Source organism: Malus domestica, chromosome 05, assembly GCF_042453785.1.
Source record: "Malus domestica chromosome 05, GDT2T_hap1".
NCBI classification, from domain to species: Eukaryota; Viridiplantae; Streptophyta; class Magnoliopsida; order Rosales; family Rosaceae; genus Malus; species Malus domestica.
The window spans coordinates 15445719-15517807 of NC_091665.1; the positions used below are offsets into that span (position 1 = coordinate 15445719).

The 72089-nt window shown below is 38.6% G+C and overlaps 1 protein-coding gene, 1 long non-coding RNA gene and 1 pseudogene across 9 annotated transcripts; all 3 read left to right on the forward strand.

Annotated features, from left to right (window-relative positions):
- Positions 1-5744: 5744 nt before the first annotated feature.
- LOC108172801 (uncharacterized) lies at positions 5745-45752 on the forward strand. 8 transcript variants are annotated; one of them, XR_011581278.1, is made up of 10 exons: positions 5745-6039; positions 6185-6298; positions 7055-7199; positions 10108-10195; positions 13444-13579; positions 44269-44328; positions 44392-44441; positions 44551-44634; positions 45140-45241; positions 45591-45752. It is a non-coding gene; the product is annotated as an uncharacterized lncRNA (long non-coding RNA). The 8 variants fall into 8 exon arrangements; XR_011581282.1 differs by having other exon boundaries at positions 45182-45241; XR_011581279.1 differs by having other exon boundaries at positions 44397-44441.
- Positions 45753-51034: 5282 nt separating this feature from the next.
- On the forward strand, positions 51035-52606 carry LOC103437336 (protein LATERAL BRANCHING OXIDOREDUCTASE 1-like). Its single transcript, XM_008375811.4, has 3 exons — positions 51035-51576; positions 51758-52085; positions 52178-52606. The coding sequence occupies exons 1-3, from the start codon at positions 51104-51106 to the stop codon at positions 52436-52438; spliced, it is 1062 nt and encodes a 353-aa protein (XP_008374033.1). The 5' UTR covers positions 51035-51103; the 3' UTR covers positions 52439-52606.
- Positions 52517-54289, forward strand: LOC103437358 (protein LATERAL BRANCHING OXIDOREDUCTASE 1-like; annotated as a pseudogene).
- The last annotated feature ends 17800 nt before the right edge of the window (positions 54290-72089 follow it).

Consider the following 72089-nt stretch of genomic DNA (forward strand, 5'->3'; position numbering starts at 1 on the left):
CCACGAGTGGCTACCGAAGTAGCCACCGCGGTGGTTCCCATGGTGGCCGTGGTGAAGGCACCATGGACCTCGCCGCGGGTAGCTACCGAAGTAGCCACCACGGTGGTTCCCATGGTTGAAGCTCGTGATGATGATGCCGCTCCCCTTATTGTCGCATTTAGCCTCACGGATCTCCGCAATCCCATTTCTTGAACATTAGAATTTTCACTTGTGGAATTTTCTAAATTTCTAGCCATTATTTTTTTGCTTATACGTTTTATCAAAGAACCTTTGCAAGTAAAAAATTCTAATAATAAGAACGTATGAAAAATATTCAAATGGACTAGAAAATAAAGAAAAAACCTTTTTTGTGCGAGAGTCTTCTACGAGTATGGATTTCAACTCTCAATGAAAGCACCAATTTGTGGATGCAAATTTTCTCCTCTTCGATCTTGGACGATTTTGCACCTACAAAACAACTAGCACCTTAGGTTAAGGCCAAAAGCCTCACGCGCCCACGATGAATGGGGGGGGCTTTGGCCGAAGAACCTCCGATGCCAAAGTTAGAAATTTAGAGAGAAATAGTGTTTAGAGTGTTTTGGAATTTTTGCAAGAGGTTTGGAAAAATCTTTTTGGTGAGAATGGGAGTATATTTATAGGGATAGGAGGTGGCTAGGGTTTTTAGGTTTAATTAGCCAATTTATTTGGCTATTAAACATAAAATGAATGTTTTGGTGGTTTTTTGTATAATTGGCTAATAAAAAGGAAGAAATGGTGGGAAAAGGTAGAAAAAAGGTAATGGATTAGGTTTTTCAATGGGATAGCCGTCCCTCTTGTGTTTTTAGGTTTGAGTGGATGTTTCAAATTGACAATTAAGGGATTGATTAGGTAATTAATCCCTTAATTAGTCAATTATTATGATTTTATGAAATATGAAAGGAATAAGTATATTATTTAGCTAATTGATTAGCTAAATAATGAAATGGGAAATATATGAATAAATTAGGTTTTAAGTTGATACCTATTTTGGGCACTTTTGACTTGGTTGAAAAAATGATTCTCTACTGCTCGCGTGTAGGAAACCCGGTATGCCTCGAGGGTATTTTTGTCCTCTTTTGTCCAAAAGTCCACGTGTCGCCTAGTGAATATTTTTGGCTCCACAAATATGTATCACATCCCAATCTGCTTTCTTTATTTGTATTTCACCTTTTTCATATGCCTTTATGAGCAAATAGTGAGGCATATAAGAACATTAACACTTCTGGATTTTTCTAAAAGTTTGTCTTGAGTTCTTGTAGTCTTACTACAAAAGCCATGAGATTCACTTTCATCTGAGCATAGTTTTCATCAGATGTCCAAAGCTTTTTAGTAAGAGTAGGATTTGGAGATGTTTTCTGTTTTGTTGCCTAATGTTTCTCTTTTGACGACATCTTCATAAAAATAAAACAATAATTAGTAATTTTTGAATTAATGAAGCTGAAATTCCATCAATGAACTAAAGAATTTAAACTGATTATTTGAACAAATAATATGAAACTTGTTGATGCACAAAATCAGTGAGGACTTTGGTACAACAGAAAATGTTAAGTTTTTGACCTTCGCTAGATTGCTCCGGTCACTAGTATGGATAAGTATGAAAATGGATAGAGACAGGGAAGCAAACACAAGATGTACGTGGTTCACCCAGATTGGCTACGTCCACGGAGTAGAGGAGTTCTCATTAATTTTGAAGGGTTTACACAAGTACATAGGTTCAAGCTCTCCTTTAGTGAGTACTAGTGAATGATTTAGTACAAATGACATTAGGAAATATTGTGGGAGAATGATCTCCTTTTATAGAAGAGAGTTTCTAGCTTTGTTCTGACATTGACGCGTGTCGTGTTGTGATTGACTTCTGATGTTGACCGTGTCGCGCTATGATTGGCTTCTGATGTCGACACTGTCACACTGTGATTGACCTCCTGGTTTGAGGGAAATTCTTCTGGGTCCTTGACGGTATAACGTTGACCGGTACTCAATAGTTTCGGGATTGATCAAGTATGGTACAAACAAAACTGATCATGTGTATCACAAACTGATTATCCAAAAGGTAGATATAGAATCAGTTTACACACAAAAGGTAGATGAAGAATCACTTTATGCACAAAAAGGTAGATGCATTATCAGTTTACACACAAAAGGTAGATGCATAATCACTTTACACACAAAAGGTAGATGCATGTAGTGGCGAAGCTAGGAATTGTCGAGAGTGGGGAGGGGCGAATTTAAAAGAGTGCAGGGTTCAAAAAATTGCAACAACAAAATCCTTTTATAATTAGGTGGATAATTAAGCATCTGACATCTAGATCCAAGTCTGCAGGATGATTAGCCAATATTTCATTCAACTCAGTGACTACACTTTGTTGGGAACTACTACTTGAAATACTTACATGGAATATTCAAGGGAGGACTACTCAGAATATTCGAAGGAGGACTATTTGGAATATTTGAAGGAGGATTTCAGCAGTATCGTTCCATTACGTAACTGTATAATGTGGGTAAAAAAAACAAAATACCGTAGGCTCTTAATTCTAGAGTAGAATATACTATGTGACTAATTTCATTCAATTCAATTATATCAATAAACAAAAATTCAATTCAATTAATCAATATCAATAATCAATTAATCAATAATCAAAAATTCAGTTTTTACCTAAATAATTTCATTCATTAATAATTGTAGGATTCATATCGGTAATCAATATTAAATAACCATATTAATTAATTACTCTATGATTCTATATCAATTAAACAAAATTTAATATTAAATAATCAATTAGGGTTGGCTAATATAAATTTGGAAATTAAAAGAGAAAAGAGACCAAGGATGATGGTTTTGAAGTCTGGAAGTAAGGGAAAGGAGAGAGTGGGCCCACATATTGTTGTTGCGTGCTGGTTGGTTATGAAAAAAGTGGGAAGGAAGGCACGAGATTCACCGGTTCAGAGTGAAGGCAACGAGGGACTAGCGGTTCTATTTAATTCTTTGAGTAAACTGTGAGTTTACGCCCTAAACTTTCACCTCACTTTCGATTTCCCCCCTGAACTTTTCTATTGGAAAATTAAGGACTCGAACTAATTTTTTTAGCCAATTTGCCCCCTACCGTTAGTTTTTCATATATTCCATCCATATTTCGGTTAAGTGAGACCATGTACACAACATGTGAGGGTAGTTAAATTATTTCACTCTTAAAAATGATTAAAAAACTGAAAAATAAAAAATAAAAACAAAACTTTCCCTCTATTTTTTCCCGCTAATTCCTATCCTCGATTTTATTTTTCCCTCTCATTCCTATGCATGAGAAATGACATATGGTGTTATTGTCTACCATTTTTATTTTCTCTAACAAATTAATAATTTGACAAATGCTAATGGTGCTATTGTCTCCAAAGCAGTGCATTAATATAAGAAACCCTAGTCTTTTTTATGGACATGTTTCTTATATTAATGAACTGCTTTGGAGACAATAGCACCATGAGCATTTGTCAAATTATTAATTTGTTAGAGAAAATAAAAATGGTAGTACATGCTTCAAGAAAAAGATTAACTTAGCTACTTATGAAGACAATAACACCATATGTTATTTCTCATGCATAGGAATGAGAGGGAAAAATAAAATTGAGGATAGGAATTAGCGGGAAAAAATAGAGGGAAAGTTTTTTTTTTTTTTATTTTCAGTTTTTTAATCATTTTTAAGAGTGAAATAATTTAACTACCCTCACATGTTGTGCACATGGTCTCACTTAACGGAAATATGGAAGAAATATATGAAAAACTAACGGTAGGGGGCAAATTGGCTAAAAAAATTAGTTTGAGTCCTTAATTTTCCAATAGAAAAGTTCATGGGGGAAATCGAAAGTGAGGTGAAAGTTCAGGGGGTAAACCGACAGTTTACCCTAATTCTTTTTTAATCCAATAACCAAACGACATCGTCCCACTAAGGGAATATTTTAATTTTTTTTTACCAGAACCAAACAATGTCATTTGGCCTAATTGGATAAATGGTTCCCGTGGTCATAAGGTATTCGGATGATAGCCCCTGTGGTAAAAAAATTCGGATTTAAACCCCTGTGGTCTAAGTCTGTTAGGATTTAAACCCCTGTGGTCTAAATCTGTTAGGATTTAAACATTTCTGTTAAATAATGCTGATGTGGCTGCCACGTGGCTGCCAAATGGCTGCCACGTGGCAAAATAATAATTTTTAATTTTTTTTAAAAAAAAACCTGAATTAAAAAAAAAAAAAAAAAAAAAAAAAAAAAACAAACAAACCGGATCTGCAAGAAGAAGAAGGAAGAGGGAGAGGGAGGAGGGCGCGAGGAGACGGCTCCGGCGAGGGGGGAGCTAGTCTCCGGCGGGAAGAAGAAGAAGAAGAAGAAGAAGAACAAGAAGAAGAAGAAGAAGAAGAAGAAGAAGAAGAAGAAGTCGCGCAGGGAGACCGGCGGGAAGAAGAAGAAGAAGGAAGAAGGAGAGGGAGGAGGGTCGCGCGGGGAGAGGGCTCCGTTGGGGGGGGGGAGCTGGTCTCCGGCGGGAAGAAGAAGAAGAAGAAGGAGAAGAAGTCCGGCGGGGTGGGGGAACGGGCGGAGGGCGGAGGGCGGAGGGCGGGGGGGATTTTCTGGGTTTCTGCGTTTTTTTTTTTTTTTTTTTTTTTTTTTTTTTAATTCAGGTATTTTAAAAATTATTATTTTTGCCACGTGGCATATATGTGGCAACCACGTCAGCATTATTTAACCGAAGGGCATAAATCCTAACAGACTTAGACCACAGGGGTTTAAATCCGAATTTTTTTACCACAGGGGCTATCATCCGAATACCTGTTGACCACGGGGACCATTTATCCGATTAGGCCATGTCATTTTAGCCTGGTTTAAAAAAAAAAAAAATAAAACTCTGTGCAACTCTGCCACCCAGCAGCAAACCTAGAAAAACACATACGGAATTAGGCCACTTCTGACGAGACTAGAAGGGTGTAACCACCGCTCCTGGCTTGATTTCTGGCATGGGGAGGGGCAACTACCCCTCCTCCTCCTTGCGCATATGTAGATTAGCCCATGGATGCATGATCAGTTTACACACTAATGTAGATGTAGAATCATTTTACACACAAAAGGTAGATGTATAATCACTTTACACACAAAATGTAGATGTAGAATCACTTTACACCAAAAGGTAGATGCATAATATGTTTACACACAAAAGGTAGATGCAAAATCAGTTTACGCATAAACTAAAAAAAGTGAAACTGATCATGCAAACCCTGAAAGATATATTCAGAATCACTTTACACATAAAAGGTAGATGCATAATCAATTTACACACAAAGGTCGTTGAAGAATTAATTGTCCACACAAAGGTAGATGCATAGTCAATTTATTCATAAACTAAAAAACGTGAAACTGAGCATGCCAAACACTAAAACTGATTTTTACGAAACTGATAATTCATGCGAAACCCTTTTTTTATCACAAAATCTGAACGTGGTCTTTGCAAAAAATAAACTAAAAATCTGAACAAGATCATGCAAAAACAAGTTTTTGAGTGGTAGTTACTGTGTTTTTGTAGAAATGTCACCTTTTGGGGTTTTTATGTAACTAAATTTGTGAAAATTTGCCTAATCTATGTCTATTACTTTAGTCTAAAGAAGGTGTTTCAATTGCATTGTACAAATGAATAGTATTTGGATCAAAATTTCACTTTATTTACAAGGCTGCCACTAACTTTCTCTGCCGCTGATGTTCATGCCACGTGTTGATGATCGTGGAAAGGCAGACAGAGCCACAAGGGGTGTACGATTCGAGGGAGAGGGAGAAGGAAACAGCGCGAAAGGAAGAGTGGGGGAGGGAGGAATAAGGATCGGCGAGACCCCAGAGCCACCAACGCCTCCATTTTCCGGCGAAACATCACCACAGAACCACCACCACTCACTCCATTCTACTCAGGACACACAGGCGAAGGCCTTTCACTGTGCAATGGCTCCTGCCACTGTTCATCAGCTTCTCTTACGAGACTCACCGCTCCTGACCTTGGTAAACCACCCTTACACTCTTCCTTTCTGTTTTCAATTTGGGACTTGAATTCAAGCTTGCACGTATTTTAGTTTTTCATACTTCTTTCGTCCAATCATCATCACCCTCTCTGTCTCTCTCTAAACAATTTCCAATTGGTTTTTAGAGAGAGAAGGTGGCAGCAGCAGCAGTGGGAAAGAAGAAGGTCTTTTACTGCCTCTGTGATTGTCCCTGCCCTTCGAATCACTAGGGTTTGGCTTTGGCTCCGTTAGCTGTTGAGGTAATTATTAATCCATACTTCGATTGTACTTTTTTTTTTCCGTATTCAGTAAGTTTGATCAAATGGGTTTCTTTGGACTTGCATAAGTTGTGTATAATATTACTTCAATCATTTATTGGGTTCCTTTTGTATTATTGAGTCTTGGGTTTTGCTGGAAATTGTATAAATTTTGGCCAAATTGCATAAATTATTGAGCTTTTTTCTGGTATTTTTATGGCTACTGTGCTAATTAGTTCATACCCAAAAAGGAGCAGATAATTAACTGTTCTAATCACTAATTCCCCACTCTGAGAACTTGATACCTTGGACTGATATGCATTTATGAGATTTGTTAAACTTTTAGTGTAATTATAAAGTATGGGTCTTTGATTCCATATAAATTGCTGTTTATATTTGTGAATTCAAGAGGGGAGCATTTACATGTGGAGGCAACAAGGAGGGGTGGCTTTGAGATGGTTGGGCTATCTATTTTATCTGTAGTTCTTCATTTCACTAAATTAAATATGAATTATTAATTTTTCAATTTTTAAAATGAAAGATAAAAGAAAATCATATGTACTTAATTATATATATATATATATATGTGTGTGTGTGTGTGCGCGCGCGCGTGCGTGCGCGTGCGTGCGTGTGTAGATAGTTGCAGAGAAGAGGAAACACTACTCAACCCTTCTTTGCCATTACGAGCAGGTTCCTTCTCTCTCTCTGTATTTCTTTGGTACTTACGTACATTAGTTCTAATGAATGTCTTTTCATTAGGCTGATGCTGATGGCAACGGAACCATAGACTATGATGAGTTCATCGCAGCAACAATGCACTTGAACTGGATGGATAGAGAACATCTCTACACTACCTTCCAACACTTCGATAAAGACAGCAGCGGGTATGCGGAGATCATGATAGGCATGTGCTTTTTTATTTTATTTTATTTATTTTTTATCTTTTACATAATGCTCTTAAATTCCAAGTACATAACACGCATTTTTGGTTGCTCTTGTACTGTTCTTTTCACTGTGGCTCTGTTTCAGGTATATAGTTTGGGGTTCTTCTTTTTTCCCCTTATTTTTTTTTCACATTTTCTGTTATTGGATGAACCTTTTTATTAAATTTGGTTTTTCTGTTTGTCGTCAACTGGCAGTGAAACCCCATCAGTGTAACTGGATAGAATAATTTATAACCCATAGTGGGTTAGAGCATTGCCGCACACCAAGCAAAGATGTCTCGATATGATTTGTTAGTTAGTTTTGATCACAAAATTTTGATTTCTTTGCTTTGTTTGGAAATTTGTGCGTTTATCTTTGGTCAACTGTAGGGGATGATGTGAAAATTGATGTTTTGAGACTTACCTTTTGATCAAGGCTTTGGTATGTCCTGAACTTCGATACGTTATTTCCCCATGCTTTCCGTTTCAGACAGTGCGATTTTAGAATATTTTAACATGTGAGATTAACCTTTGTTGCCTCTCGCTTCGTATGTTCGTTCGCGGTGCTATAATCTGCCTTCCCCCGCCCTTTCATTCGTGAAATGTTTGAATGTAGTCATCTTTTATTTAGCTTTAATTTCGTTTGATTAGATTGGATTTAGACTATGTCTATGCTTTGAAGCCCTGACATTTCCAGGCTATGATTTGGTTTAAGCTTTTCTGCTTGGCTTTGCTTCTGTGCATAAAGAAATTTAAGTGTTTTTCTCAATTTGTTTTGTTCTGTGCATTTCAATTTAATTGCTTTTCTCAATTTTTTTTGTAATTTGTTTTTCTCAGTTTCGGTTATTTGAATACCTAAATTATGTTCTGTTTTCTATCATGTAAATTCAAAGAATGGCTCTTTCTCCAGCAATCATTTGAACCTAAATGATTAAAAACAGTTCACATTTGGTTCCATTTCTAGGCTGTCATTTGGGTTAAGGTTTTCAAATTTGCTTTGCCTCTGTGCATTTCAATTTCAATGTTTTTGTCAATTTGCATTTTTATTTGCATATTCCATCAAAGATACATATTTTTTTGCCAGCCAAAAATATAAAATGTCAATTTATTGGAGGTGCTTTTCATTTTGTGATTTAGTTTAATGCCAAGATTTGTTAACCCAATTGCCATTTTACTTCATTTATGCTTCTGTTACTTTAAAGCTTCATGTTTCTTTAAACTTCATGTTTTACAACAATCTGGGGCACATATGAAACCGTGGCAAACTAGCCATTTGGTCATTGAAACAATTGAATGAAAGAAAAAAATTATGGCAAAAGTGGTTGTTTGGGAATGATTGGACATAATTTTGTTCTTTCATTTAATTGTTTGAATTACCAAATGCCAAGTTTAGCAAGGTTTCATCTGTGTCCTGGATTCTTATCAGCCAATTATCCATCTTAATGAATCTGGATTCTGGATTCATATGGCTGTTGATTTGAAATTGCTTTGCACTGTGAGCAGGCTGCAAGTGGTTAATTGGTTAATTGTTTTCACTGTTTTTACTCAACTTTTCCTGATTGTTCAAATGAGTTTTAATCACCTAAATCATGTTATGTTTTTAAATAGGGAAGTTAGTGGGATCTATTTTGATAAGTCCCTTTATCCCTCAATGTGAAGCCCACAAACCAATTTGTCTCTATGTGACTGATGAATGAAATCATTAGTTTTATGGTCATTACTCTTTTTTACACCTTCTCAATGCACTTATGTTTTTAATAATGGATATTTTTTGTTGGCAATGATCTGATTGTGTTAGGATTATATTTGTGAGCTTATATTTTAGTCTTTGCGATGATCTGGTTACATAGGATGTTGGTGTTGACCATTCTCTTAGTCTGGTCTTTAGAAAAAACAAAAACCACAACAAGACTATGCACTACTGAAGTTTAAAAGGTGGGTATTTTTTCTTTGGCATGCCATTGTCTTTATTTAATCATTCTTTCACTTAAGCTCTAATGGACAATTGAAATAAAATGAACACAAATTTGGACAAGTAGTTCTGATCCTTCTCCAAACTGTTAGTATAAGGATGGTTAGATTAGGAATTTTTATTAGCTTTTAGTGATTGGCATCTAAATACAGGTTTTGTGTGGCATATCTTGCTCTTTAGCTATAAATTACTTGGTTAACACATGGTGTTGGGTGATTTAACAATGCACACACTTATAAATCCCTTTTAATACCATGTTAGGATGCCAACATCCAACTCAAAAACAGTAACAATGCTAAGTTGAGAGTTGATCGTTTAAACTTATTTGCAAGCCTTTTTTCTTTACATATTTGTAGTTCATGCTTTTAGCAGTTACCAATGTATTTAGCAGTTTTTTAAAATGAAGTAAATCTCCATGTTTGAAATCTCACACTGGCCCTTTGACTTTTGAGGTATATTAATTAGCACTGGTTTCATGGCTATTCTTACATGTTTTTTTTTGCACATTGGGATTAAATCTAGCTATCTAATTATAACGTCCTTTTAATATATACGCCATAATAACACTAGAATGTGTGATTGTTACATCTTAAGTTGGTGTGCTTGAAAAAATCTTCATACCATCAAAACTACACTAAAACATAATTCTAAATAAAAGAAAGTTAAACAAGAATAGCGTAGATAAACATGGTGTGAGAGTACCGATTCCAAAACACATTTTAACAGCTTTATCCAGCTGATAATTCAGAACATTATCAAGCACTTAAGGTAAATGTAACTATTAACGATTTTTTGCGTTTTTTTGTTTTACCTGGATTCCCATTCTGTGAAAGGCATGTGTGTCTGTGTTTGTGCGCGGTTGTCTAACTAGATGATTTTGGTTTGCCTTCTCTGATCAGAGCTCTTAACCTTCTCAGGGGTTTCGCTACCAGAGGTTACACGGCTATGCAGAGGGTTACATGGTGGAACTTGGATGTTATAGCTCACAGCAAGCAGGGTTGTTAGGTATGTTTCATAGCATCTACCATTTTATAACTTAGCTTACCAATGGGTTATTTTGAATCATGTGGTTTCTTTTCTCATGTCAAATTACCGTAATTTTTTTTTCTCTCATTGTATCTAGAAGTTATTTCAATTGCAGTGGCACCCTTAAAAATTGTGCTCTACAGTTGTGTAACTGGTTTAAGTGTGTTTTTTTTTTAAGTTTGAAAGTTTTAGATGGGAACAGCCAAAGGCATCTAGACGTTTGATCTGCCTATTCTAAAATTTTGAACTCCTTCTTTAATTGGTCTTTGTTATTTTTGTTTTTGGGGGTATCTAATACGCTAAGGTTACCAATTTTTTTGGGAGTATCATTGTTATTTCAATTTAATTGTTTTTCTCAATTTTTTTTTCTAATTTTTTTCTTCTCAGTTTCAGTTTTTGGATCCCTAAATTATGTTCTGTTTTTTATCATGTAAATTCAAAGAATGGCCCTTTCTCCAGCCAATCATTTGAACCTAAATGATTAAAAACAGTTCCATTTCTAGGCTGTCATTTGGTTTAAGGTTTTCTAATTTGCTTTGCTTTTGTGCATTTCAATTTCAATGTTTTTGTCAAATTGCATTTTTATTTACATATTCCAGCAAAGATACAAATTTTTTTGCCAGCCAAAAATATAAAATGTCAATTTATTGGAGGTGCTTTTCATTTTGTGATTTAGTTTAATTTCAAGATTTGTTAACCCAATTGCCATTTTACGTTTAAGTTCAGTTTATTCCAAGGTTTTTCATTTATGCTTCTGTTACTTTAAAGCTTCATGTTTCTTTAAACTTCATGCTTTACAAGAATCTAGGGCACATATGAAACCTTGGCAGACTAGCCATTTGGTCATTCAACCAATTGAATGAAAGAAAAAAATTATGGCAAAAGTGGTTGTTTGGGAATGATTGGACATAATTTTGTTCTTTCGTTTAATTGTTTGAATTACCAAATGCCAAGTTTAGCAAGGTTTCATCTGTGCCCTGGATTCTTATCAGCCAATCATCCATCCTAATGAATCTGGATTCTGGATTCATATGGCTGTTAATTTGAATTTACTTTTCACTGTAAGCGGGGTGCAAGTGGTTAATTAGTTAATTGTTTTCACTCAAGTTTTGCTGATTGTCCAAATGAGTTTTAATCATCTAAATCATGTTATGTTTTTATATAGGGAGGTTAGTGGGATCTATTTTGATAAGTCCCTTTATCCCTCAATGTGAAGCCCACAAACCAATTTGTCTCTATGTGACTGATGAATGACATCATTAGTTTTATGGTCATTACTCTTTTTTACACCTTCTCAATGCACTTATGTTTTTAATAATGGATATTTTTTGTTGGCAATGATCTGATCGTGTTAGGATTATATTTGTGAGCTTATATTTTAGTCTTCGCGATTATCTGAACACATAGAACGTTGGTGTTGACCATTCTCTTAGTCTGGTTTTTAGAAAAAAAAACAAAAACCACAACAAGACTATGCATTACTGAAGTTTAAAAGGCGGGTATTTTTTCTTTGGCTTGCCATTGTCTTTATTTAATCATTCTTCTTAAGCTCTGATGGACAATTGAAATAAAATGAACACAAATTTGGACAAGAAGTTTTGATCCTTCTCCAAACTGTTAGTATAGGGATGGTTAGATTAGGAATTTTTATTAGCTTTTAGTGATTGGCATCTAAATACAGGTTTTGTGTGGCATATCTTGCTCTTTAGCTATAAATTACTTGGTTAACACATGGTGTTGGGTGATTTAACAATGCACACACTTATAAATCCCTTTTAATACCATGTCAGGAAGCCAACATCCAACTCAAAAACAGTAACAATGCTAACTTGAGAGTTGATAGTTTAAACTTATGTGGAAGCCTTTTTTCTTTACAGATTTGTAGTTCATGCTTTTAACAGTTCCCAATGTATTTAGCAGTTTTTTAAAATGAAGTAAATCTCCATGTTTGAAATCTCACACTGGCCCTTTGACTTTTGAGGTATATTAATTAACACTGGTTTCATGGCTGTTCTTTTATGTTTTTTTTTTTGCACATTGGGATTAAATCTAGCTATCTACTTATAACATCCTTTTAATATATACGACCACAATAACACTAGAATGTGTGATTGTTACGTCTTAAGTTGGTGTGCTGTCAGAAATCTTCATGCCATCAAAAGTACACTGAAACATAATTTTGAATAAAAGGAAGTTAAAAAAATAATAGCGTAGATAAACATGTTGTGAGAAGACTGATTCCAAAACACATTTTAACAGCTTTATCCAGCTGACAATTCAGAACATTATCAAGTATAAATGACTGGTCATCAGTTAAACCCTTTTGTTGCACTTTCACATATTTACTCCATTCCACCATCACAGTTTTTGTTACATTTACAGTTTCCCCATGCATTATGGAATACGTTTTCCATCTTAATAATATCTATTATTTGTGATGTAGATTCATGGTTTTCAGGTCTTTTACAATTTTAGTGGTTGTGCTTAAGGGTAGATGATGATGTAGGATGGAGATAGTTTTTAGAGAATGTTGGAGTTACATTTGTTGGAGTACATTCCAGTAGTTTTTTGTCCCTGTGAGGTATTTGGTATTCCTCATAGTTTCGTTCTTGACCATATTCCTTCTCGAATCTTCATCAATATAATGTTTCCTTGAGCATCTTCTTTAAACGTGTCTTTTATATTTGATCCAATTGTGACTTTCCCTACTTTTGTGTGCATGTATTGGTTTGAATTTATGTGCATTTTATTTGAAATGATTCGAATTGAATATTTGTAACAGGAAGAAGTGATTTTTCTAACTGTGATAATTGTGCCTCATGTTTTGTTTAAGACTTTGATATTCTAATTTCTTCTTGATAATACATCATTTTTGTCAGCGTATACAGGTACTTATAATTCATCATTGTTTAACGATCACATGCTTTACTAAATGTGAAAATAGTGACCATTGAAAGCTTTGACCCCTTAACAAGCCTATGAAATTAAAAGTATTTCATTGTGGTTAATTACTGATAAAAGTTTAAATTGGGAAAAGAATATGCAAGTGGATTACTGATTTATGATGAATATGATTTTCAATTTGTTGGTGCTACAACAAAAACATGTCCTTAACTTTGAGAGGAATCCTCCTTTGTGACTTTGGTTACCGATTTATGATGAATATGATTTTCTCACTTTATTATTAGGACAATGTTAATTTCACCTGATTACTTCACATTTTCCAGGTCAATCTTTGATTTTGTGTTTCTGGAAGCTGTTGTCATCTCCAAAATCCTTATTCTGGTATGTAGATAGCTGCTGAGTGCTGCAGCTCGCTTAGTTTGGCCATATGCCTTCATTGTAGCATGCTCTCTGTGACAAGTAAGCATTATAATTCCACTTAGTGGATTGATATTAAGTTGGCTCATGGAATAATATAAGGTCATGTCATGTTTGAACATTTCTACATTCTTTTTAGCTATGATTACTGTTTATACCATATTTAGGGCCTCGTATTTAGATATCGTACAAATACTCAGGGGACTTAAATGTAATTATGTGATAAAGGAAAGGACAAATATGTAATAAGTGAGGAGCCCTTATTCTATAAAAGGACTCATTACCCTCACAATTCGAGGAGGCCAATTTCTTAGGCCATGGAAGGGCTCTCTCACCCTCAGAAGCTCTCCCCATCTCTCTCCCTCACAAACAGAGAAATATATAATTAGTGTGGATGTAGCCTAAACCTTGGGGTGAATCACGATACATCTTGTGTTATTTACATTTCTTGCAAATTCAAAGTTTGATTTACGTTGTTCCAAGACCTCCGGTTTTGTGCATCAACATTTGACGCCGTTTGTGGGAATGACACTTATTCCCATTCTCTTCAGCTTTGCCAAGCTGGTTTCCACCATTCGTACACTCTCTTTTGACCAGGCATCCCTCTCCAACATGGGGAGCGAAGGAAGCCACAACACACATAATGACACCCCTCTTGCACCTAGTGGGAAGCAACGAAAGAAAGAAGGAAAAAGAGTTTCTCTTCAAGCTAAAGCGATGAGTTAGAAGCTCAGAACAACAAGATAGTAATGAAGAATAAGGTCCTTTAGGAGCATTATGAGAAGCTCTTTGAGACGCTCCATGAAACTATGCGTACTTAAACACGGGAGCTCGTTGCCCTTGTGGACATCAACCATCATCTGGGTGCCCCCCAACACGGAGGGTCACCTCCCTTCGACATGAGTATCCCTGATGAGGAACGTGCTAATCATCAAAACATTGATCAACATAAGACTTCTCTCAACCCAGATGATTCGACCCAAAGTAGAAGAAGTGGAGGAAGACACCTCCTTGCAGAAGGGTTGGAATGATCGAAAGCCGTTTATCGTGACTACCGAGACTTCCTAAAGCAACGTCGAGAGAATCCTCTCCACATATGCTCGAAGATTAATGACCCAAAGGTTTCTGAAAGACTCGGTCCCCTCCCACGACCCAGGGCAGCTGCTAATTTAGGGAAGGAACGACAGGTCCCAGAGGAACATGAAGGTACTGGGGACTCTGAGGTATTCCGACAGACTCACCCTAGAAGTTAGTACGGCGAGTCCAAGAAAAAACCACACGTCCTTGCTCAAACTTTCCTATTTCTAAGAGGCGATGGAGACTTACGAAAGAAAATTCCAGTGGTACATGACTCTACTCAGGACCCCCTTGTCCTACAGCTCATTGAGGAAGTAAACAAGTTGAAGGCCGAACGTCAGGCCGAGATACCTGACTGGAACCAACCCAGGCCTGGCCCTCTCACAAGAAGGATCATCGACACCCCCTTCAAGCGAAGACAAAACAAAAGCTTGGTTTACAACTTTATAATGGAAGGAAGGACCCAATTAAACACCTTAACCTCTTTGAGTCCACCATGGCATATCAGATGCACACTGACGAAGAGCGATGTCTTCTTTTCCCCTCCACCCTCTTTGGCAGAGCTCTAAACAGGTATTGCCGTCTTCCACCTGAGACAATAGACTCATTTGAGGAATTGAGGAAACCGTTTGTCTTTCAACACATCTTCTAGACCGATCACGTGCTTTTTGCAGATGACTTGTACACTATTCGCTAGAAGCCGGATGAGTCACTACGAGAGTATGCCGGTTGCTTTAGCCATAAGTATTCTCGCTGCACTGAGGCAGATGACAAGACCGCCCTCAAGGCTTTCACGGCAGGCCTACGTGATTGTTTCTTCAAGTACATGATCAATGCCAACACTTGGAAAACTTACTCTGAGGGGATTGCACAGACTTACAACCACGCTTCCGTCGAAGCAAGGACATACCAAGGGAACCCCCATATGGTTAACCCCTATTAACAAATGGGAAGTCGAAGTCAAGTTCTACTAAGTGAGGAGATATTGGCCATTCAGACACCCATTGCATCATCTCCTGCCTCATTTAGCTACTCGCTAAGTCACCAAACGTATTTGTCTCTTGGTAAGAGGAAGGATTTTTACTCTCAGCAAGCCCATTACAACAAGAGGGATAAAAGTTCGTATCAAGACAACCAGGGGTGAACGTACTGTCGATTATTATGACTATGGGGCCAAGCCTCACTCTTTCAAAGTGGAGGACTAGGTACTGAAGGAAATGCTATTATAAGAAGGTATACACATTACAAATGTTTTGACTCTTAACCGCTTGAGATCTTTTGTCACACAAGCCATTAGGCAAATATTTAAAGAAGAGGGAATTCAGACAACTTCTTATGAGTCTTTTGCGTTCCTAACACTGGAACACTTGGTCTACGCTGACCTACCTTTATACTCCAACTCAGAGCTTTAACATACGTACTTTGACACAAAGTATGTGATACTAAGTGTTACAACCAACATGGTTCACATATCAAAAACATGGATCCCTTCATGCATAGCAAAACATTCATAAGCATCACTCATATCAATCAACATAAACATTATACATTCCAACACATTCATACATAGATATCATACATTCCAACACATTCATACATAAACATCATACATTCCAACACATCCATACATAAGCCAACTGTGCTTCGAAAAGGTTCAACATACTTTGTGTCTTTGACACTTGGTACAATGTGCCTCGACACCTTGCCCTTATTCTCACCAACCAGATGATGAAAGGTGAAGGAGGAACTCATCTTCATGCCACCAACCAGGTGATGAAATGTACAACCCGTACTTTTCTTTATGCCACCAACTAGGTGATGAAATGTACAACCCGTACTCTAATATCATTTGGCAACTAGCCATTCATGCTACCAACCAGGTGATGAAATGTACAACCCGTACTCTCCTTCATGCCATCAACCAAATGATCAAAAGTACGCCCAGTATTCCAAATTATACATGAGCATTACTCATGTCATTCATACATAAACATTCATGAGCATCACTCATGACAATCATACATAAACATTCATGAGCATCACTCATGTCAATCAGCTTCAAAAGCTTCATTTACAGAGCTCTAGCTTCAAATACTCTCAGAGAAATACAATCAGTGTGGATGTAGCCCAAACCTTGGGGTGAACCACGATACATCTTGTGTTATTTACATTACTTGCAGATTCACGGTTCGGATTTACGTTGTTCCAAGACCTTCGGTTTTGTGCATCAACATTTGGTGCCGTCTGTGGGAACAGACACGAAAAGTTATGTCGGTTCTCTTTCATTTTTTCACCTCCACCGTAAATCTGCAAAATCCACACAAAAACCCAAAAACAGAAAAACTCCAAATCCTTTTCTCATACAATACTTTGTACAATACAATTCGACATCATATTCCATAGTTCCTTGCACAGATCTATAGAAACCGAGTGAATTAAAACATCTAGTCCAATCTAACCAAACCTTGGTCTACACTTTTCTTCACTCATCTTTTCCTCCGTCTTTTCGTGCTTTTTTCGGGTAAAAATGTCGGCAGCTGTGGGTGCTATTTCTGCAACCAAAGGTGCAACTTTCAATTCTCAAATGGCAGAAGAGGAGCTCGTTAACAGTGACAAGAAAAACATGGCTGCAAGTGTTGAAAAACTGAGCCAGCTGGTACCCAAAGGTGACGATGGTCATAGTGATGAGGTTGATCTAGATGAAGAGGACGATGAGGTCGCCGCATTGGAAGCGGAAAAGGATCAGCCATCGCTCTCATCCAGCCCTTCATTATTTAGGATATTCAATTTAAAGAAAACATCGAGAGGGAGTGAAAGTGAAAAAGACCAAAAGTTCGAGAGTAGCTCTATCTTCCCCAATTATTCTGATTTTCTTCGGTCTCTATTAATGGAGCAAAGCGAAACGGTCTCTGAAGTTGCGCCTAAGAAATTGGCGAGGCAATTGGATTTCACGACATTGTGTCGAGCGTCGGCGAGTGCGGCGGTGACGGACGTATAGCTACAGCTACAGACACCATCAATGGCGCAGCAGCAGCCACAAATCTCACCGGGAAAACCACAGTTGAATTTGCATTTACAGTCATTGCAGTCTGCGGTAGTCCATTCCTCGAAGCAATTAACGCTGCCTCCGGCGATTCCGCAGTTTCAGAGATCGTGCTTGTGATTCAAGCTTATAGAACCCTTCGAGATCGTGGTCCGTACCCGGCTGATCAAGTGGTCAAAGATCTTGAAGGAAGCTTTGCTTTTGTTGTCTATGACAGCAAGGGTGACAATGTCTTTGCTGCACTGGGTTCTAATGGTGGAGAACAACTGTATTGGGGCATTGTAGCCAATGGCTTTGTGGTTATTTCTGAGGAATTGGAGGTCATAAAAGAGGGTTATGCTAAATCATTTGCCCCTTTCCCAAAAGCTTGTTTCCGCAACAATCCAAAGTACTGGAGATCAAGAAAAGCAAAAGATACCTGCAAAGCAACGTGGGTGGACAGAGAAGGAGCGGGGAGATCAGGAAAAGAGAAAGCAAAAGAGATCAGGAAAAGAGAAAGCAAAAGAGAAAGAAAAGAGAAAGCAAAAGAAGAAAGCAAAAGAGAAAGCAAAAGAAGAAAGCAAAAGAGAAAGCAAAAGCAAGGAATAAACACCCCACCAGAATAATGTGATTTACTTTCCTTATTTTTGAATGATGTAATTTATTTTTCTTATCTTTCGGAGACATCTGTATAAACCCCATCAGAAGGTTAAAAAAAAAAACCGACAAACCCAAAATAATAGGTTGCAATGTTGTGTGGAGTGCAAATGCCCATATGCTCAAAAAAGCCAGGCCCTCTATTATCACCAACCAGGTGATCAAAAGAACGCCCAGTACTCCAAAATTATTTGGCAACCTGCTACTATTACCACCAACCAGGTGATCAAAAGTACGCTCAGTACTCCAAAATTATTCGGCAACCTACCGCTATTACCACCAACCAGGTGATCAAAAGTACGCCCAGTTTTCCACAATTATTTGGTAACCTGCCGCTATTGCCACCAACCAGGTGATGAAATGTACTGTAGACATTGAAATTTCGGTAAAATAAATGTTAATCGATAATTAAAATTTCAACGCTTACGTGTCATATAAATTTTACACGTAGCGTGTGACTAAACGAAAAATCAAAATAAATCGAAAAAGTCATCAAATAGGATATGTGTCAACACCTGACAGAAACAATTTATTTCATCTGAATATTATATTCAAAATTAGGCCTTGGAAAATTCTATAAATAGAAGCCATTTCATTCACAAAAGGGGGGGGGGAATTGAAGAAGGAACTCACATATACATTTCTATACTCCCAAATTGGAAGAGAATTCCCTAAATCCTTGAAGCTTTGAAGTTCTAAAGCTTTCAAGCATCAAACCTCCTAAATTCCCAAGAAATCCCGAAGGATCAAGAAAGCCCTCTTCGTTCTTCGTTAACTCAACCTTCAAGATCAAGCCCCAACGACCCTTGAAGAACTTCCACCAATTCAAGATCAAACCCCGACAGCCCTTGAAGAAAGTGTTCATCATTCATCATCCGTTCATCCTTAGATCAATCCCCAACGGCCCTTTGGATCAACAACATCAACAAATACACACATCCAACCGTTCTTCAAGATCAAGCCCAAAAAGCCCTTGAAGATCCATCCATCAACTGTTCATCAAGATCAAGCCCCAAAGGCCATTGAAGATCCTTTCATCAACAATTCTTCAAGATCAAGCCCAAAAGCCCTTGAAGATCCGTTCATCCATCAACCTTCAAGATCAGGCCCAAAAAGCCCCCTTGAAGAAACTTCCAACCATTCATCAGAGATCAAGCCTCGACGGCCCTTGCATCAGCATCACAATCCACAAATCAACACCTTATGGAGATCGAATCAGAAGATCAAATTTGAGAGAGATTGTAACCGCAAAATCATTAATACAAAATATTATTTTGTACACGTGTTCTTGTCTCATTCATCGCAGGAATTTCCGTGTTTACAAATTTGGCACGCCCGGTGGGATTATCTCTACCTCTCATCTCTTTCTCCGTTCAAGAAATCCAAATACACCTCAAAGTCAATGGCATCAAGCAAGGGACAACCCGTTCTCGCAACCACTGAGGGAAGGATCCTGAGCACTTTTGCCGCCAACGGACAATCCATTGGTCCCACAACCGCTCCTCAACATGCCGCTTCAAAGTTGGTGCCGCTAAAGGGGCAAGGGGAGCATCAAAGGCCTGAGTTCGTCATCAACCTGACCTAGTTGGGGGCACTGAAGCATGCTACTGAGGCACACAAGATGACATCCCAAAGCATCCAACGACGTTCTTCATCAGCATCCTGGATGTCTAAAGGAAAGTCACGTTTATTGGTTGCACAAGTCATGACCATCAGTGTTACCTCTATTGAAGAACAACTGGCTCAAATGAATGAAGCGATCGTAAGGCTAACACGGATTGTGGAAGAAAGAGACTTGCAAATCGCTCTACTCGTCAGCCGACTAGAGCCATATGACAACGAGAACCCCGACCTAGAGGATGATCCACTAAAGAGAGGAGTTGGCGAAGAAGATGAGCCTCCGATAGAGAAAATCGATGTGAAGCCGGAGCTAGACCAAGCAGCGGCACTCATGGGATCTCTTTCTATCCAGTAGCTGTAAGAGATAATCACCAACACCATCAAGGCGCAGTACGAAGGGAGCTCACATACCTCCTTGTTCTACTCGAAGCCCTACTCCAAGAAGATTGATGCCCTGAAGATGCCAAAGGGTTATCAACCACCAAAGTTCATGCAGTTTGATGGAAAAGGAAACCTAAAACAGCATATTGCACATTTCGTCGAAACTTGAAACAACGCGGGGACGGAGGGAGACTACCTCGCTAAGCAGTTTGTGCGCTCGCTGAAAGGAAACGCCTTTGAGTGGTACACAGACCTAGAGCCTGAGTCCATTAACAACTGGGAGCAATTGGAAAGAGAATTCCTTAACCGCTTCTACAGCACCCGCCGCACTGTAAATATGCTGAAGCTGACAAGTACGAAGCAATGGAAAGATGAGCCAGTCGTGGATTACCTCAACCAATGGCACACTCTAAGTCTCAACTGCAAAGACAGACTTTCGGAGACCTCTTCGATTGAGATGTGTGTTCAAGGCATGCAGTGGTGATTACACTACATCTTTCAAGGCATCAAACCACGGAGCTTTGAGGAGTTAGCCACCCGTGCCCATGACATGGAGTTGAGCATTGCCCATCATAGGAAGAAAGAACCGATCGTCGACTACAAGAACAACAAAGTTCTTGGGACAAAGGTGGAGAAGGTTACGTGGAAATCCACCAAGGAAGCAATGACGGTCAATACAGCTCCCGTCAAAATCCCTACATGAGGCAAGGCGATTCAAGCCGAAGCTTTTCGTGATCAAGAGATGTGTAGACACACTTTGAAGGAGCTTGAGGAGAAGACTTATCCATTCCCCGACTCTGATGTGGTTACCATGTTAGAAGACTTGCTGGAAAAGAAGGTGATCGGTTTGCCTGAGTGCAGACGACCAGAAGAGATGAATCGCATCGATAGTCCAAGATACTATAAATTCCACCGCTTCATCAGTCATCTGACAAAAAAGTGCTTCGTGCTGAAAGATCTCATCATGAAGCTGGCTCAGAAAGGAATTATCGAGCTAGATCTTGATGATATAGTGACGTCAAACTATACCACTATCACTTCTAGCTCTTCCGACTCAAAGTTTTCACCTCAACCGCTGGGGCCATACTCCGAGTCAAGCGAAGTTGAAGGATGGATTCATGTCACGCCGAAGAAATTACACATGAAGCCTACATCTCCTCTACAAGTTCGCCACTCGAAAAGTGGGCAAATGAGCTTTTGTCAACCTCAAAAGCAACGGGAAATTGTTAAAAATGATGAAATTTCAACACAAAGATCGTCCGTCCCCATCACGATGTGCGATTTCTTCCCCGAAGACTTTTTCAAACACTTAATCAAGACACCTTGCTATGAAGATTGCAAGAAATGCCTCTCCAAGATCGTTTGACAAATTCATAATGCTCCTTGTTCGCACGAGCCTAAACTGCACGAACCAAAGCTCCATGTCCGCACGAGCCTAAACTGTAGGACACGAGGCTCCTCGCCTACACGAGCCTAAACTGCATGGCACTAAGCTCCTGGTCTGCACGAGCATAAAAGGCAACACCAACGCTCCTGGTCTGCACGAGCATAAAAGGCAATATCAACGCTCCTTGCCTGCACGAGCTGAAACTGCAACACGACACCAACGCTCCTTGCCTGCACGAGCTAAAACTGTAAACGGCACCAAAAGAAAATACAAAAAAATATATATATGTATTTGAACTACGTTACGACTTGATCTCTTCTTTGGAGGGGTACGTAATCAGCTCGAATGTTAAATTTTTCGAGTTCAGTCACATCAAAATAAAAGAATAAATGTTTTATTAAAGAAGGTCAATTTTATTACAAATTTATTTTGTTAAGAAAATTGCAATTTTCTTTGTACAAAATTCAATCACAGTTTCTTCGAGAAAAAAAACAAAGATAAAATTTCTTCAAAAGAAAAAAAAGGAAATATATATATATATATATATATATATATATATGAGCACATATTTTCCTTCTTGGCCCAAACAACTAGGATGCCCTCTTAGACCCTTTAGACCTCAAGGCCCGTGACAAAATATCCACCAAATCAAATGGAATGCAACACAGCTCAAGGCCTCAAGAATTCAGAGAGAAGGCCCATCTTTACCTTCTTCTTGATCAAGCTTCCTCCACATTGGGGCAGTCAAGCTCTTCCACGGCTGACTCATCGTCTTCTTCCTCCATAACAGCAGCGATTATTGTAGACTCCATGAGCCCGTGCCTCCTGGCGCATCATCTCCTCCATCGAGGAGAAGAAGGAAAGTCGCGGCAACGACGACCACGCCTCCTTAATCTGCAACTACCGATCCAAGATCAAGACCGAGCTTTCCAACATCTGTGATGGCATTCTCAAGCTCCTCGACTCCAACACCCCCAACTCAAATGGACCCAGGTCAGGCTGAAACATTTTGGTCACCAGAGACTCCCCGCGAGCCTATGGAGTTCCTCTCCCGCTCTTGGACCGTCTCAGCCTTCGAAGTCGTTCCAGCGAAAGTGCCATTCGAGAGTCCAACAACCTCTTCCGTCCTCTCTGCCATCTCAGCCGACTGCAGTAAGTAAAGGGGGAGTTGGGTGTCTTGAGAAATTCTCCTCGATTTCATCCTTGCCGTCTCTACCGCAACGGATGCGCTTGAAAGGTGGGAGTTGGAATGCTCTTATACAATCTGCAGTAGCATTGACGGTGGCATCTGTTTCTCCGTGCCTGGTCGACCCCAACGACCGAGCCAGCGACGGTGAGTTCATCTTGCTTCACCCCTGGAACACCTCTAATTGCTTCATCTTCTACTTCGAAAGTGGAAGCTTCGAGCTGCTCCGTTCCTGGAACGTCTTTGATTTGTTCATCTTCGGCTTCGAAGGCGGTGCGTTCTCGTTTATCCCCCACCCAGTTGTCACCGACTTCCTCGCCTGCTCTCTGCAAGCCTCATTTTCCCTCGTCCTCATCACCACAGGTAGACACCTGAGCTCTGCTGCTCTCTTGGCCTAACACAAAATGCCAAGCCCTGTTGAATCAATGGTTAGCAGCAAGAAACACGGCGAGCCCATCATCCTCTGCGGCTAGCGACACTTCCCTCACCGGCGCCTGATCCCTTGCTCATCCTCCGACCTTGCACCGACAACGTGCTCCATCTCTTGCCTCCAAGCTGCTCATCTCATTCTGCCCATCTGTTAAGCATCGGCATCAGCAACTTTTTCCAGCACCAGGACCTCCATCGCTGTCCTTGACCTTAATGGAAGCTCTTGCAGTCCCTCACTCCGCTTCACCTCCTGGAACATTATTCCAGCGAAACCTCAAGCAAACAAACTTCCACAAAGCTCTGCCATCATGCATCTCTGCCCATCCTCCATCGCAGCGCCTGGCCTTCCTTGAGCTAGTCACTATGACCACCATGATAGCAAAGAACTTCAATGACCGCCGTCAAACTACTAGCCGGTCGTGAAGCTCGAAACACCATCTTCTCGGCCGCCTTGCTTTGCTTCCTGCAAATTCCTCTAGCCATCACCCAAATTTATACAGAAAAAATATATAATAAAAAAAAGAATGGTAGAGCAAAGCGGTGCTAGCACCATGTGAAAAAAAAGAAAAGATAATGATGGAAGCTTGCTGGATGCACGACACATGAGGAAGAAAGAAAAAAGAAGTGGGGGGTGCATCACCGAAAGATAAAGAAAATAATATATATGTTTTGGGTGGTGCATCCAACACCAAAAGATATGTGCATCCAACACCAAAAAAAGGGAAGTGGTGGTGCATCTGGCACCATAAAAAAAAATGATAAAAAATGGTGGAGCATCTGGCACCATGAGAAACATATGAATATATATATAATGCATTTAGTGAAATAAAGTCCATCTTTTATTTATTTCTTTAAAAAAATTACATAAATTCGCATTCCACATGCCAAAAAAAAAAGTCAAATCAAATTTACAGAAGGGGATCTTTAAGGTTGATCAGATGGCGCCTCAGTACTCAGCGGAGCTCCAGAAGGGGGAGGCACCATAAGTTGATTATTTGCAGCCTCAACACTTGGTAGAGCTCTGGAGGACAAAGGCAGTAGATGCCTTTGGAGTAAAGCCACAAACGTCTGATCACTCTGAATCCGACCTTCAGATTCCTGCAGCTAGTCGAGCTTTCTTTTCATGTTCGTTGAGTAACTATTGGTAAGCATGTGCAACTCTCTGTTTTCATGCTTAAGCCCTCTAATCTCTTGCTTAAGACTCACCATCTCAGCCATCAGTGACTCGACTTGACGAGTTCGAGCAAGAAGGCGTTGGCCCATATTTGATACCGAGCTTGCACACTGAACACTGAAAGCCAGAGAGTCCTGACAGCCAGCTCATCAGATCGCTTGGAAAGGATCCTGTTGTCCTTAGGGGTGAGAAGATTTCTAGCTACTACCGTAGCGGTTATGTCATTCTTCATCACAGAGTCCTCAACCGTAAGAGGACCAGTATGGGATAAGAATAATGGGCGCCATATGTTGTCTGGAGAAGACATATCAACATCTTCCCCAACATACAAATCAAGACGATGATCAGATGGGCAAGCTATTTGCAAAAAAATGATGAAAGAATAAGAGGTCGTGTAAGTTGAATTCTTAGAAATACAAAATGAGGGAAATTCCTAACAGGTAGCAACTCTATAAGTGTGTTTTTTAACACGATTAATGCCTCTAAAAAAAAGAAGAGGCAACAAGGCATGTTTAGAAATCGAAAAGGCAACAGGGTCTGTTCAGAAATCAAAGAGGCAACGTGGCCATTTGGAAACTAAAGAGGAACCTTTCCCCGAATATCAAAAGCTGGGCCGTTTATTCAGAGATTGAAGAGGCAACAAGGCCACCGGTTCAAAGATCGAAGAGGCACCACTCTCCGAATTTCAAAAAGACCAGCTTTTCAGGATTTGTCGCCATCCTTCACACGCAACCTCAACTTTGCGGAAATCACACACAACTTTGTCAAAGATTTCTGACAAAGTTGAAAATGCGTGAATCTTATTGTTTCAATTACCCAACGGTTGCCAACAAGAGTAAAGGAATAGTGCCACTACTCGCTGTTGGGAAATTCCTATATATGACAACCTTCATCCTCCATAGCAAGGCAGACCTGCAAAAAAATGCCCAACCCTTCCTCACTTCCGAGAGTACTCCCAGCAGAGCCTCTTGAAATACTTAAGTTTCTTCCTCTCCGGGAATAGCCTTGCAAACAAATGACACCAAAGCAAAAGTATCTCATATCATTAGGGTAGAAAGCAAGAGTATTTCATATCATATTTTTTCCCTGTCTTTTCCTTTGTCATTGTCTTTACCTGCAAAGACAAGGATAAAGAAATCAATATGTCGGAACCTCCACTCAAACTCCTGGTAAGGAACCGACTGCCTGTAACCTTTGCCAGGTTGCTTACCTGGCATTGCTTTCGAGTGCTCATCGCCGCTGAGAAGTAGTGCTTTGAAAGACCATCCAAATGCAAGGGTTGCATTCCACTCCTGCATGAGGGGCAAATACTGCAAGAGATCAAAGCAGAAGGATCAATGATGAGCATGATGCCCTTCCCTGCAGAACCGCATGACCTAGATGGAGAAGTCTAAATCAAAGCCAAGCTCAGCCTCATTGCCCTAATCAAAGAGCCCGAGAAGCTTTAATAGCTTTTCGCTGGCACCATCGCCGAAGAACAAATCCTCGTTGTGTAACGTTGTCAAATCGCCACCACTTCTTCGAAAGCAGAGTATTTCATATCATGCTTTCTCCCTGTCATTTTCTTTGTCCTTGTTCTTACCTGCAAGACAAGAAGAATGAAAGCCATCAGTCAGAATTTGAAGTCAAACTCCCAGTCAGGAACCGACTGCATAGAACCCTTCTCTGATTGCTTACCTAACATTGCTCTCGAAGTACCCATTGTCTCAACATCTTGTGCTTCCAGAGAAGATACCACATCTGCCCGAAGAACAGATAAGGCAAGGGAAAATAATACATTGAAGCATGTTGAGACAAGCACGACAAAGCACATGCCGATCCATCCGCTACTTTTTCAAAATCAAAAGTATCTCATATCATCATGGTTGCAATCACTCTGGGTGGTGGACTTGTTTTGACCCTGGGTCGACTCGCTAGGTGTTGTGAGCTACACGTGCCGATTCACCACCCTTGAATCAAATCCTTAAAAATCAAGTCACCAACTGGAAGAAGCGCTCATCACTCTTGAAAATCATACCGTTGACCAAACTGCGCAGGTGTGAATTAGAAAGATTGAACAAAGAAACAGGCCATCACCTTCTCCTTGTGCCTGCTTGCCATGAGTTCGAGTCAACCTTCAAAATCAAGCCTCAACGGCCCTTGAAGAAGCTTACAGCCCAATTTAAGATCAAGCTTTGACAGCCCTTAAAGAAATCATAAGTACGATTCGAGATCAAGTGTCCATCACCCTTGAATCAAATCTAACTCTGCATAAAAAAAAAAGTAAGTTCAAACAATCGGAGGAAGCCAAAAAGTCCTCCAACCCAATTCAAGAATAAGTTGTGGAAAGTCAACAATTGGAGGAAACCAGAAAATCCTCTAACCCAGTTCAAGAATAAGCTTGTGGAAAGTCAACAATTGGAGGAATCTAGAAAATCCTCCAACCTAGTTCAAGATCAAAGCTATGGAAAGTCAACAAGCGCAACAAAATACGTGCCGATTCATCCACTACCAAAGCCAAGGATCATCTACCACGTGAAACTCCTTGTTGTCCAATTTCAACCTTCAAGATCAAGCCTCGATGGCATTTGAAGAAATTTCAAACAAAGTTCAAGAACAAGCCTCAACGGCCCTTGAAGAAATCTCCAGCCCAATTCAAGATCAAGCCTCAACGACCCTTGAAGAAATCTCCAGCCCAATTCAAGATCAAGCCTCGACGCGCCTTGAAATGGGGGCATTTGTAGGCAGTGGCGGATCCAGGAATCTTACCCCAAGGGGTCGCAGTGTAAAAGTTCAAATAAAAATTTAGGATGGAAAAACATATTGAAAATGAAATCATAGTACTTTCATTCATAATTCATAATGGAAACAATATTACAAACTATAATTGTCCACGATGAGGTTTCATATTTTGAAAACGAAGCATTATAGCTTCATTTTCAATACAAGAAAAATATCTCTCTCAATATAAACAAGCAAGCTATTACTCAACCATTGATCTCCCATTTTGTTCCTAAGTGGACCCTTAACAATATTCATGACAGAAAATGCTCTCTCCACTGAAGCAGTTGCAACTGGTAAAACTAAAGACAATGTAATGAGCAAATATACATAATTGAATACTTGATGCATCCTTGTCTCCACCATTTTTTTGCAAGATCACCAATCCCTTCCAATTGAGAGAAATCACTACTGGAACACACATAATGAATATAAATCTCAAGTTGATCTTCAAGTGCCAAACGATCTTCATCCGAAAAGTCTTGAGGATAAAATTGAGCAAGACGAAGTAACTTTGGTTTATCAAAAGCTACAAATGAATCTTTCGGACTCAAACATGCCATACAAATAAGCAACTCGGTATTTACCTCATTAAAGCGATCCTCTAACTTCGTAATTTGCTCATCAATGACATAAATAAAGAGCTCCACACGATAGTGATGACGATTTGTCTTTATTGGAGCATAACGCCTTGACCTCCCTGGAAGTATAAATGCCTCTTCCATGTTAGGAACATCAATATGATGTTTTTCACAAAAAGAAGATACTTCATCAACCAATGCATCGAACCCATTATTCCTCATCCAATATAGCTTTTCCTTGCATGATTTCACTAAAGCCATTGCATTCACAATTTCTTGATCTTTCCTTTGCAATGCTTGTGACAAATCATTCGTGAGTCCCAATATGACTTTCATCAAGAAAAGGTGAAACACAAACTTAAAAGTAAGTATCTCTCTCATTAACTTATTTGCTTCACCCGCACTTTCATTGGGATTATCATCAATAACCATTTGAAGCACATGAACCACGGATGAAAACATAGAAATGATGCTAATCAAGGTACCATAGTGTGAGTTCCATCGTGTGTCACCAGCACGTTTGAGACTTGTTTCTTGATTTAAGCCTCGCCCCGTTATAAGACAATCATTTTCAAAAGCTATCACAAGCTCTTCTTGAAGTTGCCCTCTAAGTGAATCACGCCGCTTACAAGATGCTCCAACATGATTAACCACACTATTAGCCGTTGCAAAAAAAGAGGCAATGTCTATATTCTTCTTTGCTACGGCAACAAGAGCTAGTTGAAGTTGATGAGCAAAGCAATGAACATAATATGCACAAGGTTGTTCTCTCAATATCTTTGTTTTAAGGCCATTCAACTCACCTCTCATATTGCTAGCACCATCATAACCTTGTCCTCGTAGATTGGAAATGCTCAAACCGTTGCTAGAAAACAATGTGTCAATAGCATCCTTTAGTGAACTTGAAGTAGTGTCGGTAACATGTTGGATACCTACAAATCTTTCAATTACATGCCCATTGTCATCCACATAACGCAACACCATAGCCATTTGCTCTTTCACAGACACATCACGTGCTTCATCCACCAATATTGAAAAAAATCTATCTTTTAGACCATCCATGATAGCATCAAGTGTTTCAAGGGCACATAAATTCACAATTTCTTTTTGAATGGAAGGAGCTAGTAATTTGAGATTCCCCGGAGCATTTTCCATCACAACTTCTCTAACTTTATCATTATTATCTGCAAGGAATTGCAATAACTCCAAGTAATTTCCCCTATTGCTTGAAGTGGCACTTTCATCATGGCGACGAAAAGGAAGACCTTGTCGCAATAAAAACTTAGTGCACTTGATTGAAGCAATCAAGCATGTGCGATAAGCCTTACGAGCTTGGTTAGAGTGTTTGCTCACTGCCGTTTCAATATGTGTAGCTTGATTCATCAAATTTGTAGCAGCTTCTCTAGCCTTATTATGAACACTCCCAACCGGTCCAACATGCATCTTAAATCTTTCTCTCCCTTTCTTCCAATTCTTAAATCCATCTCCAGTGAAAGCTTCACTACCCACTTGTTCAAAATTGGTTTTAAAGAGATAGCAATAGAGACAAAATGCCGCATCTTTAGATACACTATACTCCAACCAATCAAACTCATCAAACCATTGGGGAATGAAACGTCGATTAATTCCCGACATATTAGTTATTGGGAAATTATGACCTCTAGGTTGACAAGGTCCTTTTTGTAGATATAATCTTCGGACCTCATCTCTTATATTAGCGTCATAATCTATTATTCGAGTTCTTAATCCAGGATCCGCTTGAAGATTACCCAAAACATCATCTAACTGACTTTGTCTTGAACTTGGAGTTCTTGAACTACCAACAGTATTTGAACTATCAACATTATTCGAACTATCCGAACCCGATGATGACTTTCTCTTAAAAAACCGTTCCATAATAATGCTACATATACAAAATATTCAAAATAAATACTCACAATATAAACAAACCATAAACATAATCAAAATAAATATGAATTGGATTTCAATTAAATTAAATATCTCATCTTGCATTCTACATATACAAAATAATGAAAATAAAAACTCACAATATAAACAAACCATCAATATAATCAAAATAAATATGAATTGAATTTCAATTAAATTAAATATATTCTACATATACAAAATATTCAAAATAAATACTCACAACATAAACAAACCATAAACATAATCAAAATAAATATGAATTGGATTTCAATTAAATTAAATATCTCATCTTGCATTCTACATATACAAAATAATGAAAATAAAAAATCACAATATAAACAAACCATCAATAAAAACAAACCAATAAAAACTCACAATATAAACAAACCATCAATAAAAACTCACAATAAAAACTCACAAAATAAATATGAATTGAATTTCAATTAATTAAATATATTCTACATATACAAAATATTCAAAATAAATACTCACAATATAAACAAAGGGAGGAGATGGAGTTGGAGCCGCCAGCAGGGGAGCAGCAAGGGAGGAGATGGAGTTGAGGGTTTGGGGGCGGCAGCAGCAAGGGAGGAGAGGAGTTGAGGGTTTGGGGGGATTGAGTTAGGGTTGGAGGATGAGAAAACAAAAGAAATTGGGGCTTTTGATTGTATAGGAGTCGGGTAGGAAGGCTGGGACTGGGGGGGGGACACGGTGGGAATTTCTTTTTTCTTTTTTTTGTTCGGCTTGGCCCAAAACGACGCCGTTTTGGCCAGGTCATTTAAAAAAATTTCCTGGGCCAAAACGACGCCATTTTGCCCGTCTATTTTGAAAAAAAAGAAGCACGCGCGAGCGCTGCTTCTTCTTCCTCTTCCTGCCGAGTCTTCGTTCAGGCTTTTTGTCGAACAGTTGGCGTGCGAGTCTGACCCCGACGACCCCGACGACCCCAGCTCTAAGAGGTCGCATATGGGAGCTTCAAGGTTGTTTCCATGGTTTCCAAGGGGTCGTGCGACCCCGACGACCCCACTGTGGATCCGCCACTGTTTGTAGGCATCGAAATTTTGGTAAAATAAATGCTGACCGATAATTAAAATTTCAACGCTTACGTGTCACATAAATTTTACACGTAGCGTGTGACTAAACGAAAAATCAAAATAAATCAGAAAGTCATCAAACAGGACACATGTTAACACCTGGCATAAACAATTTATTTCATCTGAATATTATATTCAAAATTAGGCCTTGGAAAATTCTATAAATAGAAGCCATTTCATTCACAAAAGGGGGGGAATTGAAGAAGAAATTCACATATACATTTCTATACTCCCAAATTGGAAGAGAATTCCCTAAATCCTTGAAGCTTTGAAGTTCTAAAGCTTTCAAGCATCAAACCTCCTAAATTCCCAAGAAATCCTGAAGGATCAAGAAAGCCCTATTCGTTCTTCGTCAACCCAACCTTCAAGATCAAGCCCCAACGGCCCTTGAAGAACTTCCACCAATTCAAGATCAAGCCCCGACAGCCCTTGAAGAAAGTGTTCATCATTCATCATCCGTTCATCCCTAGATCAAGCCCCAACGACCCTTTGGATCAACAACATCAACAAATCCACACATCCAACCGTTCTTCAAGATCAAGCCCAAAAAGCCCTTGAAGATCCATCCATCAACTGTTCATCAATATCAAGCCCCAAAGGCCCTTTGAAGATTCGTTCATCAACAATTCTTGAAGATCAAGCCCAAAAGACCCCCTTGAAGAAACTTCCAACCATTCATCCGAGATCAAGCCTCAACGGCCCTTGGATTAGCATCACAATCCACAAATCAACACCTTACGGAGATCGAATCAGAGGATCAAATTTGAGAGAGATTGTAACCCTAAAGTCATTAATACAAAATATTATTTTGTACACGTGTTCTTGTCTCGTTCATCGCAGGAATTTCCGTGTTTATATGTACAACCCGTACTCTAATATCATTTGGCAACTAGCCATTCGTGCCACCAACCAGGTGATGAAATGTACAACCCTTACTCTCTTTCATTCCACCAACCAGGTGATCAAAAGTACGCCTAGTACTACAAATTATACATGAGCATTACTCATGTCATTCATACAAAAACATTCATGAGCATCACTCATGACAATCATACATAAACATTCATGATCATCATTCATGTCAACATTCATGAGCATCACTCATGTTAACATTCATGAGCATCACTCCTGACAACATCCATGAGCATCACTCATGTCAATCAACATAAACATTCACGAGCATCACTCATGTCAATCAGCTTCAAAAGCTTCATTTACATAGCTCTAGCTTCAAAAGCTTCATTTACAAAAGCTCCAGCTTCGAAAGCTTAATTTACAGAGCTCTAGCTTCAAAGCTTCACTTTCAAAGCTTCACCTACAAAGCTTTAGTGCAGAGTATACAAATACTGCCTCCGAACAACCACCACTTCGGCCCATACATGAATTCAATTTGAAGTATCCAGCCAATAGACTCTATTGACCGAAGACTTGGGGGACTTCATTATGTACCATATATTGAGCCTCAACTGGGCCTCATGAAAAATACTTAGGGGACTAATTCATGGTACCCAACAAAAGCTTCAACTCCAAAGCTTCACCTACAAAGCTTCAACTCCAAAGCTTCACCTACAAAAGCTTCACCCACAATAGCTTCACCTACAAAAGCGTCACCCATAAAAACTTCACCAACAAAAGCTTCACCTACAAAAGCTTCACACTATCTTGATCAAGATAGTGTGAAGCAAAATCAATTCATGGTGCCCAACAAAGCTTCATCAACAAAAGCTGCACCCATAAAAGCTTCACCCACCACAAAAGCTTCACCTACAAAGTTTCAACATAAAAGCTTCACCTACAAAAGCTTCACACTATCTTGATCAAGATAGTATGAAGCAAAATCAATTAATGGTACCCAAGAAAGCTTCAACATCAAAACTTTACCTACAAAGCTTCACCTATAAAGCTTAATATATATATATATATATATATATATATATATATATATTTTTTTTTTTTTCAGAAATTCGAAAATTCAAAAATTCAAAAAAAAAAAAATAAAATAAAAAAAAAAAATTGCCTAGGCCTTATCTTCTTTAGGCCTAACAACTTTCATAACAAATATATATGAATGAAGAGTTTTGGGCTATCGCTTAGAAAGGAAAATGGTGAAGTTTTGTTACTTTGGAAACTTGGCTACTAGCAAGACACCTCATTCGTCCACTCCCTCGACCAGAGACTTGGGGGACTTCTACCATATGCTACTGCACCTTGATACTCGGAAGTCTCACGACCACTCAGTGAATTGGATTTTTTCAAGTCTCCAACCGAGAAGTTTTCCTCACTCAGGAAATTTAGGGAGCACTACCTCAACATACAAGCTTCAACAAAAGGAAAAATTCAAAGAACTTAGTGAAGAAGGTCTTGGTGTATTTAACACAATACGTTGAAATGAAGCAAAGCTTGTTTATTGATATCTCTGATAAGTTACAAATATGTACATATACATGAATCAAAATAAACAAACAAGAGGAGTCTTCACAAAGGTTGCTCAGGAAAAGTCTCAGCAGTTAGCAGAGCCCCAGAAAGAGGAGGCATCAGAGGGTGATTATTCGAAGCTTCAGTACGAAGCAGAACCCCGGAAGGAGGAGGCACCGAAGGTTGATCATTTGGTGCATTATTACACGGTATAGCCCCAGAAGACGAAGACAATAAATGCCTTTGGAACAAACCCACAAACCTCTGGTGATTAAGAAAAATCTGACCATCAGATTCCTGCAGCTGGTCGAGCTTCCTCTTCATGTTTGTAGCATAGTCATGTGCGAGCCTGTGCAACTATTTATTCTCATGCTTGAGCCATCTGATCTCTTGTTTGAGACTTATCACTTCAGCCGCCAATGATTCAACTTGGCGGGTTCGAGCAAATAGGCGTTAGGCCATATTAGACACAGAACCTGCACACTGAACACTAAGAGCCAAAGAATCCTTAACAGCCAACTCATCAGACCGTTTGGAAAGTAGTCTGTTATTTTTGGGAGTGAAAAGGTTCCTGGCCACCACTGCAGCGGTCATATCGTTCTTCATCACAAAGTCCCCAACGGTAAGAGGACCAATAGGGGATAAGAAGGATGGGCGCTATATGTTGTCTTGAGAAGGCACGACTGCCTCTTCACCAAAGTTCAAGTCAAAATGACGGTCGAATGGGCCATACATTTTCAGAAATGATGAAGGAGAAATGAGGTGCAATAAATCTTTGAAGTAAGGGGAAAATTCCTACAAGCAATAACTCTCTGAATGTACTTCTTGCACACAATTGGTGCCCTTATAAAAGAAAGGGCAACAGGGCCGTTGGTTCAAAAATCGAAGAGGCATCATTCTTCGGATTCCGAAGAGGCACCACTTTTTACACGCAACAGCAGCTCATCGGGTACCACAGATAACTTTGCCAAAGATCTCTGACAAAGTTTAAACACATAAATTTTGAAGGTTCAGCTACCCTACCATTACCCACAAGGGTAAAGGAATAGAACCACTGCTTCTGGAAAGTCCCTGTGTGTGTCAACCTCCGTGCTCCGTGGCAAGGCAGACTGGTAAAAATGCCCAACCTTTACTCACATCGAGAAAACACTCCCAACAGGATTACTTGCTCAAAAATCGAAGAGGCACTGCTCCTCGAATCTCGAGAGCCAAACTCCCACCAGGATTGCTTTCTCAAAAATCGAAGAGGCACCGCTATCCGAATCTCGAGAGCCAGACTCCCAACAGGATTACTTGCTCAAAAATCGAAAAGGCACCGCCCTCCGAATCTTGAAAGCCATACTCCCAACAAGATTACTTGCTCAAAAATTGAAGAGGCACCGCTCTCTGAATCTCAAGAGTCAGACTCCCAACATGATTGCTTTCTCAAAAATCGAAGAGGCATCGTTCTCTGAATCTCGAGAGCCAGATCCCCGACAGGATTGCTTGTTTGAAAACAGAAGAGGCATTGCTCTCCGAACTTCGAGAGCCAGATTTCCTCAAATAAAGCTTGTCTGCAATCTTCACACGCAACATCAGCTTTCCAGACACCACATACCACTTTTTCAAAGTGCTCTGACAAAGTTAAAACACGTGAAGCTTGCAGCTCCCACTACCTTGCTATGACCAAGAAGGGTAAAGGAATAGCACTACTACTTGTTGTTAAGGAGACTCCTATATATGTCGACCTCCATCCTCCACAGCTAGGTAGGTCTGCAAATAAAAAAATGCCCAACTTTTCTTCACATCCGAGAGGGCACTCTCAGCAGAGTCTCTCGAAATACTCAACTTTTTTTCCCCCCGATAATAACTCTGTAAACAAGCCACACCAGAGCAAGAGCATCTCATATCATCAGGATTAAAAGCAAGAGTATCCCATATCATGTTTTTTCCCTGCCTTTTTCTTTGGCCTTGTTCTTACCTGCAAGACAAGGAGAAAGAGAGCAATCAGTCAGCACTTGAAATCAAGCTTCCAGTTAAGAACTGACTACCTGGAACCGCTTGCCTAATTACTTACCTGACATTGCTCTCAAGTGCTCATTTTCAACATCTTATGCTTCCAGAGAAGATACCACATCTGCCTGAGGAATAGATAGGGCAAGTGAGAAAGATACAAGGAAGCATGTGGAGACAAGCGCAACAGAACACGTGTTGATTCATCTATTACTTCGTCAACAGCAAAAGTATCCCATATCATCAAGGTCGAACGCACTCTTGATTTGATGGACTTGTTTTGACCCTCAAATTCTTAAGTCGGCCTTATACTCTGGAGGAAACCAGAAAACCCTCCAGCCCAGTTCAAGAATAAGCTTGTGGAAATTTACTTATTCAAAAGCAAAAGTATCTCATATCATCTCTTCTCCATTTGCTTATCCTTATCCTTGTTGCTGTTCACGACACAAGGAGAAGGAGAATAATCAACCGGAAGCCGAAGTTGAACCTCTGATCCAGGTTGCTTTCTTGGAAGTCTGATTGCTTACCTTGTCTGTTACCTTTTTTGGCAAATCTCCTAGCTCGGCGACTTGGGGGACTCCTACTATAGGGTTTTGTATCGCACTTAACCAAGCCCAAAACTACAAGTAAGCTTCAAGTGAAATTGATACATTACCTTGTGCATCTTCATCGGTTAAAGATACATTACCTTGTGCATCTTCATCGGTTACAGATACCATCCCTGGATGGAGGAAAAGTACTTCAAGAGAAGATGCCACATCTATATATGAGACAGATAAGGCAAGTGAAAATGATACCACACATCGGTACTCAGAAGTTTCGTGATTACTCAATGGCTTGGATCTTGCAAGTCCCCAATCGAGGAGCTTCCCTCACTTGGGAACTTAGGGGAACACTGTTTGTACCATACTTGACCAATCCTGAAACTACTGAGCACCGGTCAACGTTATACCGTCAAGGACCCAGAAGAGTTTCCCTCCAACCAGGAGGCCAATCACAGTGTGACACATGTCGACATCAGAAGCCAATCATAGCGTGACATGTGTCAATATCAGAAGCCAATGACAACACAACACGTGTCAATGTCAGAATGAAACTAGAAACTCTCTTCTATAAATAGAGATCATTCTCTCAAAGAGATCTCATAGCCAATCATAGCGTGACACGTGTCAATATCAGTACCGCTAAGGTTTGGCCCTCTCAAAGAGATCTCAGAGCTAGCTGGCAAAGGTGTTGGACGCATGACGGGTTCTTGCATACCTTCACCTACACATGGCAAACTCGGAAGTTCGGCAGATTTGGAACAACCTCTGCACCAGGCGGATCCTCGATCTCCCTGTCTGTAGGTAGGTCACCTCTAAATAGCATCTCCATATAGGAATAAACATCTGCCGTTGCCAAATCACAAGGATAAGAAGGCCCAACCTAAAGAAGACACAGAAAGATGTTAGAAACGAAAGCCAAAATGGTGAAAGCAGAAGAAATCACGAGAGAAAAGGAAATACATACACCTCTCTCAAATGGCACACGGTCATCGAATTGAAAAGGCTTAAACACTTCTTTCTTCTTATGACAAAAATTGACATCGCTGCCAACCTGAGCACCCTCAAGTGGTGGCTTGTTTAAAACTTGTTGACGCTGCTGCAAAATAAATCCATCTTTGTGCGAATCAACTTCATCTCCCGCCTTTACAAAAGCATCCGGATATCGAGGAGACAAGCATGGGTGTTGAGGAGCTAAAGCTACAGGTCTATCTTGCAAGGGAGCCGCACTAGCGCAATCAAGAGGTGCCAGTTGCATAGGAACCACAGGACAACCCTCTTTCAACATATCATTGTCTGAATGAGAAGGATTGGTACCACTTGCCATCCCCAAGTTCTTATAATGTACCTTTGACCACCAACGTACGTAAACATGGGTCACTGGATTACTCTTGAACTCGTCCTTGGCTGGCAGGGTGATAACAACTTTTGTACATGCACGGGTACAAGACTCCCAATGCATATACACGGCTTGCAAGGATGCCGATTGATTCTTTTCCTTCAGCTTGCTTGGCACGTTTTGGACAAAACCAAATTGCCTGCTGAAACGGTGGGGACTATATGGCTGAACAATGCATTGGTCTTCTTGTCGCAAAGAAACAAACCCCGAGCGAAGACTTATAAGATAAGACAAGTCTAAGAAGTGGAGATGCGATTCGTCTACCATGCCTCGCCGCACCAAGCCAACTCTCGCTAAGGGGTCCATCCTCAAATCTTCACAACTTTTAAATAGCGCTCGCGCCTGCAAATCATCAAGGATCTTCGCGGAGAGCATGCCAGAATACTTCGTCATCAAAGGCCCCAACTTGGCTGCAGTCGACGAAGAAGGCATTAACTTGTCTAGAGTCAATAAAGAAAAATGAGTGCCAAAGTATTCACCCAACCAACCATACACATAGTGGTAAGGGAGCACAGCAACACGATCTTCAGTGCTTGCCGAGTTCGAAACAATGCTCAAGCCATTATAAATGTTGGCTAAGACCGGAATAGCAAGGCTAAAAGACTCCCCTGCAGCCATCTTGCTAGCAACTTTGAAAACTCCAGAACGAACTAAGTTGACGTCGCCTGTTGGGAAAACAAACTTACAAAGCTACCAAGCTAAGAAAGCAGCTAGGTAAGACTCATCCACATGCTCTGATGCTATGCCAAGATCCTCAAACGCTCTCAACTCGTCAGAAGAACGGCGCTTGGTTAAGCCAATAACACCGGACGGGTCTGAGTCTCCATTTGGCCTAGTGGTCTTATTACTACCATTTTTCTTCAAAGGCTTCTTATACCTCATGGCCTCCCAGTACCAAAATCGAATCCATGAGGAAATCCTCACGCCTGATTTACCTTGAGCATCCTAGAAAAGCTTGTGATACGCCAAAAACAAACAGCGGCAACTCGCAGGCAATCATTGGCTATTGCAAAGAGAAAGTTCCTCAGAGCTGGGAACGACCTCGTCGTAAAACTTACCTTGGATGGGCAAGCCTCCTATCCTGTGAAGATCCCAAAGTGAAATTGACATCTCCCCTTGCGCCGTGTGAAGTGTATTGGTCGTCGAACACCAATGCTCAAAGAACGCACGAAGGACAGAAGAATGGCGATCATAACTAAACAAAGATGCTTACACAGCGTGGTAAAGGCCCACGTTAGTAAGCAGATCTTTAGATCAGCTTAAGACATCTTTAAGCCACTCCCAACAAAACTCATCAAAGACGGCCTCTCCAGTAGTCGACAGGGTAGCATTCCAAGCCATAGCTCCGCTGCGGATGTGATCACTAAGAAGATTAAACGAGGCCGAATGATTGTCATGAGCATGGTGCGAAGGATTCAAGATAAAAACCCTCAATATGCACGCGTTCTTCTTCGTATTTGGTCGAACAAAGTCTACCACCTCCCAAGATACTTCGGAAGACCACGACTTAATATGCATGGAGTTGTCTTTCGCGAGAAGAGCAAGCGCCTTAGGACCAGTCAGTGGTGTGTAAAGCTTCAATGTTGTCCCCTCATCTTGCAAATCGCCATCCTTCACAAGAATGGTGATGGTGTTGCTCTTAAAACACTTGAAAAATACCATGACTGCAAAAAAAAAAAAAAAATCAGCCACAAAACTTGAGCAGAACGGCAAATAGGGCAGCTACAGAGTGGTCCTTTAAAAGCATGCTACACTGGCAAAGAAAACCAAAATGCTATGCAATTGCACTACGCAACCCCGCTACAGGCTCTTGCACAGCACCACACGGCAGCGTACCACCGAGGAAAAACTGTGATCAAAAGGCACTACACAGCAAAACCCCGTTGCAGTCTCTGGAGTAAGCATTAGGCAACCTGCTCACTCCGCCACCAACAACCACGTCTCTGAAAGCTTCGTGAGAGTCACGGCATCATGCTCTGCCTTCTTAAAATTAAAGATTCCTGGCATTACTGCAAAGAAATCCATCAGTGGGGGCACATACATTGTGCATAAAAAATAGACATATCATATTTTATATATATAAGACATGCACACCCACGGCAAGTGGCAAGGTCAATGTGCATGGCAACGTCACCACCAAGGAAAGTTGTGACCAAAAGGCACCACACAACAAAATCCAGCTACAGTCTTTTGCACAACACCACGTGGTCTGTGACAAGCTCCAAGCTCCAAGCTCCAAAGTTCACCAGTCCGACAAGTAGCAAAGCAGAGAAGAACGTTTACAACAGAAGGAGGTTATGTCTATGGTTATTTTATAGGCTCAACTCGTCCATCCAAGTGAAGAAAAGAAAAGAAAATATATATATATATATATATATATATATATATATATATATATAATATAATAAAAAAAATTTGGGTGCTTCATGCACCATGTCAAAGAAAATATAAAATATATGTATATATTATTACAAAATTTAGGTGCTTCCAACACCATGCAAAGAAAATAATAAAAAAATACAAAAAAATGGAAAAGCAAAAGAAGGTGGCCGACCATCATTTATAAAAAAATTGTAAGGGATTTGGGTGCTTCACGCACCAAGTTTTGGAATTCTGGTGGTGCATGTGCACCATGCAAAAAAATAAAATATAATAAAATAATAAAATAATAAAATAATAAAAAAAAAAGAAAAAAAAAAGGAGAATGATAGCCATCATTTGTTAAGGGATGGTGGTGTCCAGAAAGCAAAAGGGACAGACATGCAAATTGGGAAAAAGAAGGAAAATATTGATGGTGCCAGTCTCATCGACAGCGAAAAATTCATACACACACACACACAAAATGAAATAAGGCTCATTTATTGATTTCTCTGAAAATTTACATAAATGTACATTTTACATATGAAAAAAAAAATACAGGAGGGAGCCTTTACGAAGGTTGCTCGTGTGAAGCCTCATCACTCGGCGGAACTCCAGGAAGAATAGCTGCCGGAGGTTGACTGTTTGGAGCCTCAACACTCGATAAAACTCTAGAAGACGAAGGCAATAGGTGCCTTTGGAGTAAAGCCACAAACATCTGATGGTCACTCTGAATCCGACCTTCGGATTCCTGCAGCTGGTCGAGCTTTCTTTTCATGCTCGTTGAATAACTATTTACGAGCATGTGCAACTCTCTGTTTTCGTGCTTAAGCCCTCTAATCTCTTGCTTAAGGCTCGCCACCTCAGCCATCAAGGATTTGACCTGGCGAGTACGAGCAAGAAGGTGTTGGCCCATATTTGATACAAAGCCTGCACACTGAACATTAAAGGCCAGAAAGTCATGAACAGCCAGCTCATTAGACCACTTGGAAAGGATCCTACTATCCTTGGGGGTGAGAAGATTTCTAGCAACCACCATAGCAGTGATATCGTTCTTCATCACAAAGTCCCCAACCGTAAGAGGACCAGTAGGGGATACGAAGGATGGGTGCCATATGTTCTCTTGAGAATGCATGTCAGCATCTTCCCCAATAATCAAGTCAAGACGACGGTCAGATGGGCAAGCCATTTTTAGAAATGTTGAAAGAAAAGAAGAGGTCGGATAGATCAAGATCTTAGAAGTGTAAGAGGGGAACTTCTACAAGCAGCAACTCTCAAGTGTGCTTTTGGAACACAATTGTTGCCTCTATAAAAATCAGAAATCGAAGAGGCTCATGCTTAAAAATCGAAGAGGCGTCATCTCAGAAATCGAAGAGGCGCATGCTTTCTCAAAAGTTGGGCCTGCTCAGAAACCACGGGCCGACCTTCAAATTTCAAAAGATCGACTTTTTTAGACTTGTCAGCACCTTTCACATGCAACCTCAGCTTTGCGGAAATTACGGGCGATTTTGTCAAAGATTTCTGACAAAGTCGAAAACGTGTGAATCTTACAGTTTCAATTACCCAACGGTTGCTGACAAGAGTAAAGGAATAGTGCCACTGCTGGCTGTTGGAAAATTCCTTTATATGTCGACCTTCGTCCTCCATAGTAGGGCAGACTTGTAAAAAAATGCCCAACCCTTCCTCACTTCCGAGAGTGCACTTCCAGTAGAGCCTCTCGAAATACTCAAGTTTCTTTCTCTCCGGAAATACCTTTGCAAACAAATGACACCAAAGCAAAAGTATCTCATATCACCAGGGTAGAAAGCAAGAGTATCTCATATCATGCTTTCTCTCTGTCCTTTCCTTTGTCCTTGTTCTTACCTGCAAAGACAAAGATAAAGAAAGCAATATGTCAGAACCTCTACTCAAACTCCGGGTAAGGAACCGACTACCTGGAACCTTTTCCTAGTTGCTTACCTGACATTGCTTTCGAGTACTCGTCTTCAGCTGCTGATGTACTTCCGAAGAAGATGCCACCTTTGCTTGGAGAACAGATAAGGCAAGTGAAAATGATACCTTGAAGCATGTGGAGACAACGTGCTGATTTCCTTCAAAATCAAGTTTCCCCTTCCCTGCACAATCAACCAACCCAACAGAAGGAGTCTGAGTTGAATCCAAAAGCTCGAGAAGCTTCAACAACATATTGACGGCACCATCACCGAATAACAAAGCCTCGCTGTGCAACGCTGTCCAATCGCCACCACTTCTTCGAAAGCAAGAGTATTTCATATCATACTTTCTCCCTGTCATTTTCTTTGTGCTTGTTCTTACCTGCAGGACAAGGAGAAAGAAAGCAATCAACCAGCACTTGGTATCAATCTTCCGATCTGGAACCAACTGCCTGAAACCCTTCCCTGATTGCTTACCTAGCACTGCTCTCGAAGTACCCATTGTCTCAACATCTTATGCTTCCAAAGAAGATACCACATCTTCTAGAAGAACAGATAAGGCAAGGGAAAATGATACATTGAAGCATGTGTAGACAAGCACAACAAAGCACGTGCTGATTCATCCGCTACTTCTTCAAAATCAAAAGTATCTCATATCATCAGGGTTGCAATCACTCTGGGTAGTGGACTCGTTTTGACCCTTAAATTCTTGGGTCGACTCGCTAGGCGTTGTGGGCTGCACATGCCGATTCACCACCCTTGAATCAAATCCTTAAAGATCAAGTCACCAACTGGAAGAATAGCCTATCAATCTTGAAGATCATACCGTTAACCAAACTGCTCAGGTGTGAATTAGAAAGATTGAACAAAGCAACAAGTCGTCACCTTCACCTCGTGCCTGCTTGCCATATATTCGAGTCAACCTTCAAGAATCAAGCCTCAACGGCCTTTGAAGAAGCTTCCAGCCAAATTCAAGATCAAGCCTCGACGGTCCTTGAGGAAATCACAAGTCCGATTCAAGATCAAGCGTCCACCACCCTTGAATCAAATCCAGTTCAAGAATAAGCTATGGAAAGTCAACAATTGGAGGAATCCAGAAAATCCTCCAACCCAGTTCAAGATCAAAGATGTGGAAAGTCAACAAGCGCAAAAACAAATACGTGCCAATTCATCCACTACCAAAGCCAAAGATCATCTACCACATGAAGCTCCTTGTGGTCCAATTTCAACCTTCAAGATCAAGCCTCGACGGCCCTTGAAGAAATTTCAAACAAAGTTCAAGAACAAGCCTTAACGGCCCTTGAAGAAACTTCCAGCCCAATTCAAGATCAAGCATCGACGGCCCTTGGATTGACATCTACATTAAGGAACTTCAAAATGCATCTCCTACACGTGACAAGCACATGTATACGACGCGCCTTGAAGTGGGGGCATTTGTAGACATTGAAATTTCGGTGAAATAAATGTTGACCAATAGTTACAATTTCAATGCTCATGTGTCACATAAATTTTAGACGTACGTGTGACTAAACGAAAAATCAAAATAAATCAGAAAAGTCATCAAACAGGACACGTGTCAACACCTGGTAGAAATGATTTATTTCATCTAATTATTTAAATAAAAAAAATCAAGTTTTGGAATTCTATAAATAGAAGCCAATTTCATTCATTTCAATTCACCAATTCACATTACACCAAAACCTTGAAGCTTTGAAACTCTAAAGCTCCCAAGCGAATCCTGAAGGATCAAGAAAGCTCTATTCGTTCTTCATCAAACCCTCCTTCAAGATCAAGCCCCGACGGCCCTTGAAGCACTTCCACTAATTCAAGATCTAGCCCCGACAGCCCTTGAAGAAAGTGTTCATCGTTCATCATCCATTCATCCTAAAGATCAAGCCCCAACGGCCCTTTGGATCAACAACATCAACAAATCCACACATACAACTGTTCTTCAAGATCAAGCCCAAAAGCCCTTGAAGATCCATCCATCAACTGTTCATCAAGATCAAGCCCCGAGTGCTCTTGAAGAAACTTCCAACAGTTCATCCAAGATCAAGCTTCGACGGCCCTTGGATCAACGAAGCATCCACAAATCAACACCTTACGGAGATCGAATCAGAGGATCAAATTTAAGAGAGATTGTAACCCCTAAATCATTACTACAAATATTATTTTGTACACGGGTTCTTGTCTCGTTTGTTTCAGGAATTTTCGTGTTTACAATTTCCTAATGTCATTTGTACTAAATCATTCACGTGTACTCACTAAAGGAGAGCTTGAACCTATGTACTTATGTAAACCCTTCACAATTAATGAGAACTCCTCTACTCCGTGGACGTAGCCAATCTGGGTGAACCACGTACATCTTGTGTTTGCTTTCCTGTCTCTATCCATTTACATACTTATCCACACTTGTGACCAGAGTAATCTAGCGAAGGTTACAAACCTAACACTTTCTATTGTACTAAAGTCCTCACTGATTTTGTGCATCAACAATTATTTTTCATTTCTTTGTGATTTTTGACCTCTTGCTTTTCAGTTCAGTTTGATTAACCTATTTTCTAGGAAAATGGCCTTTATGAAATGTGGTTAGACATAGTAATTTGTTTTTTCTGTTGAAAATTACAGGGCACAGTTAATAATTTCTCTATCATTATTCTATTTGATAAATTAGCTTCTCCATCAAATTTGAAGTCTGAATATGCCAATAGAATCATATAATTATAATAGTTGGGACAATTTCTACAAATCTTTTTGTGACGTTTTTTAATGGGTATATTGTTCCATTGCTTTCTTGCAGGTATATATTGCCTATTTGAGAATGTGAATGAAGACGCAAGGTCTTGATGATACCATATAGGTACAATATATACCACATCATTTAAATGCTAATCGATTACTAACATAATGCGGTCTTTACAAGAAAAGCAGTTGATTCTGAAGAGGGGCTTCAATGTACAGAAGAATTACAAGGTCTTATTAGCTATTCATAATTTTATATAATAATTTAGATAAAATATCGATGAGAAATAATATATATACCAAATAAAAATCTCTAAAATCTCTTTGTGTTTCGTCTCAGTGTAGCAGACGTCATCAACATGGAAGATGGCTAGCCAGGATTGGAAAGGTTGCTAGAAATAAGGATCTCTATCTTGGGCATTCAGTAAGTGATTTTTCAAACTTTATTTGTGTTTTTTCGTATCTAAAAAGTTTCTTAATATTTTTAATATAATCAGTGAAACCACGATTTCATGTACTAGCTAGCTACTAGGATGCTTGGTTTTTGTATGATTCCAATTATTTGAGGTATCTGGGTAAAGTTTTGTTCAAAGTAGGAAAATGAATTTAAACTCAAGCTTCTTTACAAGCTTGAGGAGAGATTTTAGTCTTATAATGATTAATAATTAAGATACAATTAGGGTAATACATGTACTACACATATTGCTAACTATGCTAGACCAAAAGTATCATCATCACTGCTTAAACATACCAATCAGTTTACATTTTGTGAACGCATATGACGATTGAGGGGTTTAACCTTCAATTGCAATCTTATTTGTAAAGGTTTTGCTATCCCAACTGATACACGTGTAATTTTGTGTTTACACCATACTAAACCATTTTTTTTATATGTTTAATCAAACTCTTATCTAATGTACATTTCACAGAGAAATGCACAAAAAATTGATGACATCCTATAAAATTGCCAGAAAAAAGGTCATTTCCAACTAATGCAAAACCAGACTTCTTTCCCAGCAGAAAAACACTAGGTAAACACATTCTATCCTTATTTTGTTCATGATATAATTCTATTGTGATACAATTTTATTTCATGTATGCATGTAGTTTCTTTTCCCCATAATTTTCATATAATTTATGAAGAATGTATAGGAACGACAATGATTGAGTGGATTATGCAAGTCTCACCATATAAACTGTAAATTACACATGATTGTTCCTTCCCCCCTTTCAAAGCCAAGCTGCTAATTGTGCAATGTTTAGTTGAATGCATGTAAAAGCCAAGCTGCTTATCTTATCGACCTCATTCACTCATGTGTCTCTCTATTCATTGATGATTGTGTTGAATTTATTCAGATTAAATGTGTCTTATTTATGCAGTTATGCTTGAAACAGTGGTTCCCGCCGCAACGCGTGGGCTTATTTTCTAGTTACTTTCTAAAAGTGTGAAATATTGAAATCTATGAAGTGTATTTAGGGTTTTGTGATATGATTTTTGCATCAGAGAGTTTCGCAATGAATTTTGGGGAAGATAAGAATCAACACATCAGTTATGTGTTTTGAGTAGGGCCAATAATTTGTTGGGGTGTGTGGGGGTGTGATATCCACACACCCTATTTTACTTCTCACACACCCTTTTAATTTTCGGCAGTCGGATTTGATGAATTGAAGAAGATCAACGGATAGAAATTAACAAGTGTGTGTGAGAAGTAATTTAAGGTGTGTGGATAGCACATCCCAATTTGTTACAGTAATTTTGTCGTATAGTGGTTAACTTTGGCCATTTCTTAATCGTTATCCTTGAGAGCATGGGCTCTAATTTTCTCAAGTCTGTTTCCTTTTCTCTAGGCAAGGTTTTGTGTTGTTTGGGGTTTTTTTTGTCTCTCCTTCAAATGTTTTAAAAGTTGTGGAGTTGTGTGAAATATGACATATGTTCGTGTCTCTATGTGTAAGGCTCCCTAATAATTAATTAGTATATAAAATAATTGAAAAACAATAAGAACATAAAAATAATTTATTTAGAATAAGAGCATTTTTGTAATCATATTAGTTTTCATTTAGATTTACCTAAATTACTAAACAACTTATATGGAATGGTATCATTCCTAGTCCGATTTTAAAAGTTCAATTATGACTCCTTCACATTCCAACTCCTCCTCAATTCAATTCCTCTCATTCTGATTACAAATTAGTAAACGAACCATTGTGTGTGAGTGTGACTAAACTATATTTGGTGTATATTTATTTTGATGTATAAGTAATTGGCTAAAATTATTGTTGGTCTTAATATATTTAAGAATATTAAATATTATGGATACAATAAAGCGAACTCGTTTTGTATTGTGAAGTGATTAAAAACACTTGGGGAATTGCTAATATTCGACTCCGTGATAGTAAGAGTAGTTACATCCCATAAAACTATCGTTTTTAGGCTCACTTCTCCGGTGAACTGGTTCATTCATACGTTTATCCTATTAAGAGCAAAAATGTAAGGAACTCAGAGAAGAGAAGACTAAATTGTGAACTCAACCATCATGAGTTCCTCTTCAGGTACAAATTGGTATCAATTAGGGTTTAATTAGTTTCGATAATGTTTCATTATGACTATATATATTATGTTTTCATGTGGTATCAGAGCCGGTCAATCAAAGCCTTAAATTTGCTTCAAATATCAAAATTGTGTTGTTTATTTCCGCTGCGTTTTTGTTTATCTTATAATTGTACATACTTCAATTATATCGTCTGTTGTGATGTTCATATCAACTCTCAATCCTTTTCGTCTTGTTAATATGGATGACATTGGAGACCATGCTTTTTGTTTGTCCGGTGGATTTAATAGAGGAGTTATTTGACTATAACTTAGGTGATGATTTTGATTCCTCTCTTGATTCTTTAAATGAATTACCAAAGTAGTTTATTTATCTTCTTTTTTTTCTTCAAAGGATTCACTTATGAAAATAAGAATGTAGTTCATATACATAAACAAATAAACTTGTTTCCAAAGAAATTGTGTGCTGGGTTCGTTATAACTTAGTGTAAGGTGAGTATGATTGACGTGAAGTTTTGTGAAAACTTCTTGCCCAAAGGTGGTGTTTTTTGCTTAAATTCTTGGATTTTATATTTAGCTATTTAAGACTTGTAAATTCATTCATATATATATATATATATATATATATATATATATATATTGACATTTATCTTGCCCAAATGTCTGACTGGTTCTATAGCTTTAGAGTGACAATGCAGCTATTTTTCTCTTAACTATCACAAATTTATGGATTTGCAAAGGATGTTGTTATGCTCAATCTCGTTAATATTGAAGTTGAAAGGAAACATTTTCAAGACTTGGAAGTAGCAAATCGAAATGCATTTAAGCATGTTGAGTTTCTTATTGTTTTAAACAGCTCCAATCTCCAACCCTAACTAGTGAGAGCACTAGTCAACAACGAGAGGAATTTTCTAAGTGGGAAAAGGTGAATCAAATGTTTCTTTTCATCATGCAAAATGCTATGAAGGATCATATAAGCGGTGGCATTCCAAGCTGCGACTTGTCCAATGAGTCTTAAACAACAGAATTGCATCAAACGGATACCAAAATAGATTCAGGGCATTGCAATTATGCTAAAAGGACAAATTCGGGTCCTTGGCCATGTCATGCACAACAGTTTCTGCCGAACGGAAACTTAATTTTTCAACTATCTTCAAATCACACCAAATTTTACAAGCATGTAGAACTCAACACAATGATCAACTTTCATAACTATCCCAATGATCAATGCTAGCTGGAAACGGGCCAAAACCATTGGGAAAATTGGAATTGGATTTATAGGTTATTAGAACCAAATTTGCGCACCTCCGTGATCAATGGTTGAGCACAAATTCGAGTAAACTTGTGCATGCAAAATAGTAAATCAACCGTAAGAAAACCTTAGGCCGAGGGTGTGCCGGCCAAAGGCTCTCTGACGGTTAAGTTAGTGAATGATTTTTAGACTCAAGCAGTGGGCAAGAGAATTCAAGTGTATAGATTGCGTTACCGTAGATGGATCTTATATGGGTGTATTCATACTGTGGGAGAGAGACCTTTTTAGGATAAAATCTTCATTCTAAGTCGAGAGAATCCTAGAGGATATCTAGTAAGTAGATATTGTATCCTCTTAGGAGTTGTGATTACTTGTGGCGCACGCCTATCCCTAGATTGTAAGGACTCCAAGACTTATAGGATCCGATTGTGTCTAAATTCGAATCAAATCACGTGTCTTATGAAACAAGTATGGTCATCCAACAGAGTCGCCAAGACTCTTCCTATTGCCTCGGAGTAGAGTGATGGTGGCACCCTGCTTCGTTTGATACAGCTTCGCCCGAAGCTGGCAATTACATGACTGGACTTATGAGATAACAGTATTCGTATCAACCTTACTCTAGCCTTGAAAAATCAAGGTCCCACATAGGTTTCTAAAGACCCCACTCTAAAACAGATATCAACATAGGAACAAAGCATACCAACTTAAACATTGTGTAGAATGGATGAAGTTTCATACCTCACTCAATGAAAATGGTTGCTGGATTCTCAGAAAAAGGGAAAACCGCGGTAAAAACCTTAGACTTTGCTACTTCGACTAGGAAAAGTGGGTAAAAATTTGAAAAATCCAACCCCATCAGGACGTTCGAATCGTCAAAAGCCTTCTATAGACACCAAGATCACCTAAATAGAGGTCGAATTAAGGAAAAATAGTATGGTGAAATTTCATGTGTTGCAAGTCCAAAACCGGGTAAAAAAGGACCCAACTCAAGTATGTCTTGTTCAAAGTGGCTGCAGGGGTTTTTATTAGAGGTTTAGGAGGAAAATTATCAAATTGCCCCCAAACTTAAAACGCCTCTGACTTCTTCATTTTTCTTATAGACTCTGACTTCTTAATTATAATTCTGATTCGTGCATGGATTCCCCTATGCACTTCTGGGATTGAGCTCTATCCTAAAATACGAAGAGTGACCCAGAAAGGTCTATGAATTTTTAATAACTAATTAACAAAAATCAAACTTTATAACTAAGTAATCAAAACTCTATAATTAAAGGAAAATAATAATAATTTCTTGAAAATACGAAATACAAAAAATTAAATAGTGAAATCCGAGGACGGGACAACACTTGTGGCCCACCTCACTTGAGCTTAGACCTAGCAATTTCTTACACAACATGTTTACCCGACCCGAAACGACACAAAAATAACGAGTTTCGGATCAACACGTTAACTAATTGTGTCGTTATTGGCTCACACGTTAACAACTCCTTAATAACTTCTTAACCGGTTTACCCACAGGTAACATGCTTCAACCTGATAAGAAAAAGTGAATTTGATAATGTTAAACTAATAGAAAATCTTACTACAATAGCCATAGTATTTAATCTCACTTAGTTGTTCTTATAAAATTCCAAAACACCTTAAAAATAAGCAATTTAAAAATACCAAAGCACATTAAAAAATTCATAATAATTAATTTATAAGTGTGAAAAAAAGGTGAAAAAAAATATGCAAACACTCGTGATCTCATTCTCTGTTCTTTGAGGATGGGTATATTATCGTTTGGATTTTTAAAATCCTACAAACCCTCATGCTTTTAGGAGGAGTTCAAAATGAATAAAAATTCGTAATAATTAACGTAAAAGTGTGAAAAATGTTAAAAGAATGTACAAACGCTCGTGACGGCATCCTTTAAGCTTAGACGATGGTTATATCATCGTTTAGATTTTTAAAACCCTCCAAATAGTCATGAATAGTGTTTATTGTTCGAGCACAAAATTAGATATATATATATATATATATATATATATATATCTAATCACTTGTTAACCGTCGATTGTCGTTTATGCTCTATTCTTCTCACTGAATTTCATTTTTCAGAGTTTCGCTTTTGAAAACATGAACTTTTAGTGGATGCAGAAGATGAACTATTCAGATTGTCGATATCATGTTGGAATGTTTACGGTCAACTGAAAAATGAATCGATGTTATATAATTTCTAGAGACTTCATAAACTCCGAAGAATATATTCACTAACTGTAAAAATTAGAATATAATATCAACGATCTGCACTGTTCATCTATCTGCATCCGCTAAAGTATCATGTTTTCAAGAAAAATGAATTGGACAAAAAAAATACGAAATCCGATTTGAAGAATGGAACGTAAACATAAGCGAAAATCAACGGTTAAATTCAAATATATGATTTATGGGATTATGGTAGCGAATTTCGGAGTTGACCTCTTCAAGTTGTCGAGCTTGTCATTACGAGGGTATATATATATATATTTCACTCTTTTACATTAATTAAAAAAAATTGTTAAAACATCATACCACAACAATAGTCGTATGATTTAATCTCACTTACATTTTTTGTATTACGTTTTTTATTTACTTATTTATTTTTTATATATATTTTCTTTAACATGTAACGAGTATTATACGACATGACACGTGAAGATATCGGGTATGTCATAAAAACGACACGTAAACAATGGCCTCCTCCGGTATTGAGGAAGAATACAATTTGCATCTATACATGCAGATGAATAGTTAAAAATACGGGAATAAGTTTCAAGTTTTTTCCCTTCCTTTTTACAGTTTCGTCAAGTTGGTTTTGGTTCCAAATATGTTGCTCTACGTATGCAATGGCATCATAGCAGAGAATAAAAAGAGAAAACGTCACAGCCATCCAAAGCAAAATCGTGCAGCACTAGGAAACCCCCACCTAGGAATTTACCAAAAACCGTCCACATTCAAGATTAAAATTCCGCCACTGACACTATAAAACTTACCAATTGTTGCATTGATTTGCATCAACTGGCTAGCTCTTCTTGCAAAAAAAACTTCTTTCTTAAACCAGCATTATTAGGCATGGGAGAAGTTGATCTAGCTTTCATCCAGGACCCTGATCACAGGCCTAAACTCTCCATCACCGAAGTCGAGGGCATTCCCTTGATCGACTTGTCTCCGATAAGCTCCCCAGACTCCGCTACTGACCCTAAACTCGTTGAAGAGATTGTTAGGGAAATAGGTAATGCATGCCAGGAGTGGGGCTTTTTCCAAGTGATAAACCATGGGGTTGTACTGGATAAGCTCCGAAAGATTGAGACTGCTGCTAGGAAGTTCTTTGCTCTGCCTTTGGAGGAGAAGAGGAAGATCCGGAGGGATGAAAAAAGCGTGTTGGGTTACTATGACAGCGAGCGCACGAAGAATGTCAGAGACTGGAAGGAGGTGTTTGATTTCACAGTGGAGGAGCCTACTTTAGTTCCGGCTTCGCCTGAACCTGAGGACAAGGAAGAGACTGAGTGGTATAACCAATGGCCTGATTATCCTCCGGAGTTCAGGTAATTCATCGAATAGTATGAATAGATTTAGCTAATCATAAATTGTTATAGGTAGAAAAAGTTTAGGATTCATAGGGTCAATTACACCTACCATGCTATAGTTAAAAAAAATAAAAAATAAATAAAAAACATCTCACTCGCAACAATTCATTTATATGATGTAATGCACTTCCTTGACCAGGGAGGTATGTGAGGAATATGCTCAAGAAGTCGAAAAGCTAGCTCTGAAGCTGATGGGACTTATTGCCTTGAGCCTAGGCTTGCCAGAAGACAGGCTTAGCAACTATTTCAAAGACCAAACAAGTTCTATCAGACTCAACCACTATCCGGCTTGTCCTTCCCCTCAGTTAGCTCTTGGTGTTGGCCACCACAAGGATGGCGGTGCTTTAACCGTGCTGGCACAAGATGATGTCGGAGGGCTGGAAGTGAGGAGGAAAACAGACGGAGCATGGATTCGGGTCAAGCCCACCCCAAATGCCTATATCATCAATGTTGGTGACAGCATTCAGGTTTCACTCTTCAAACTTGATACAAACTTATTATGCTCATAAAAAACACGCATCAAATCACTTCACATAACAAATGAATATGTTTTATGCAGGTTTGGACCAATGAAAAATATCAGAGTGTGGAACACAGGGTTGTGGTGAACTCGGTGAAGGAACGATTTTCTATTCCTTACTTCCTCAATCCATCACACTACACACTAATCAAGCCTTTGGAGGATCTGACAAATGAGCAAAACCCTGCCAAGTATAAGCCCTACAGCTGGGGCAAGTTTATGACCAACAGAAAGCTCAGTAATTTCAAGAAACTTAATGTCGAGAACATCCAAATTCATCATTTCCGGGTATCAGAATAAGTGGGTTGGATCCTAAAGAGTATTACTGGGTGATAGTATGTTAGTTCTTTTTCCTTTTGTATATCAGTTCCAAAAATAATGCCACGCTGTATAGAGAACTTGTAACGAACTTGTGGACATGGGCTGCTTAATGTGTCAATAAAATCAGTAATATTTTTCTGCTTCAAAGACTAAGAACGAATTTAAGAGAACCCCTTCACCTCTATTAATAACAATAATTAGTCCTATTCTATGTCCTTATCAAGAAAAGAACGTAGCTCTGATCGCATTGAAATTAATTGTCTGTGCTGTAAGGAACCTATGAATTTAAGGGTTGAACACAAATCTGGAACCTGATTTATCTTCAGATCTGAGGTGTACGCATGCTATAACTTCCGATAGACGTGATTTGCAATACAATTAGCAAACGGGGTACAAGTAACAATAGTACATTACTCAAGTGACAAAAGACCTTGGCTTAGTTCTGAATGGACTAATAATTTCGTAAATTTTATTGCGAGTACAGTAAACTGATACAATCTGTTTTAATCCATCCTACTTATTTAAAAGCATAAAGTAATACCCTACAACAAATTATTAGTCTGCAATGAGGTCACAGCAAAGAAAAAGATTACCAAAAAAAACACACAATTGACATCCATCCAAAATTTTAAAACCTACAAGTCAATATACTTGTTGCCTCCACTGCTTTGGGAGAAGTTGATCTATATTTCATCCAAGACCCTGATCACAGACCTGGAATACCCTTGATTGACTTCTCTCCAATAAACTCACCAGACTCCAATGTCGACTCAAAATCCATTGAAGAGCTTGTTATAGAAATAGGCAAGCCATGCATAGACTGGGGGATTCTTCCAAGTGATCAATCATGGGATGGTATTGGATAAGCTAGAGAAGATTAAGATTGCTGCTAGGAAGTTCTTTGCTCTGCCTTTGGAGGAGAAGTGGAAGGTTCGGAGGGATGAAAAAAGCTTGTTGGGTTACTATGACATGCATGCTAAAAATGTCAGAGACTGAAATGAGGTGTTTGATTTAACAGTGGAGGAGCCTACTTTAGCCCCCGCTTTGCCTGAACCCGACGACAAGGAAGAGACCAAATGGTGTAACCAATGGCCCAAGTATCCTCGGGAATACAGGTAACTCATGTGAACTCTAAGGGTATAATAAGCCAAACTTATCTTTGGAACTCGATATGTTTGATCTAATGTACTGCCCTGACTAGGATTGCTTGTGAAGAATATGCTCGAAAATCTGGCTCTCAAGTTGATGGGACTTATTGCCTTGAGCCTAGGGTTACCAGAAAACAGGTTCAGCAGCTACTTCAAAGACCAAACAAGTTCTATCTTGATCAATTATTATCCGCCTTGCCCTTCCCCTCAGAAAGCTCTTGGTGTTGGTCCCATAAGGACGTTGGTGCTTTCACTGTGCTGGCTTAGGATGACGTTGGAGGATTTTTGAACTGAAGAGAAAAACAGATGGAGCATGGATTCGTGTGAAACCCACCCCAAATGCCTATATCATCAACGTTGCTGATGTTCTTCACGTCCGCTCTTCTAACTTCACATTATCTTTTTGTGCTCAAGACCACTTTGAAATTTGAGTAATTTCTTTTCAAATTAGTCATTTCTCAAGATGTGCTAACTATCCTGTACAGGTTTGGAGCAATGATGGATATCATAGTGTGGAACACGGGTTGATTTTTTAAATCCGAGAATGATAGGTTTTCGATTTCTTACTTCCTCAAACAATCACACCACCCAAATCCAGCCATTGAAGGAGCTCATTAGTGATGCCAAGTATAGGCCTTACAACTGGGGCAAGTTTATGGCTCACAAAAAAAAAGCTGAGTAATTACAAGAAACTCAATATCGAGAAGTATATCAGAATAATCGGGTTGAAAGATTAGACCCGGCATTTTAGATCCGTTAACCCAATCCGACTCATCCGCTTAAATTAGTATTTAGGTGGATGCTTAACGAGTTAGGTTGTTAACAGGTGAATCCGTTAATCATCCGTTAAATAATAGGTTATCTTAGGTCAACCCACGAGATTTGTTAGCACTTGCTAAGTGAGGATGTTTGAGTAATTTCAATAAAGACTTAACAAGAAAACCTGGCCGACTCGCACACGCAGCCCCGCGCTTTGGTTGGCCCCCTTCTTGTGGCGCCTTCTCGCTCTCTACTCTTCTGATGAAAGCCGCCTAATCTTCTGAAGTCTTCAAGCAATTTAACACTAAAAGCAATACGCTCCAACCACTTCGAGAAAAAAAAAAAAAAAAAAAACATATGAGAATCAAAAGGGAACATTCATACGGCAGACAGCTTGGATACGAAATAAAGAAACCCAACTGCCAGAAACTCACAGAAACATAGAAAAATGGTGATATTGATAGCATGGACAAATTGAAAGCTTTGAAATTTAAAATGAAATGAGCAAAAAGAGAGAAGCTTATGGTTTTGGGTTGGATTTGATTTGAATATACTACAACTAATGCTGGATAGCATGAAAATAATAGAAAAATGGAAGCTGGGAGTTGGGAGTTGGGTATGGTATTTTTCTGGGACCAAGCTTCTCTGTCCTCCCATTTCTCATACACTCTCATCCCTTTCTATATTGATTTTTTTATAGAAATAATAAGACAAAAAGCAATAGTAATATAAAATATTAACGTGGTTTAACCATAATCGCATAAATATGAGAGAATGAGAGTGTATAGGAAGTAGGAGGGCAGAGAAGCCAGGTTCATTTTTCTCTGACCGCGCCATAACCAATGCCGGATAGATGATTGAAGTTGATGATGGCGATGATGATGTTACAGCCCATCCTTTTCTTTTGCTTAAAAAAAATAAAAAAAAATAAAAAAAATAATTGATATGTGTGTGTACGATGGTACTGTTCATTAATACTTGTGATTTGATTAAAATATGTGTAAATTGTATTGGAATGAAAAAATAAAAAAAAAATTGTTAATGGGTGTTAACGGATGACTTATTAAACTAACGGGTTGGATTTTGTTGACTCGTTAGCTAAATGGGTTGGATTTGGATGACCCGTTAAATTAACCGATTAGGTCGAAACCAATCCAAATCTAATAAACCTGACCCATTTACAGGTCTAGGAAGGAGTATTACTGAGCAATATAGTTACCAGCAAACACATTATGCATAAAAAAACCAGCAATATTATCCAGAGTGTTGTAAACATTCCTAGTTTAAGTGTGTACGTAAATCCTAGATTTGATTTGATTCTAGTTATCTTTTCCTATTACAAATTGTATTCATTGGGGATGAATGAATATCTTCTCTCATTTTACTAATATAAATAAAAGCACTATGTTGGAGGGAGTGCCCGCCCATTCTGTCTCGCCCTAAATGGAATAGCTCTCTTAGTTATACTGGGCCCCGACCCTACCATTATACAAACACATGTCTCTCAATCTCTCTCTTCTCCTTGATGCCAGCCTTCTTACCCTTGTCAGATAAAATAGGTTAAAACATGTTATCAGCACGCTCCTACTGCTGCGCTTAGGAATCTGACGTTGAAGAATTTTTCTACATCAAACCAGTTCATCCATATCATCACGCAATCAGGTTGTTTCAAAACAACGGTTTTTATTTAATATTTTTGCAGCCCTGATAGCATGAACATTCACCATTATGCATGACCTAACTTTACGTTTTTCAAATTTTAGATTCTACATAAATTGTGTATGCATTATATTCATAATTGTTGAATTATGTGAATTTGATATTTTCCATGAATTGCATTAAATATATGTACATGCATTATAATACTATTGAATTGAATATGCTTTGAATTAAATTGTATATGAAAAAAAATTTACGATTGGTAAAACTAGGGTTCTTCGAACCCCTAACCTCACCCAGGCCTGCAACCTACAGACTGAGTTGCGCCAAGCCGAGAACCATCACGCCATGGAGGCAGAAGCTCCGAGCTTCACAACCCAGAAAACTCAACACCTCTAATGGTGTCCGTGTCCACATCGACCACAAGCATGGCCAGCAGCCATTGCCCTGAACCTTTGGTTCTTGTCGCCGACAACCAGAAGTCGTCCCTCACCGGAAATTGGACTGAGATTCGATTGAATCTCATCGAAATTTTTTGAAAATCCAATTTAAATTTTCTAGGGTTTGGTTGTTATAACGTTGAGATTACATCATCTCCGTTCACCACCGTGGTCGTCAAGGACCACCATGACTTAACCCGAGTCTTAACAAACCCCAGACTGTCGCCATGAGCGACAGGTCTGGCGTTCTTCTCCGGCGAAACTCACCCATCACACGTTAGGGTGTTTAGTTCAAAAACTTGAGCCTTTCTTAGGCTTCGCCCGTTCTCAGTGCAGCTCCAATCCGTTGGGCTTTGGAGCTCCCTTCAGCCCAACTATTTTCCCCAAGCCTACAAAGAAAAAAAAAACCAATTTTTTTTTTGGGCTTGCTTTGAGGCAGCCCGTATGAAAATCTTTTTTAGTTTTGTTTTGGGCTTGCCTGCAGCAGCCCATCTCCCTGGCCGTGTGGTTTTTTTTTAGGGGCTCACCTGATGCAGCCAATTTTGTTCCTCTCCTCCCCGTAGGCCTGAAGCCTGCACCCGAAAAACTCCAGCCCAATTTTTGGGCCTAGGTCGCATGGACCAAATTTGCTTAGCCCACCCATGGGCTTTGGCCTATATTTTTGGGCCCCGAGTTTTGATTGTTTAATATTTTTAGACAACATGGGTTTTATATTTTTTTCACCCACACTTTAAATTTGGCCCGAAGTCCAAATAATTAATTCAATTATAATTGTAAACCTAAAGTTCCATTTGCATATTCTTGTTGCATATTTTTGTGTATATATTTGTGTTTGTCTGCAGGAACATATGAACTTGAAGTTCATAATTATTTTGAAACCTGAAGTTTCTTAAAAACTTGCCTTGTTTGAAAACGTAAAGTTTTCATTTAAAAACATCACCCATGAAAACCCGAAGTTTTTTCATGCAAAATTAAACCAATACATGTATATTAGAACGTGTTGTTCTACTTCTATATGAATGGATTGAGTTTTTCTCGATTACACTAACCACATCTTGTCCATTTAGTTTGTGATAGGAACATGTCGAATTTGAACAAACTCGACTTCACCGCTTTGGAAGTCTCTGGAAGGAACTACCTTAAGTGGGTCCAAGATGTGAAACTCCACCTCACTGCAAAGAACTTGCATCTCGCCATTGAAGAAGAGAGGGACAACCCTGTTGGCGAAGCTGAAAAAGCCAATGCTATGATCTTCATCCAATGACATATCCATGATGCCTTGCAAACTGAGTATCTTACTGAGGAGGATCCACATGCATTATGAATCACTTTGGCTGATCATTTTGATCATCAAAATGACATATTCTTACCTGACGCAAGACATGACTGGCGGCATTTGCGCTTCCAAGACTTTAAGTCTGTGAATGAATATAATTCTGAAGTTTGTCGAATCCGATCACTTCTCAAGTTTTGTAACGAAACTTTGATCGAAGAGAATCTCCTGGAAAAGACCTATTCGACCTTCTCTACTTCTAATATTGTTCTATAGCAACAATATAGAGCTCAGAAGTTCACTAAGTTCTCAGATTTGATCTCTGTTTTACTTCTTACTGAAAAGCAGAATCAGCTGTTGATGAAGAATCATCAAGCTTAACCTACTGGGGCGACTACTATGCTTGAAGCACATTATAGCACAACCATCGCCCAAAACGCCAAAAAAGGCGTGGTAGGGGCAGCCAGAAGCCATCCCACCAAGGTCAACAGAGTTAAGGCCCATCCAAGGGAGGAAACAAAGCCATAAGAGTTCAAACCTTTTTCCCATGGCCCCGAACTTCAAGAATAAGGGCAAAGCACCTGAAACCATGAATGCAGACATGTGTTATCACTGTGGTTCAAAAGACCATTGGTCATGTGTTTGCCGAGCTCCCAAAAAGGTTGCAGATGAATATCATTCTTGTTATAAGAAGTTTGAATCAAACTTTGTGCAAGTGGATTGACCGGAGACTACAAAGATGGAGGTTTTTGACTTTCAAAAGGATACCACCCCCGTGGAAGATTAGAATCTTAGACATAAACAATTTTCGTTAGTTAAAGTTGAATAATGGGGCCAAATTCCACCTATTGGTCGAACCCCCCTCTTTGTTTTTTTGGTTGATTTTTGAATAATTTTCCTTATATTTGGATTATTTGTTGGATGTGCCTGAGAGGGTTGTCAGAGGTGCATTCTTAGGTATGAAGTTAATGAAAAATTAATTTGGATTATTTGTTGGTGATTAGTTGGTGCATTCTTAGGTACCATTGGACAACATTTCACTAACTTCATACCTAAGAATGCACCTTTGACAACCCTCTCAGGCCCAACCAACATAATAGAAGGATACGGTAAGGCATGTATAATGTTGTCCAATGGTAAAATCTTGACCATTACTGAAACACTCTATTCTCTACATTCCAGAAGAACGTTGTTAAGTTTCAAGGACATTAGAGATAACAATTACCATGCTGAAACCCACTTAGAAAATAGAGTTGAATTTCTATGCATAACTTCCTACGAATATGGCCAGAAGCGTATTCTAGATAAGATGGAGCGTATCCCGAGCGGTCTGTATACTATGATCATACGCCTTATCGAATGCCACTATGTGGTCAACCCTACTACTGGGACCGTGAAGGGATTATTTTGTAAAACATGTTCATTTGAGCAACATCATATAGCATGCAATTAACAATTAAAAGGCGGAATCATGCTTGTATGTACTCAAAAACAAAACATGACCATGAAATTCAAAGCCTAGTAGATTGGTGAACCAATAATCAACTCAAAAATAAGTGAGTTGAAATTAATACCTTTGTAGATTCCTCTTTGCATAAGCAAAGGCTAATCACCCAAAGAGATAGGGCCTTCATTCCTTGCTTCTTAGATCCATGGATTTGGATGGAAGAATAGGTTCTCCAAGTTCCCAAAATTGAGAACCTCTAAGTCTCTACACCAAGGAGAGATTGGATGATGAATGAGTGACCTTGGAGGATTAGATGACTAGCTAATCACCTCCAAGGTGTTGGCCTCTTTAGAGAGAAAATGGAGAGACAATTCTCACCCATTTTCCCCAAAAATAAACCCTTATTTCACTTAATGAATATTTAGTTATAAAGTCATTTATATAGTCACTTCTTTAAGTGACCTAAATAACCAAACAACCCTAATTCATCTTCATGGCCGGCCATATAGGGATTTATGGGCTTTTGGGCTTTAATGAATCTTTATTCATTAAATTGTCATACAACTTAAGTTAATGGGCTTGACGTTCGAAGCCCATTGGGCCTTAAGGTCCAAAACTATCCCGTGGTCTTTAACGAACTTATTCGTTTGATTAATTAACATATTAATTAATCCTTGCCATAAATAATTAAACCATTCAATTAATCTTACTCATTTCATTTATTTCGTCCATCTCTACCTTACACGGTGTACGATCCATTAGGTTCCTTTTAGCGAGGTAGTGGGCGATTAAAACCATTTTACATCGATTGTGAATTGAAACTATTTTCAATTCTCCCTTTAGTGATTACACACGTTTAGGGCTTCCACAAACCATGAGTGACACCTAGCCGTATGTCATGGTTACCCAAGCTAATCAGAAGAGGTGGAGAACCTATTCAGTCTGGGATTACAAATGCAATACGGTCTTTCTCTAATCTAATACTCTTGACCACATTGTTTGGTTTGATAGTTTATTTTCTCATGTCTACTATCCAATGTGTGTCTTGTGCTTATATGATTACCTTGAATGTGATTAGGAACACATTCCCAAATCTCATTCATACTCTGGCCAGAGATTCAAATCATATCAGAGAGTATTCTCCCTCAAACAGTTTGAAGGTTAGAGATCCCTTGTTGCGCATTCACTTGTCTCCATAGCTAAGCGGCTTGACCCCAACGATGCCGTGGACACCCTCCTGGTGGGATGACTTTGACATAATCAAAGATCAAGGTCTTAACCACAAGACAACTATGATGCCTCAGGTCAAAGGACTACTTTGCATTATCCCAACCATGAGTTCTCATGTGACATGGAATATGAGAACTCTTCGTTGATCGCGTTCAGTGAACTCATTCTCTATTGAGCACCTACCGCACTTGTCTTGATGTCACACACACCAATGATTCGAGACTAATCACTCTCCCTGAGAGAAGACATAGTACGTACCGATCTTGACGGACTGTCAATGCCCAATTGGCAATCCTATGATCAGGAACGTTTAGGATGTGTCTACGAAAGAATGGTCTCAAGAATCTAACTTCATTAGATTACATTCTCCCAATCACAAATTCCTTGGACTTTATTGTTTAAGCATATAACATTTATATGAGACGGCTCAAACAATAATGTATGCCCTTTATATGTAAAACTAGATTAGTTTAACATGTGAAATGTCCGTAAAGTATCATCACATGATTGGCTTTAGGGCACATTTCCAACAATCTCCCACTTGCACTAGAGCCAATCAGCTTGATCATCAATGATGATATCTCTTCTGTAGTCATTTCATAAATGGCTGAATAGTAGGCCTAGACAGTGGATATCTATATGTGTTATCCATAGAAGCAACCTTGAGAATACCGACGTCACCATTATACATGATTCTCAATCATGTGGTTCAGTCTCTCATTTGTGTTCGGATCTTGATGAGACCTTGATTCCCAGGCTTGAGCTATCGCCCCATTAGTGTCATACACTTTCTGGTTGGAACCGAATAGAGAGTTCATAAATGAACTTTCCCATCCAAACAACATTGTTGTAAACTTCTATATGGCAATATATCTTGCATTCATAATGGAACACACTAAAGTCATTACTTTAATGTTTCCATCCAAATATCTCTTTAGTCATAATAAAGAGATATTCGTTTATCTCTTCATTCATAATGAAGAAACATCCAATGATGGATTAGATTCATAATCTAATACATTTACGCTTCCATTACGTTACTTTGATTCTTCCTCGATCTTTGAGGAATTTATCCTTTAGTATTTCTTAAATACTTAAGGACTCACTTGACAGTTGCCATGGTTCTGATCCTGGGCTTTCACTGATATCATCTTGTACCGTTCTAGGTACAACTCATATCAATGTTTTTCATACAATATGAAATACATAAATCACCTTTCTGCGTATGCATAAAGGATTCTATTTACGCATTATTTCTTTGGGAGTCAAAGGGGCACGTTCCCTTTGAGAAGGGCAACTTGCTAGTCTTACTAGAGTCATCCTTCTAATTGAAGTTTATCATCATATGAGAAACTTCCTAGCATCCATTGTCTATTATTAGGGATTGATATAATCCAATTATATCATGAAATATATCATTATAGATTTCCATCCCATGTATATAGACTATATCTCCCATATACATTCTATCTTCATATAATGTATTAAAGTCATAACTTTAACGAAGAAGTATTCTTTTCATTTCCAAAATTAATATATCATATATATTTAAATTTTTAGGAACATGATTAACTCCCACTAATCTTTTGTAAAACTAGTAAACAAAAGATTCATTTACATCTTTATGAGAAATCAAACGATTTGATCATTTTTCTCATAAAATACAAATAGCTCCCACTAACTTGCTAAGATCCATGATGGATGGATCTCTACAACTTACATGTCTTGTGATTTATAGTTTTAGACATATATTATCAAGACTATCTTAATAATGGTTTCGGAAACCCATATTATGTCCAAACATTGAATCACCATTTAGTTGTAGTTAGCAATCTTCGAATTAATTGAAACCAAGACTATCTCAAAGATGGTTTCTTCAAAGTCAACCATTCTCTTTGATTGTAGTCACCTTAAGCTACCAATTAGCTATGAAGGTTTCATTATTTCGAGTCAAATGGTACTTTACCATTTCCTTGAGTATATATCGTATATGCACTCAATGTAGTTATAAGGATTTTCATTCTTATTTCTTTCGAATTAAGAGGTGCAACTCTATGACATAGTCATAAAGTTCAAAACCATTCAACTGAGACGGTTTATAAATCCTTATCGACTACCTTGGAGCTTGTGGTATAGGAACTAGGTTGTTATATTTGTTGATTACTTTCTTGTCTCTCAAAGAACCCATTCTTTGAGTTCTATCTCTCGTTCATTTGCTTTTAGGCAAATCACATTGTAGAATTACAATGAACTATCCAACAAAACAACATTTGTTAGTTGGTTTATAGAAGCGATATCCAAAAGTTATTTTAAGGATATCCTACAAGATTATTATCAAACAAATATTGCTTGTTAGCACACAACCCCAAATCTTTAACATGCTTAAGATTTGTCTTTCTTTCCAACTACATCTTATGGAGTCATGAAAATATTGGAAGATCTTCTCATTGACAATCATATTGTTTTTAGAAGTATATATCCTATATATGGGTAATAGATAACATCTAACGAACTAAATCTTATTCAAGTTCGTTCTTCTCCTAATGGAGAAATACATTATATTATGATGCTATTTCCTTGATATCTTTCAAGGAAACTTATCTAAAGTGTTACCTTTCCTTGGATCAAATCTAAGGAGGTAAATACTTTAGATGTCTTACTCATCAACTTACATTTCTTGAATTCTTTGAAACATTTTTCAAAGTATTCGGACTTGTGTTTATTCAAAATAAACTATAGTCCAACCGAGAGTGATCTTCGGTGAATGTTATCCAACATGAGTAGTATTATGTTTGTGGACAAGTGCCACTAACATCTAAGTGAATTAACCTCAACAACTTTGTGATTCTTTCTTCTTCCAAAAGAATAAAGATTCGAACATTTCGCCTCTATACAATTTTAACAAGAAGGTATTGGATCCGGATCTAACGATCCAAAGCGTCCATTTATGACCAACTCGTAATTTATGTTTTAGAGGTATCACAACTTTAGTTGGGATTAGTCACTACCTTGCAACCTTTTGGGTTTTAAGCATCATTATTTTCTAAACAGTTAACACCACCATATTATCTCTACTATAAAGATAATTAATTAGATTACCATAATCTAATCATTGATTAATAAAGAACATTGTTTTGTCAAACAAAACATTTATCCATTTCACATAGTGACAGAATTTAGTTCCTTAAAATTGGAATATAAAGACAATCTATGTTTTTCCAATTTCTTTGGTAGTTCATATGAGGAAGTAAGTACCATCTGCTTTCGCAGAGATCTACATTTGATTCACGCTTCGAATGTGAAGTACTTTCTCTTCTCTCATTAATCTTCTACTTCTTATTAGCCACACTTTTACAACGATTGTAAAACATAGTCACTAATACGGAATCAAGCATTCAAGTAGAAGAACCAACTGTTTTGAACTTTTCAAGAACAATTTACAACACCTTCGAAAAGTGTGTTCTTGACACTTGCAAGACATTTCTTGCAAATACCCCTTCCAATGTCCATCCTTTCATAAAGAAAGTTTGTTCCCTTGGAGTTATTTATCTTCTTTATTTGACTTTCACCTTTGACTACATTAGTCATGGTCCCTAAACTCTCACTATCTCTCTTGAAACCTTTTTCAATTGTGTTATACACATCAAACAATTTTGGAGAGCATGTGGTTATTGTTCACTATATAGTTTACAATAAACTTAGTGAACGATTAGGATAGGGAAACAAAGGTGAAGTCCTTGCCTAGTTTCCGTCTCGTTAAGTGGTTTATCACTTCAACACTTAATGATTCAAAATCATCATAAGTCCATGTTAATGGACTATTTTTGTCAACCAACCATTATGTTCTAAACATAATTACAAACCTTCAAGAGTTGTACAAGGCAACTCTCATTTCTTCATACAACAATTGTAAATGAAGAATCATGGCACATTTAAGTGTTCATGCCTTTGTGCTTTCTTCTCAAGTTCTTTGTTCATTTAACAAAGAAACAAGCACTAAGTGTTTGCATTGACTAAGAGTTGTTCAAAGCAACTCCTATTTCTTCATACAACAATTTGTAATTGAAGAATTATGACATTAAAAGTGTTGTCCTCTTTATGATAGACCTTTTCTAACATATTCTTCTAATGATACATTATCAATAGTAAGATTGTGAGGATGAGACTACTTTGGTACTTTTACAAGCCATTAAAGACAATCTATGGTTTTGTAGTACCAAGTCCGTAAACTAAACGTTCGGTTTTGTCAAGTGTTGGATAGCGTTTGCAAATATATTGGTAATCAAATACATAACGAATATAAATTGATTGATTTTAAGCCATTTGATTCGGGTCTTTAAATCAAAATAGCACCACCCACTATTTTTGGCAAATTCCATATCCCTCATAGGAATTCGAGAGTTTTGGATGAAACTCCTAGTAGGTTATGGGAGGCTCACTATTACCAAGCCCACCTCACGATGATACGATATATGGCTAGCAACAATAATAATGAGAGAGTACGCTTACTCATTTGCAACTCATGCAAGTACCCATCTTATTTGGCCTCTAGAGAATGTAACCTCACAATGATATGATATTGGTTCCATTGCACTTAGTTAAGTTCTTCCCACCATGCTTAGTGTGTGAAGGGGTTCAAGAATAGCCTCACGATGATACGATATATAGCTATCCTCGTTGCCTACACTCACCTCATCATATGTATATGGATTCCTCCTGAGTATAAGCATGCACTGTGTACTCCCCCATGATAGGGTGAAGCCGGTGTACAAGTCATAAACGATTGGATCCCACCACGGTGGAAGGCCACGAAGAGATATTCTAAACATCTCTCGCTTATCAACTTAATATTGGTTTGGTTGAGGGTTTTAGGTCTCATCACATATAAACATACATTTTAATCTCTATTAAAACTATTTTGGTCCTATAACAACTATTGGTCCATCTCATTGTTTTAGTTGTACATAATACTCCCACTATGCTTTTAAAACGATTTTTAAAGCAAGAGTATATGATACTACTAACATAAACTTTGCATTCATTTGATGGACTACATAGTTGCCTTAGGGCCTAAGGATGATTATGAACCTTTGTTTAGATTCAACACGAGCCTTGTGTTGAACCTCAGTCTAGGAATGAAGATTGATTTTAGTTACGCGTTTAATCACATTAAGGCGTGTTGTCTTATGGGCGTTGGACCCAACTACTTCATTTTCATGCATATCATATAAAGCAAGAAAGAAGTACTTCAAAGTAAAGGTGAGCTTATGCTCATTACAACATTTGCATATAACAAATTACTTTAAAGTAAAGAAGAGCTTAAGCCCTTTTACAACATTTGATCAAATCAAATTACAACCAAAATTTAATCTACACATTCCCATGGTTCAAACAAATTTGAAACGCCTTTCACATAGCTCAATTATATTAGGCTTAGGTTCATAATCACCCTTTAATTAATTAACACTTTAACTAATTAATTGAATGCAACATTTTCATTTGGTTTTTGTATCCATAAAATTGATTTAAATGGAGCTAAACAAAATGAAAATCCAATTCTCATTTAAAGAGACAAAACAATTTTGTTCTCATCCTATTTGGGCCATCTTGCAATTAACCTCAACTTTTGGGCCATATTGCAAATACAAAAACTTTTGGGGTCACTTTGTATAATACACAAAAGTCACAACTTCATGTAAATACAACTAGAACCCAAACTTTTAATAATGCAAAAACATCATTAAAGGAACAAAACAATTTGTCCTTTAGCGTTTTTGGACCTAAACGTAAAAACGTAAACTTTTGGGCCAAAGTGCAAATACACAAAAGTATCAAAACTTTATGTAATTGCATAAAAGCCCCAAAAGTACTCCCTTTGAGGGAGTGGCTGGTTTTAGGGAGGGATAAGGTTGGTGTGTGTGTTGATTAGTGAGTTTTGTCAAAAACATGCAAGTGTATGTAAGATAAGTTTATGAAATAATTCAATCACAATTATTTCAATCATCATTTATACAAATATCTAACACTTTAAATACATAATAAATCATTTAAAAACATATCACATATACTTTATGAAATAATTCAAAACTTTGAATCAATACACCAAACCTTTTTGTTCTTGGCAAGAACATCAAGAACAATGAAGAACATCCATGAAAAACCCAAATTTTTCCATGAACTTTTTCCACCCAAAAACATTCCAAAACCATTCTTACTTAAGGGAAATAACATCTAACCAAACTAGGGTACTTAGGGGTTCCAAAGAACACATTAAAACACTTTTAACAAGTCAAACAAGAACCCAAAAATTCACCCTTTGATTTTGGCCGAATTTTCCCAAAAGCATGGCACCAAATTTTAGCTCCAATATTCATGCTCATATGAACAACATCTACAACATTTGAGATAGCAAATTTTCCAACAAAATTTACTTTCAAAGAAGCAAGAATAAAGCTTGTAACAATTACAACTTTTAGATCACATACTATGAACTACAAAACCCAAAAGGATTCACCAACTACTAGACCTAGGCTCTGATACCACTTGAAGGGATTATTTTGTAAAACATGTTCATTTGAGCAACATCATATAGCATGCAATTAACAATTAAAAGGCGGAATCATGCTTGTATGTACTCAAAAACAAAACATGACCATGAAATTCAAAGCCTAGTAGATTGGTGAACCAATAATCAACTCAAAAATAAGTGAGTTGAAATTAATACCTTTGTAGATTCCTCTTTGCATAAGCAAAGGCTAATCACCCAAAGAGATAGGGCCTTCATTCCTTGCTTCTTAGATCCATGGATTTGGATGGAAGAATAGGTTCTCCAAGTTCCCAAAATTGAGAACCTCTAAGTCTCTACACCAAGGAGAGATTGGATGATGAATGAGTGACCTTGGAGGATTAGATGACTAGCTAATCACCTCCAAGGTGTTGGCCTCTTTAGAGAGAAAATGGAGAGACAATTCTCACCCATTTTCCCCAAAAATAAACCCTTATTTCACTTAATGAATATTTAGTTATAAAGTCATTTATATAGTCACTTCTTTAAGTGACCTAAATAACCAAACAACCCTAATTCATCTTCATGGCCGGCCATATAGGGATTTATGGGCTTTTGGGCTTTAATGAATCTTTATTCATTAAATTGTCATACAACTTAAGTTAATGGGCTTGACGTTCGAAGCCCATTGGGCCTTAAGGTCCAAAACTATCCCGTGGTCTTTAACGAACTTATTCGTTTGATTAATTAACATATTAATTAATCCTTGCCATAAATAATTAAACCATTCAATTAATCTTACTCATTTCATTTATTTCGTCCATCTCTACCTTACACGGTGTACGATCCATTAGGTTCCTTTTAGCGAGGTAGTGGGCGATTAAAACCATTTTACATCGATTGTGAATTGAAACTATTTTCAATTCTCCCTTTAGTGATTACACACGTTTAGGGCTTCCACAAACCATGAGTGACACCTAGCCGTATGTCATGGTTACCCAAGCTAATCAGAAGAGGTGGAGAACCTATTCAGTCTGGGATTACAAATGCAATACGGTCTTTCTCTAATCTAATACTCTTGACCACATTGTTTGGTTTGATAGTTTATTTTCTCATGTCTACTATCCAATGTGTGTCTTGTGCTTATATGATTACCTTGAATGTGATTAGGAACACATTCCCAAATCTCATTCATACTCTGGCCAGAGATTCAAATCATATCAGAGAGTATTCTCCCTCAAACAGTTTGAAGGTTAGAGATCCCTTGTTGCGCATTCACTTGTCTCCATAGCTAAGCGGCTTGACCCCAACGATGCCGTGGACACCCTCCTGGTGGGATGACTTTGACATAATCAAAGATCAAGGTCTTAACCACAAGACAACTATGATGCCTCAGGTCAAAGGACTACTTTGCATTATCCCAACCATGAGTTCTCATGTGACATGGAATATGAGAACTCTTCGTTGATCGCGTTCAGTGAACTCATTCTCTATTGAGCACCTACCGCACTTGTCTTGATGTCACACACACCAATGATTCGAGACTAATCACTCTCCCTGAGAGAAGACATAGTACGTACCGATCTTGACGGACTGTCAATGCCCAATTGGCAATCCTATGATCAGGAACGTTTAGGATGTGTCTACGAAAGAATGGTCTCAAGAATCTAACTTCATTAGATTACATTCTCCCAATCACAAATTCCTTGGACTTTATTGTTTAAGCATATAACATTTATATGAGACGGCTCAAACAATAATGTATGCCCTTTATATGTAAAACTAGATTAGTTTAACATGTGAAATGTCCGTAAAGTATCATCACATGATTGGCTTTAGGGCACATTTCCAACAGACCGCGCATGAAATTATACTTTGGCATGATTATTTAGGACATCCTGAACGAATAGCTATGCGCTGAATCCTCAAATCATCACATGGGCATCCATTGACCCGAAGTTTAGGTTTGATCCAAGGAATCGCATGTCAAGCATGTTCCATGAGAAATCTTATTATTAAGCCTTCTTATGACAAGATTCGTTCGAATCCTCCTATTTTTCTACAACGGATTCAGGGGGACATTATGGACCGATTCACCCTCATTGCGGACCATTTAGATACTTTATGGTTTTGGTTGACACTTCCTCACGTTGGTCACATGTGTGCTTGTTGTCCATAAGGAACACTACATTCTCCAAATTGTTGGCTCAAGTTATCAAGCTCAGGGTTCACCACCCTGATTATCCGATCAAATCTATTCAATAGGATAATGCTGGAGAATTCATATCTAAAACTTTTGATGACTAGTACATGTCGGTTGGGGTTGAACTTGAACATCTCGTACCCCATGTTCACACATAAAACGACCTGGTAGAAGCTTTCATTAAGTGCTTACAAATGATTCTTCGATCGTTGGTCATACGTACCAAGTTCCCGATCGTTGCTTGGGACTATGCAATATTGCACGCATCAAAGTTGGTCCTCCTGAGGCTTGTTATGACACAACCATTTAGTGCCCTTCAGTTGGTTATCGGATACGAACTCGACATATCGCATCTGCTCATTTTTTGTTGTGCGGTTTATGTCGGATATGATTCTCCTTCAATTATTCATTACTTAGAACCTTTGACAGACAATCTATTTACCACTTGATTCATGGATTGTCACTTCTATGAGATAACCTTCCCGTCATTATAGGGAGATAAGAACGTCAACATTCCTTAAGAACAACGCGATTTATCATGGATGACCCCTACTTTGTCTCATTTAGATCCCCGCACTACTTAGTTTGAAACTGATGTGTAATGCATATTAGATCTTTAGAGTATAGCTCAGAGCATGCCAGATGCTTTCACCGATCTAACGCGCTTGACAAGATCACATATTCCAGCTGCGAATACTCCTGCCAAGATGAATGTATCAACTGTACGACGGACTTCTCTCATAGAGCTCGGGGCACCAATCTTGGTGATCCCTGTACATTAGCAACTAGCCAATCATCTGCCCCTATACAAAGCATGACAGACCCCTTGGTTTAAAAGATTCACACCCCCGAAAGAGGAAATCCAAGACACAAGGTCCTGAAGAGCCTATCGTGAATCTATCACTTACTCATTCTATCCAACTCATGAGGAAATTTTAGATTATGGAAGCGTCTTTGAAGAGACGAGTCCTCCTTCTAAGAATCGTAAGATTTCGGTCTGTTATGCTAGGTTAAATGATGTGTGGCATAGAAATGAGATGATTGTCGACGATGCATTAGCATTTGCAGTAGCTACTGAGATTATGTTAGGCGATGGCATTGAACCACGTTCCATTGATGAATGTCAACGTAGAACTAATTGGTCAAACTGGAAACAAGCAATTCAAGTCGAACTCAATTCATTTGCGAAACATAAGGTGTTTGGACCTGTAGCTCATACTCTTCCACATGTGAAGCCCGTTGGCTATAAGTGGGTTTTCGTTCGGAAGCGTAATGAGAAGAACAAAATTATGCGTTACTATGACGAAACTTATTCACCAATTATGAATGTGATTACTTTTTGCTACCTTATCAGTTTGGTAGTTTCTGAAAAACTGAGTACACGGCTGATGCACGTAGTAACCGCGTATCTCTATAGGGATCTTGATACATAAATTTACATGAAAGTTTTCGAATGACTTACATTGACTGGTTCAAATATTTCCAAACGCCTCGAACACGCTATCGATTCGGCTGAGGCGTTCACTCTACGGTTTGAAACAATCCAGAAAAATGTGGTATACCCGTCTGAGTGAGTATTTGACTAGTTTGGCATATGTGAACAACGAATTATGCCCTTGTGTGTTCATTAAGAAGTCATATTCTGGATTTGTGATTGTTGCAGTATATGTTGATGACATGAATCTTATTGGAACTCGTGAGAACTACAGCATGCATGAAGTCAGAATGTGAGATGAAAGATCTAGGTAAGACTCGATACTGTCTCGATCTCGAGTACATCAATCGAACTACACCCAGAAGGTGTTGCACCGTTTTAATGAGGATAAAGCGAAGCCTTCGAGTACTCCTATGGTCGTTCGATCGCTAGATACAAAAAGAGATCCATTCTGTAATGAAAAGATTTTGGAGCCTGAAGTTCCTTATCTAAGTGCGATAAGAGCTTTATTGGACTTAGTTCAATGCACTAGACCCGACATCTCATTTGTTAATCTTTTGACAAGATACAATAATGCACCTACACGCAGACACTAGACTGGCGTGAAAGACATCTTCCATTACCTTAAGGGTATTACAGATTTAGGCATGTTCTGTCCTTACGAATCCTCGAGTGATGCTGCACTCTCTACTTCTCGAGTCGATTCTTACCTTATTGGTTATGCCAACGCATGATACTTATCTGATCCGCACAAGACGTATTCTCAAACGGGTTATGTCTTTACCGTTAGAGGCACCGCAATCTCTTGGAGGCCAACTAAACAGACCTTAGTTGCCACTTTATCCAACCATGCTGAAATTCTCGCCTTACATGAAGCAACTCGGGAATGCTTTTGGTTGAAAGCAGTTATGGGCCATATTCGAAGCTCCTACGATCTTTATCCTGTTGTTGATGTCCCAATGATGATCTTTGAAGACAACGTAACATTCATCGAACAACTCAATAAGGGTTATATCATATGAGACAACACCAAGCACATTGCACCGAAGTTTTTCTTTTCACATCAACAAAAAGAGCATCAGAAGATTGAAGTCACGCACCGTTCACAAGATAATCTAGTCGATCTCTTCACCAAATCATTGCTGAAGACGACATTTTAGAAGCTTGTTCAAGGAATTGGTATACTTAAACTTTTTGAGTTGTAACATTGCTATTTCTCTTTGGAATTATGTCAAACTCAAGGTGAGTATCCTGAAGAATTCTTGCTTGATCTTAATTTACTCTTTTTCCCTACAATTGGGAGCAGTTTTCTCACTGGGTTTTTGCTACTTAATTAGGTTCTAACGAGGCACCCACCTTAGGCTGGTCATATCCCTGATGACATCCTATAGATGTTTCTTTTGACTTTGCATTTCTCACACATTTTTCCTTAGACTATGGATTTTGTCCATCATCGGGTTTCTGCCATAGCCTTAAGGTTTTTTAGTAAGACTGACTTACTTATGCAAACTCCTACTTTATTGAGAATAAG

Coding starts and splice junctions, on each gene's coding strand:
- LOC103437336 (XM_008375811.4), top strand. CDS start 51,104: ATGGGAGAAGTTGATCTAGCTTTCATCCAGGACCCTGATCACAGGCCT. Junction 51,577..51,757: donor GATTATCCTCCGGAGTTCAG/GTAATTCATCGA, acceptor TTCCTTGACCAG/GGAGGTATGTGAGGAATATG. Junction 52,086..52,177: donor ATGTTGGTGACAGCATTCAG/GTTTCACTCTTC, acceptor TGTTTTATGCAG/GTTTGGACCAATGAAAAATA.